The sequence below is a fragment of the Oncorhynchus keta genome, unplaced genomic scaffold (assembly GCF_023373465.1).
Source record: "Oncorhynchus keta strain PuntledgeMale-10-30-2019 unplaced genomic scaffold, Oket_V2 Un_contig_14416_pilon_pilon, whole genome shotgun sequence".
In the NCBI taxonomy this organism is placed as follows: Eukaryota; Metazoa; Chordata; class Actinopteri; order Salmoniformes; family Salmonidae; genus Oncorhynchus; species Oncorhynchus keta.
The window spans coordinates 1-70182 of NW_026278732.1; the positions used below are offsets into that span (position 1 = coordinate 1).

General features: G+C 51.3%; 1 protein-coding gene, 2 long non-coding RNA genes and 1 pseudogene across 4 annotated transcripts; 3 read left to right on the plus strand and 1 right to left on the minus strand.

Annotated features, from left to right (window-relative positions):
• The first annotated feature begins 10517 nt into the window (after window positions 1-10517).
• On the plus strand, window positions 10518-41197 carry LOC127918520 (uncharacterized protein KIAA0930 homolog). The gene is made up of 3 exons (XM_052501839.1): window positions 10518-11049; window positions 11166-11558; window positions 41027-41197. Exons 2-3 carry the CDS (start codon window positions 11414-11416, stop codon window positions 41188-41190), a joined length of 309 nt encoding a protein of 102 aa, XP_052357799.1. The 5' UTR covers window positions 10518-11049; window positions 11166-11413; the 3' UTR covers window positions 41191-41197.
• On the plus strand, window positions 34213-36808 carry LOC127918521 (uncharacterized). The gene is made up of 3 exons (XR_008100310.1): window positions 34213-34541; window positions 35746-35827; window positions 36401-36808. It is a non-coding gene; the product is annotated as an uncharacterized LOC127918521 (long non-coding RNA).
• Window positions 41198-41411: 214 nt separating the features above from the next.
• Window positions 41412-45665, plus strand: LOC127918523 (uncharacterized). Of its 2 annotated transcripts, none has more exons than XR_008100311.1 (3): window positions 41412-42022; window positions 43205-43251; window positions 45555-45665. It is a non-coding gene; the product is annotated as an uncharacterized LOC127918523 (long non-coding RNA). The 2 variants fall into 2 exon arrangements; XR_008100312.1 differs by lacking the exon at window positions 43205-43251 and adding an exon at window positions 43292-43338.
• A 2060-nt stretch (window positions 45666-47725) lies between these two features.
• LOC127918522 (microfibril-associated glycoprotein 4-like) lies at window positions 47726-58097 on the minus strand (annotated as a pseudogene).
• Between the last annotated feature and the right edge of the window lie 12085 nt (window positions 58098-70182).

The window sequence follows — 70182 nt, forward strand, 5'->3', positions numbered from 1 at the left end:
AGGACTCAGACACTGTCTAACTCTGGTATCATTTAGGACTCAGACACTGTCTAACTCTCTGGTATCGTTTTAATTTCAGCTCTACAAGAAGAAGTACACGTGGAGGAGAGAAGCAGCCAGTTACCGGCACCACATGCCCCGTTACCACCCTGTCCCCCCACCGCTCTACCCACTCCACCCCCTCCCCAACAACCCCTTCCCCTTCTACCCGCCTGGCATCATCGGTGGGGAGTACGACCAGAGACCTGGCATCCCCGGTGGTATCTCTGCCCCGCCCCGCTACGACCCTATTGGTCCGCTCCCAGGTCACGATCCCACGGCAGGAGGGCTGATTGGACGAAGGGGCTGAGACCTGCTGGGAACCGGCCGGCTGACATCAGAAGAGGTTTCATATGACCTCCTGACCAGTGACCTCTAGTGGTGGTGTAGGAGTATGACCACCACACAGAGAAGCTTAAATAAAACAGAGATGTTGAAGACTGACTGATTATTAGCCTACCTTAAATAAGCCACCCTGACTGCTATAGTCACAGATAAATGGCGTTGTTCGGTCTATAAACACTAACCCTCATCCAGCCTGCTTATTATCCCTAAACCTCATCCAGGTGTTTTATAACTCCCCTATCTTGACCCAGAATCAGATTTTAATAGCTCATGTTCTCCTGTGTGTGTTTATTAGTAAGTGATGAGGTCAGATCATGCCCGATCTGCTATCTTCATTTGATCTCTCTGTTGTTGCAGAGAATGTTTGCTACACAGCAGGAAATGTAAACTTATAAAAGTTTTCCGTGAGAAACCGGTCAAATTTAATATAGTAGATCTGTAAGGGTGCCTGGGGGTTGAGGTGGACGTTTCGATCTTCCACCATTCACTATGAAGACATTTTGTACTAGTTTCCCCGCAGACTAAAAGCTGTAAATAAAATGAGAAAAATGGCAATCGACTGGTTTTTAGCTGTGGTCATATTTGAGCCCTACGATTCGTCTCTGAAAACCAGACTGTTCAGGAACGATTCAATAGTCATGTACACTGAACTAAATATAAACACAACATGTAAAGTGTCTCTGTGTTTATGAGCTGAAATAAAAGATCCCAGAAATGTTTCGCACAAAAAAATGTATTTCTCAAAATGTTTGCACAACTTTGTTTACATCCCCTGTTAGTGAGCATTTCTCCTTTGCCAAGATAATTAATCCACCTAACAGTGTGGCATATCAAGAAGCTGATTAAACTAGTCATTACACAGGTGCACCTTGTGCTGTGGGCAATAAAGTCCGCTCTAAAATGTGCAGTTTTGTTGCACAATGCCATGACACAGATGTCTCAAGTTTGGCATGCTGACTGCAGGAATGTCCACCAGAGCTGTTGAATGTTAATTTCTCTACCATAAGCCGCCTCCAAAGTCGTTTTTGAGAATTTGAAAGTAAGTACAACCGGGCCTCACAACCGAAGACGGCGTGTTGATGAGCGGTTTTCTGATGTCAACGTTGTGAACAGAGTGCCTCATGGTGGCGGTGGGGTTATGGGTAGGCATAAGTTACGGACAATGAACACAATTGCATTTTATCGATGGCAATTTGAACTCCCAAAGATTCCATGATGAAATCCTGAGGCCCATTGTCGTGCCATTCATCCTCCATCACCTCATGTTTCAGCATGATAATGCACGGCCCCTGTACACAATTACTGGAAGCTGAAAATCTCCCAGTTCTTCCATGGCCTGCATACTCACCAGACATGTCACCCCATTGAGCATGTTTGGGATGCTCTGGATCAACGTGTGCGACAATGTGCTCAGTTCCTACCAATATCCAGCAACTACTGGCCCGTTGAAGAGGTAGGACAACATTCCAACAGGTCCCAATCAACAGCCTGATCAACTCTATGAGAAGGAGATGTGTCTCGCTGCACTAGTACTGAACTGGGCTCAACACAGGTCCCGATCAACAGCCTGATCAACTCTATGTGAAGGAGATGTGTCACGCTGCACTAGTACTGGGAAACTGGGCTCAACACAGGTCCCAATCAACAGCCTGATCAACTCTATGTGAAGGAGATGTGTCTCGCTGCCTAGTACTGGAAACTGGGCTCAACACAGGTCCCAATCAACTAGCCTGATCAACTCTATGTGAAGGAGATGTGTCTCGCTGCACTAGTACTGGGAAACTGGGCTCAGCACAGGGTCCCAATCAGCAACCTGATCAACTCTATGTGAAGGAGGCGTGTCACGCTGCACTAGTACTGGAAACTGGGCTCAACACAGGTCCCAATCAACAGCCTGATCAACTCTATGTGAGAAGGAGATGTGTTGCTGCACTAGTACTGGGGAAACTGGGCTCAACACAGGTCCCAATCAACAGCCTGATCAACTCTGTGAAGGAGATGTGTCTCGCTGCACTAGTACTGGGGAAACTGGGCTCAACACAGGTCCCAATCAACAGCCTGATCAACTCTATGTGAAGAGATGTGTCACGCTGCACTAGTACTGGGGAAACTGGGCTCAACACAGGTCCCAATCAGCAGCCTGATCAACTCTGTGAAGGAGATGTGTCCGCTGCACTAGTACTGGAAACTGGGCTCAACACAGGTCCCCGTCAACAGCCTGATCAACTCTGAGAAGGAGATGTGTCACGCTGCACTAGTACTGGGGAAACTGGGCTCAACACAGGTCCCAATCAACAGCCTGATCAACTCTATGTGAAGGAGATGTGTCTCGCTGCACTAGTACTGGGAAACTGGGCTCAACACAGGTCCCAATCAACAGCCTGATCAACTCTATGTGAAGGAGATGTGTCGGCGCTATGAGTCAGTGGTCACACCCAGTGGCGGCCTGTCATTCAGGGCAGGTGGGACAGAGACCCACATTTTTAGCAAAAATAAATTAAATACAATTGGGGGGCCTTACCTGTTATGCATGTTATTTTGGCATTGTCGTGTCACACATCAGTTTGCAAACAATGTAACCCTACCCCAATGGTGGAACAAACTCCCTCACGACGCCAGGACAGCGAGTCAATCACCCACCTTCGAGAACTCCTGAAACCCACCTCTTTAAGAATACCTAGGATAGGATAGTAATCCTTCTCACCCCCCCCTTTAAGATTTAGATGCACTATTGTAAAGTGGCTGTTCCACTGGATGTCATAAGGTGAATGCACCAATTTGTAAGTCGCTCTGGATAAGAGCGTCTGCTAAACCAACTTAAATGTAAATGTAAATGTAAATATATGATTGGGTTGATAAAGCCGCATACAAACACGGTCTCTCTTGGCAGCGACATAAATGCAGGTGTTTCATTTAACCAGGTATTTCTGTGGTATGGGGCTAAGGAAAATTTAACCAGGTATTTATATATATAACCGTTGCGCCTTTGTTAACCAGGTATTTATGTTCTGTCAATCACAGGGATTTTACGTCACTGCCAAGTATAAGGAGGAGACCTTGAAAATTCTAGCCCATCGGGTGTTACATTATAAACCCATTTAACGCTCCAAGGTATTTACAGATAAAATGCTTCAAATCAGGTATTTAAAATGTACAGTAGCTTTGATTGACTGTAAGAGCTGTCATTGTCTGTTTATATGACCCTTTATTTATCCTACTGTTATGACTTGGTGCACAGGGAGAACACTGTATAGAGCGGCCCATGTTCAGGTATTCCGTTGGTACTCTGCTGTTGGTACTCTGTTGGTACTCTGTTGGGACCTGCTGTTGGTACTCTGTTGGTACTCTGTTAACCAGGTACTCTGTTGGTACTCTGCTGTTGGTACTCTGTTAGATAACCCTTTGTTGGGACTCTGCTGTTGGTACTCTGTTAGATGGTACTCTGTTGGTACTCTGCTGTTGGTACAGATAACCCTTTATTTAACCCTAACAGTTTATAAGCACCCTTTTGTCACCGTCATAGTGCAAAGAATGTATTGTTTATTTAGTGTTGTGGCTTTGCTGGCATTTATCCCATTTTATATAGATTTTTTGTTAACCAGGTATTTATATAACCCTTTATTTAACCAGGTATTTATATATATAACCCTTTATATATAACCAGCTACTCCTACTGCTCTCTCTTCGTCCGCCAGGTATTTATATATATAACCCTTTAGCTTCTGGTCAGCGGGGTGGTGGCACGGGATCCCTCATTTCCCAGGTATTTCTCTCTTTCTCCCCCTTACCCATCTGTCTATCGCCTCCTTTGAATTCCATGCTGTCACAGTTACCAGCCCTTTATTTAACATCCTTATCATTATCGCCCTCCATTTCCCTCGGTAGTTCATCCCAATAAAGCTTGATGCCTTGATAAGCTCCTTTCCTGATACGGCTAACCCTTTATTTAACCAGTTCTATATATTTAACCTCCCCTTTATTTAACTCATTATCTTGCCTCCTTCTTTCCCCTCTCCTCTTTTGACCTCACCCTCTCACCTATCCCCCTACTCACAAGGCAGGCAATACGCTCGACCCTCATCTTTACTAGATGCTGTTCTTCCACTAACCTCATTGCAACTCCCCTCCAAGTCTCCGACCACTACCTTGTATCCTTTTCCCTCCGCTCTCATTTAACCAGGTATTTCCCACACTGCCCCTACTCGGATGGTATCGCGCCGTCCCAACCCTTTCGCTCTCTCCCCCAGGTATCTCTCCTCTTCCATCCTATCATCTCTTCCTATTTATCTCAAACCTTCTCCAACCTATCTCCTGATTATAACCCTCCTTTCAACCCTCCTCTCCTCCCTTTCTTCCTTTGACTCTCTATGATAACCCCTATCCTCCAGGCCGGCTCAGTCCTCCTCCAGGTCCGTGGCTATATAAACTCATTAACCAGCTCATTTATATATATAACCCTTCCGGGCAACCAGCGGAAAATGGATATATATAACCTAACCCTCCCTGCGGACCTGGCATCCTTTATATCCCTCCTCTCTACATTTTCCTCCTCTGTCTCTATTTGCTAAAGCCACTTTTTTACCACTCTAAATTCCAAGCATCTGCCTCTAACCCTAGGAAGCTCTTTGCCACCTTCTCCTCCCCCTTGAATCCTCCTCCCTTTTCCCCCTCCTCCCTTCAAACTGCAGATGATAAAACTGTACCATTTTGAAGAGATCAACGACATCCGACACTCGTTTGCTAAGTGGAACGGACACCGTTCTGCTCACACTGCCCTACCCTTCTGACCTCTTTCAAACTGCCCTACCAAATGCTCTGAAAAATCTCAGCCCCTCTTTCAGATGAAATCTCGCGTCTTGTGAGGATCTCTGAATGCCCAATGTTGACCTAAATGACTTGACCCTATCCCTCCTCTCTTCTCCAGACCATTTCCGGAGACCTTCTGTGATACCTCACCTCGCTCATCAACTCATCCCTGACCGCTGGCACGTCCCTTCCGTCTTCAAGAGTTTAAAGCGAGATTTGCACCCCTTCTGAAAAAACCTACACTCGATCCCTCCGATGTCAACAACATACAGCAAAGTATCCCTTCTTTCTTTTCTCTCCAAAACTCTTGAACGTACAGTCCTTGGCCAGCTCTCCCGCTATCTCTCTGCAGAATGACCTTCTTGATCCAAATCAGTCAGGTTTAGACTAGTCAAGACTGAAAATCATTAAAGCACTCTCTCTCCTCTGCTCTCATTTAGCAGATTAACACTATGATGGCTGCCTGCAGATGATGATGTGAACCCATCAGAACTCCTCTCCACCCTCTCAAGAGGGTAAGGCATCTATGGGGGATGGATTGCGTAGTTAGACAGGTGTGCTCCTACAGATGGGCTGTGAACCATCAGACCTCCTGTCCACCCTCTCACCAGCTGGGTCCCCGGCTCTGTTCTAGCTCTATCTACTTCATTATTTACTGACAGGAAAGTCACTTGGCTTGCCAGAATATGGTCTGTCCTATTATTGCTATGCAGGTGTCACACAATTAATCTGGTCTGTTTATGAAAGGTAAAGGCCACATCTCTGGTTCTCAGACATATGGTGTGTTTTATTGGGTCTGTCACAGCTGAACCTCGGCAATATGGTGCTCCTCTTTATCATTGGACTGCCCCGTTCCATGATCAGAATACGGTTGTTTTACTCCATTGTGGCCACCTCCCCAGTTGCTAAGACCATGGTGTGTCCTGGATTACACTCTGCATCGTTTCTCAGACTAATATCAGGTGTGTTTTATTAGGATCAGGCCTACAACAAGCTGAACCTCCTCACACAGGTAAAGGCCACATCTTCCTCCCAGGACTTGTCATCTGCCGTTTTATTACTGCACATCACGGTTGGCAACTATGCCTGTGTCCATTAAACCGCTACAACTCATGGCGTGGTTGTCAGCCCCTGGTGTTCAACCTTCAAGTTAACAGGTCACAGGTGGTCCTGCCAGTTCCTGTGTTTTATTAAAGGTAAAGGTCACATCGTGGTTACAGAATATGGTGTGTTTTATTAAAGGTAAAGGTCACATCGTGGTTGTCAGAATATGGTGGCCCTAAAACAAGGCACTTGTCATCCCCGTCTGTTTTATTAAATGCCTCCCTACCACTGTTGGAAGTCCCTGGTGTGCCATTAAGCCCACAACTGTTCGCAGAACTGGCCCCCAATTGCCCAAATGACAAACCACCTTCCTCTTGTTTCAGGTTGACTCATCTACTCTCCAGACTCTCCACCTCTTTAACTCAATATTTAGTATTGGAAGTAATCCTTCGTACCCCCCTTTTTAAGATTTAGATGCACATTTTGCTGTTCACTAGGACCTCAATGGGAATGCATAGATGCAGGCTCTGGATCAGGCCCCTACTACCCAATGACAAATGCTAAATTCAAAATGACACCAATTGCCTTTATAGTGCACTAGCTTTTACCTGAGTTCTGGTTGAAGTAGTGCCTAGCTCCCCAGAGTTCAAAAGTAGTGCACTGCTTTGGCCCCCAGAGTTCTGGTTGAAAGTACTCACTCAGCTTTTACCAGAGTTCTGGCGAAAGTAGTGCACAGCTTTTCACCAGAGTTCTGGTTGAAAGTAGTGCACTAGCTGAAACCCAGTTCTGGTTCAAAGGAATACACTAGGATAGGTTCTGGTTGAAAGTAGTGCACTGGCTTTTTCCCAGAGTTCTGGTTGAAAGTAGTGCTACTGTTCCACTAGATTTAAGGTGTATAATGCACTAGCTTTCTCCAGAGTTCTGGTGGAAAGTCTGTATCCTGCTATTGACCAAATGTATCTGGTTTAAAGTAGTGTACTAGCTTTTACCAGAGTTCTGGTTGAAAGTAGTCACTAGCTTTTTACCAGAGTTCTGGTTGAAAGTAGTGCATCCTAGTTTTTGAGCAGAGTTCTGGTTGAAAGCAGTGCACTAGCTTTTTCCCAGAGTTCTGGTTGAAAGTAGTGCACTGTTTATTGTGGGAGAGTTCTGGTTGAGCAGTAGTGCACTGCTTTTTGAGCAGAGTTCTGGTTTATTGAGCAGTCTGTATCCTGTTTTTCCCAGGGATTCTGGTTGAAAGTAGTGTACTAGCTTTACCAGAGTTCTGGTTGAAAGTAGTGCACTCTGTATCCTGGTTTGGTTGAGCAGTGTATCCTAGTTTATTCCAGTGTTCTCCTTGAAAGTAGTGCAGTCTGCTGTTTATTGAGCAGTCTGTATCCTGTTTATTAGGCAGTCTGTATCCTGGTTGAAAAGTAGTGCACTAGTCTTTTACCTGAGTTCTGGTTGAAAGTAGTATCCTAGTTTATTGAGAGTTCTGGTTGAAAGTAGTGCACAGCTTTTTCCAGGTTCTATTGCACTAGCTTTTCCCCAGAAGTTTTCCCCAGAGTTCTGTAGTGCACTGTTTATCTGCAGTCTGTTTACCAGAGTTCTGGTTGAGCTATAAAGGTCTGCCCATTTGGAAGGTGTATAAATAGGTCTGGGTTCTCCTTATTGAGCAGTCTGTATCCTGTTTATTGAGCAGTCTGTATCCTGTTTATTGTGAGCAGTCTGTATCCTGTTTATTGAGCAGTGTGTATCCTGTTTATTGAGCAGTCTGTGTTTATTGGCAGTCTGTATCCTGGTTTATTGAGCAGTCTGTATCCTGGTTTATTGAGCAGTCTGTATCCTGGTTTATTGAGCAGTCTGTATCCTGGTTTATTGAGCAGTCTGTAGTCTGGTTGAGCAGTCTGTATCCTGTTTATTGAGCAGTCTGTTTATTGAGCAGTCTGTATCCTGTTTATTGAGCAGTCTGTATCCTGGTTTATTGAGCAGTCTGTATCCTGTTTATTGAGCAGTCTGTATCCTGTTTATTGAGCAGTCTGTATCCTGGTTTATTGAGCAGTCTGTATCCTGTTTATTGAGCAGTCTGTATCCTGGTTTATTGAGCAGTCTGTATCCTGGTTTATTGAGCAGTCTGTATCCTGGTTTATTGAGCAGTCTGTATCCTGTTTATTGAGCAGTCTGTATCCTGTTTATTGTTTATTGAGCAGTCTGTATCCTGTTTATTGAGCAGTCTGTATCCTGTTTATTGAGCAGTCTGTATCCTGTTTATTGAGCAGTCTGTATCCTGTTTATTGAGCAGTCTGTATCCTGGTTTATTGAGCAGTCTGTATCCTGTTTATTGAGCAGTCTGTATCCTGTTTATTGAGCAGTCTGTATCCTGGTTTATTGAGCAGTCTGTATCCTGTTTATTGAGCAGTCTGTATCCTGTTTATTGAGCAGTCTGTATCCTGTTTATTGAGCAGTCTGTATCCTGGTTTATTGAGCAGTCTGTATCCTGGTTTATTGAGCAGTCTGTATCCTGGTTTATTGAGCAGTCTGTATCCTGTTTATTGAGCAGTCTGTATCCTGGTTTATTGAGCAGTCTGTATCCTGTTTATTGAGCAGTCTGTATCCTGGTTTATTGAGTAGTCTGTATCCTGTTTATTGAGCAGTCTGTAGTCTGGTTTATTGAGCAGTCTGTAGTCTGGTTTATTGAGCAGTCTGTATCCTGTTTATTGAGCAGTCTGTATCCTGGTTTATTGAGCAGTCTGTATCCTGGTTTATTGAGCAGTCTGTATCCTGGTTTATTGAGCAGTCTGTATCCTGTTTATTGTTTATTGAGCAGTCTGTATCCTGTTTATTGAGCAGTCTGTATCCTAGTTTTATTGAGCAGTTTATCCTGAGCAGTCTGTATCCTGTTTATTGAGCAGTCTGTATCCTGGTTTATTGAGCAGTCTGTATCCTGGTTTATTGAGCAGTCTGTATCCTGGTTTATTGAGCAGTCTGTATCCTGGTTTATTGAGCAGTCTGTATCCTGTTTATTGAGCAGTCTGTATCCTGGTTTATTGAGCAGTCTGTATCTGGTTTATTGAGCAGTCTGTTTATTGAGCAGTCTGTATCCTGGTTTATTGAGCAGTCTGTATCCTGTTTATTGAGCAGTCTGTATCCTGTTTATTGAGCAGTCTGTATCCTGGTTTATTGAGCAGTCTGTATCCTGGTTTATTGAGCAGTCTGTATCCTGTTTATTGAGCAGTCTGTATCCTGGTTTATTGAGCAGTCTGTATCCTGGTTTATTGAGCAGTCTGTATCCTGTTTATTGAGCAGTCTTATTGGTTTATTGAGCAGTCTGTATCCTGGTTTATTGAGCAGTCTGTATCCTGTATCCTGTTTATTGTGGCAGTCTGTATCCTGTTTATTGAGCAGTCTGTATCCTGGTTTATTGAGCAGTCTGTATCCTGTTTATTGAGCAGTCTGTATCCTGGTCTTATCCTGAGCAGTCTGTATCCTGGTTTATTGAGCAGTCTGTATCCTGGTTTATTGAGCAGTCTGTATCCTGGTTTATTGAGCAGTCTGTATCCTGAGCAGTTTATTGTGAGCAGTCTGTATCCTGGTTTATTGAGCAGTCTGTATCCTGGTTTATTGAGCAGTCTGTATCCTGTTTATTGAGCAGTCTGTATCCTGGTTTATTGAGCAGTCTGTATCCTGTTTATTGTCTGGTTTATTGAGCAGTCTGTATCCTGCAGTCTGTATCCTGGTTTATTGAGCAGTCTGTATCCTGTTTATTGAGCAGTCTGTATCCTGGTTTATTGAGCAGTCTGTATCCTGGTTTATTGAGCAGTCTGTATCCTGTTTATTGAGCAGTCTGTATCCCGGTTTATTGTGGCAGTCTGTATCCTGTTTATTGTGGCAGTCTGTAGTCTGGTTTATTGTGGCCTAGGATAGAAATGACATCTTTTTCCTTTGCAACAATGACATCAGAGGGGGCTCACATGATTGGCTGTTCGATGCCAGCGACTCGGAGACACTTTTACAGCCACTGCGAGCCATGGGCCAATGACAAGCTGGAAACGGCAGAGAGCCTACAGAACATGAGATGAGCTGGGAGCGATGGTCGCTCCGTCTCTCACATAGAGATAGATAGAGGACTCCTCTTTATACCGGTGTCATTATAGCGTCTGTGACAACATGGGAAACTCCATTGAGGCTACAACCAATAGGAATCCTCAACCAATCGACCACTTTCAACCGTCAGAAGCATGGTGAAAACCTTTAATGTCGCTGCCCATGCCAAAAATCGCCTTTTGGACACTACTAGAGGCCTCTAGCATTCTCTATGGTCTCATATTAATAATTGAGTCAATCTACAACATGATTTTAATCGGCCATTCTTCATCATATCGTGCGATAAACGCGGAACCAGGCTATTTATAGAAGATTGGCATGATTGACATGATTCGGTTGTGTGTGTGATGATGCCTTGGCGTGTGCAGTAGTAGGCCTAGATATAAATTATGACATTAGAAAACAGACAGATGGGTTTGTAGCCTACTGTACTGGCTGTGCTGCAATTGACAGTTGTTGATTGTCTGGAATTAATACAAATAAACACTCTTATAAATAAGTGCATCTAGAACTTGGAGGAATCCTGAAAACGGAGGGAAAAAAAACGTCTCGTACCAATTCCGTCATCTTCGGAGATCACCGGGAGCTCGCACCGAATATCCACTGCCCCGCCTCCCCTCTCCTCTCCCCGTCAGCTCGAGACCAACGGAAACATCATAGGCTTGTCCGGCTGATCCACACGCGAGAAACGGATCTCGGAGACATACATACATTTGATTTGTTACAACGTATCTGGTATTTGACTGTTTGCTAGAATGGAAATGTTCACCCAAAATATCAATTTATGAGAAATCGACGTAAAATGGTCACTTTTCCTTTAAATGTTCTCTGTTGTTCTGCATAATATCCAGGAAGTGTGAGAGCGTTCCTCCCCAGCTGATCCAGACGGAAGTCTCCTTCTCAGAGGCTTTAACACTCAGCGGTGACCAGACAAGGGGACCGACCGTGTTATTGGTAAATACCGTCTGGAATTAATCCCGTGGATTATCCGTGGGTGTCTTTAGTGGAGACACGGCCCGGTGTCCCCACCGCCTCTGTCTTTCTCCCGGTCGGTCGGGTGGATCTGCCGTGGAAGGACTGTCATGAGCCCGGGCTGGGAATGGCATCCTCTCCCAGTGTGTGTAAGAAGGTCGGACCGGTGGAGGAGGAGAACGGAGAACCGGATCATTCTCTACAAGAGATGTTGAAGGCGATAGCCGACGAACGGAACCGTCTTACTGTCAGACAAGAAACGAGTGGACTTGGTGAGTAGAGGTTTACAATGTGCACTGTTGAATTGATTAGATTGGTGGTTTATCGCGTCTTGCAATATCACCAACAAATAGCTTGTTTGGTTACACGCTTCATGCTCATCCGGTTATGTGACTTTGTGACTGTAATTTGTAAGGGACAAACTCTCAAACCCTTGTTATTATCTGTAGAGTTTAAAGCAGTCAAACCTATATTTCCCCGCGGTTGGTTGCTTGTGAACCAGCCTACAAATTCCGACTGTTTTAACGTTTTAGAAACGTCGATCATCGCTTGCGAAACGGTTGCTGGTATATCAGCGCGAGAGAATCTTTATATTATAAAGACACTTACTGGAGCAGTTTAGCACAGATCCGGTTGAGGAACTACACTTCTTCCCCGGTGATCCTTACCCACAGGTGTTTTGGGGATGCGACATGTAAAGTGTTGGTCCCTTGTTTTAATGAGCTGAAATAACAGATCCCAGAAATGTTCCAGACAGCACAAAACGTTTCTCACATGTTGTGCACAACTTTGTTTACATTCCTGTTAGTGAGCATTTCTCCTGTTACCAAGATATTCCATCCACCTGACTGGTGTGGCATATCAAGGAATGAATTAACAGCATGAACATTACGCAGGTGCACCTTGTGCTGGGGATAATAAAAGGCCACTCAAATGTGCAGTTTTGTCAAACAACACAATGCCACCGATATCTACATTTTTGAGGGAGCGTGCAATTGGCATGCTGACTGCAGGAATGTCCACCAGAGCTGTTGCCAAATAATTCAATGTTAATTTCTCTACCATAAGCCACCTCCAAAGTAATTTTAGAGAATTTGGCAGTGTGTCCAACCGGTCTCGCGACCGCAGACCACGTGTGACCACGCCAGCCCAGGACCTCCACATCCGGCTTCTTCACCTGCGGGATCGTCTAAGGTGTGGGGGGACTGATGGACTGATGAGGAATGAGGTGGCCTCAATGGTCCTACACAGTCGGCTATAGTGTTGTACAACTTGTGATATCCATGTGAATATTATTGGATCCCCAGGCCACCAGACTTGTCCCCAGCCAGGAGAAGGGGGGGATTCTATATTTTGATATATTATTGGATCCCCAGGCCACCAGACTTTTCCCCGGCCAGGAGAAGGGGGGGGGATTCTATATTTTGATATATTATTGGATCCCCAGGCCACCAGACTTTTCCCCAGCCAGGAGAAGGGGGGGGGATTCTATATTTTGATATATTATTGGATCCCCAGGCCACCAGACTTTTCCCCGGCCAGGAGAAGGGGGGGGGATTCTATATTTTGATATATTATTGGATCCCTAGGCCACCAGACTTGTTCCCAGCCAGGAGAAGGGGGGTGATTCTATATTTTGATATATTATTGGATCCCCAGGCCACCAGACTTGTTCCCAGCCAGGAGAAGGGGGGGGAATTCTCTATTTTGATATATTATTGCATCCCCAGGCCACCAGACTTGATATCTGGCTGTTCAACTTTGGCACCAGGAAGTTATTTTTGGACCTTTTTTGAAAACCACACGATAGAAACATTTTAAATATTGATGTTTCAGGCGATACCGTAGGGAACTTGGCTCATGGATAGAAACATTTTAAATATTGATGTTTCAGGCGATACCGTAGGGAACTTGGCTCATGGATAGAAACATTTTAAATATTGATGTTTCAGGCGATACCGTAGGGAACTTGGCTCATGGATAGAAACATTTTAAATATTGATGTTTCAGGCGATACCGTAGGGAACTTGGCTCATGGATAGAAACATTTTAAATATTGATGTTTCAGGCGATACCACAGCAACCGTAGGGAACTTGGCTCATGGATAGAAACATTTTAAATATTGATGTTTCAGGCGATACCACAGCAACCGTAGGGAACTTGGCTCATGGATAGAAACATTTTAAATATTGATGTTTCAGGCGATACCGTAGGGAACTTGGCTCATGGATAGAAACATTTTAAATATTGATGTTTCAGGCGATACCACAGCAACCGTAGGGAACTTGGCTCATGGATAGAAACATTTTAAATATTGATGTTTCAGGCGATACCACAGCAACCGTAGGGAACTTGGCTCATGGATAGAAACATTTTAAATATTGATGTTTCAGGCGATACCGTAGGGAACTTGGCTCATGGATAGAAACATTTTAAATATTGATGTTTCAGGCGATACCACAGCAACCGTAGGGAACTTGGCTCATGGATAGAAACATTTTAAATATTGATGTTTCAGGCGATACCACAGCAACCGTAGGGAACTTGGCTCATGGATAGAAACATTTTAAATATTGATGTTTCAGGCGATACCACAGCAACCGTAGGGAACTTGGCTCATGGATAGAAACATTTTAAATATTGATGTTTCAGGCGATACCGTAGGGAACTTGGCTCATGGATAGAAACATTTTAAATATTGATGTTTCAGGCGATACCACAGCAACCGTAGGGAACTTGGCTCATGGATAGAAACATTTTAAATATTGATGTTTCAGGCGATACCGTAGGGAACTTGGCTCATGGATAGAAACATTTTAAATATTGATGTTTCAGGCGATACCACAGCAACCGTAGGGAACTTGGCTCATGGATAGAAACATTTTAAATATTGATGTTTCAGGCGATACCACAGCAACCGTAGGGAACTTGGCTCATGGATAGAAACATTTTAAATATTGATGTTTCAGGCGATACCACAGCAACCGTAGGGAACTTGGCTCATGGATAGAAACATTTTAAATATTGATGTTTCAGGCGATACCACAGCAACCGTAGGGAACTTGGCTCATGGATAGAAACATTTTAAATATTGATGTTTCAGGCGATACCACAGCAACCGTAGGGAACTTGGCTCATGGATAGAAACATTTTAAATATTGATGTTTCAGGCGATACCACAGCAACCGTAGGGAACTTGGCTCATGGATAGAAACATTTTAAATATTGATGTTTCAGGCGATACCACAGCAACCGTAGGGAACTTGGCTCATGGATAGAAACATTTTAAATATTGATGTTTCAGGCGATACCGTAGGGAACTTGGCTCATGGATAGAAACATTTTAAATAGTGATGTTTCAGGCGATACCACAGCAACCGTAGGGAACTTGGCTCATGGATATAAACAACATCAGTAACTGTGTTTTTCTTTCTTCTCAATGTTTCTGTACCATCGCTGCCTCCTGAAAGAGTCTCATTGTAATGTCACCCACAGCTGCACACCTGCCTAAAGGCTCATTATCATATGAAAAACCCTTAGAGATGAGCTCTCGAGGTTATTCATGAATAAAAATGAACCCAAATCGTATTTTTTTAAAAAGCAACCAGACTGATGTTGAAACAAACGGGTGTGTTCATTAGTGCACACGCGGGGGGAAACGTTGCACAATTTCAGGTCGGTCCCTCGACGTTTCAGTACATTTTCCGTTTGCCTCCTAGTGGTTACACGCCACGCTCGTCAACGGGTCTTTAGTTGGCGATGAGGCACGAGGGGGTGTGGTATATGGCCGATATACCACGGCTACGGGCTGTTCTGAGGAACATCCATGTGGTGCTGTTCAAGATGACACATTCCTGTAAAAATGAGCAGCAGGTAATGAGCAGCAGGTAATGAGCAGCAGGTAATGAGCAGCAGGTAATGAGCAGCAGGTAATGAGCAGCAGGTGTGTTCTACCGTCAGTACTGTGAATACTGAGGGTACAGTATTTTTTTTATTTATTTAACATTTTATTTAACTAGGCAAGTCAGTTAAGAACAAATTCTAATTTACAATGACGGTCTAGGAACAGTGAGTTAACTGGTCTGGGAACAGTGGGTTAACTGGTCTGGGAACAGTGCGTTAACTGGTCTGGGAACAGTGGGTTAACTGGTCTGGGAACAGTGGGTTAACTGGTCTGGGAACAGTGGGTTAACTGGTCTGGGAACAGTGGGTTAACTGGTCTGGGAACAGTGGGTTAACTGGTCTAGGAACAGGGGTTAACTGGTCTGGGAACGGTGGGTTAACTGGTCTGGGAACGGTGGGTTAACTGGTCTGGGAACGGTGGGTTAACTGGTCTGGGAACAGTGGGTTAACTGGTCTAGGAACAGTGGGTTAACTCAGGGGCAGAACGACAGATTTTTTTCCATGTCAACTCGGGATTCGATCGATTCAGCAAACTTTCGGGTTACTGGCCCAACTCTCTAACCACTAGGTTACCTGCCCCCATGACCATCTAAATATAGTCTCTCTGGTAGCCCAATGTCTCTCTGGTAGCCCAATGTGGACTGAAGCCCGGATTATCTCTCTGAGTGTCAAGGTGAATGTGACTGCAACCTCTAGGCTCGTCTACAAAAGTCCTTTTGGTTCAACAGCGTAATCTGAGGGATAACCTCAGAACACTAATCTGCATTCGACACGAGAAACGTGGTGATTTGAAGCGTTTGTTTGTCTCTCAGTGGTGGTATTGTTCTGTCAGGGACGTTTCATCTGTATTCCGGTCTCGGTATGAGCGTCGCCGCAGACCGGGTCTCGTGTCAATATGATGTCACCGCAGAGTGCTGGGTCTCCTCGTGTCAATATGATGTCACCACAGAGCGCTGGGTCTCCTCGTGTCAATATGATGTCACCGCAGACCGCTGGGTCTCCTCGTGTCAATATGATGTCACCGCAGAGCGCTGGGTCTCCTCGTGTCAATATTTCACCGCAGAGCGCTGGGCCTCGTGTCAATATGATGTCACCGAAGAGCGCCGGGTCTCGTGTCAATATGATGTCACCGAAGAGCGCCGGGTCTCGTGTCAATATGATGTCACCGCAGAGCGCTGGGTCTCGTGTCAATATGATGTCACCACAGAGCGCTGGGTCTCCTCGTGTCAATGTCTTTCTCTCGATCTGTCTTTCTCTGAGGCATTTTACACATCTAATCAATAGCTCTGTTACTGTTATCACGGAAGGATTAGGATGGATGGACATTTTAAAAATATAATGACTAGTTGAACGGCAGTATGAATAGCCAGTGTCCGGGACAAGGTAGCACGTCTGGTGAACAGGTCAAGGCTCCGTAGCCGCAGGCAGAACAGCAGAGACTGGATCAGCAGCACGACCAGGTGGACTGGAGACTGGGGACCGCCAGGAGTCATCAGACCAGATAGTCATGAGGAGGGTCTTAGGGCTCAGGTCCTTCTGAAGGGGAGAGGGAGAGAGGTGGGAGAATTAGAGGGAGCATATCGAAGATCACACAGGACACCAGATAAGACTGACCCTCGCCCCCCAGCACATAGACTTTTGCAGCATATATACTGGAGACTGAGATGGGGGGTGGGGGGGGACACTGTGGCCCTGCCTGGTGATGGGCACTAGGAGTAGTGCAGAACAGATGGGGGGGGGGGGACACTGTGGCCCTGCCTGGTGATGGGCACTAGGAGTAGTGCAGAACAGATGGGGGGGTGGGGGACACTGTGGCCCTGCCTGGTGATGGGCACTAGGAGTAGTGCAGAACAGATGGGGGGGGGGGGACACTGTGGCCCTGCCTGGTGATGGGCACTAGGAGTAGTGCAGAACAGATGGGGGGTGGGGGGACACTGTGGCCCTGCCTGGTGATGGGCACTAGGAGTAGTGCAGAACAGATGGGGGGTGGGGGGGGACACTGTGGCCCTGCCTGGTGATGGGCACTAGGAGTAGTGCAGAACAGATGGGGGGTGGGGAGACACTGTGGCCCTGCCTGGTGATGGGCACTAGGAGTAGTGCAGAACAGATGGTGGGGTGGGGGAGACACTGTGGCCCTGCCTGGTGATGGGCACTAGGAGTAGTGCAGAACAGATGGGGGGGTGGGGAGACACTGTGGCCCTGCCTGGTGATGGGCACTAGGAGTAGTGCAGAACAGATGGGGGTGGGGGACACTGTGGCCCTGCCTGGTGATGGGCACTAGGAGTAGTGCAGAACAGATGGGGAGACACTGTGGCCCTGCCTCGTGATGGGCACTAGGAGTAGTGCAGAACAGATGGGGGTGGGGGAGACACTGTGGCCCTGCCTGGTGATGGGCACTAGGGTAGTGCAGAACAGATGGGGGTGGGGGAGACACTGTGGCCCTGCCTGGTGATGGGCACTAGGAGTAGTGCAGAACAGATGGGGGGTGGGGGACACTGTGGCCCTGCCTGGTGATGGGCACTAGGAGTAGTACAGATGGGGGAGACACTGTGGCCCTGCCTGGTGATGGGCACTAGGAGTAGTGCAGAACAGATGGTGGGGTGGGGGAGACACTGTGGCCCTGCCTGGTGATGGGCACTAGGAGTAGTGCAGAACAGATGGGGGTGGGGTGGGACACTGTGGCCCTGCCTGGTGATGGGCACTAGGAGTAGTGCAGAACAGATGGGGGTGGGGAGACACTGTGGCCCTGCCTGGTGATGGGCACTAGGAGTAGTGCAGAACAGATGGGGGGGTGGGGGAGACACTGTGGCCCTGCCTCGATGGGCACTAGGGTAGTGCAGAACAGATGGGGGTGGGGGAGACACTGTGGCCCTGCCTGATGGGCACTAGGAGTAGTGCAGAACAGATGGGGGGTGGGGGAGACACTGTGGCCCTGCCTGGTGATGGGCACTAGGAGTAGTGCAGAACAGATGGGGGTGGGGGAGACACTGTGGCCCTGCCTGGTGATGGGCACTAGGGTAGTGCAGAACAGATGGGGGTGGGGAGACACTGTGGCCCTGCCTGGTGATGGGCACTAGGAGTAGTGCAGAACAGATGGGGGGTGGGGAGACACTGTGGCCCTGCCTGGTGATGGGCACTAGGAGTAGTGCAGAACAGATGGGGGGGTGGGGAGACACTGTGGCCCTGCCTGGTGATGGGCACTAGGAGTAGTGCAGAACAGATGGGGGGGGGGAGACACTGTGGCCCTGCCTGGTGATGGGCACTAGGAGTAGTGCAGAACAGATGGGGGGGTGGGGGGGACACTGTGGCCCTGCCTGGTGATGGGCACTAGGAGTAGTGCAGAACAGATGGGGGGGTGGGGAGACACTGTGGCCCTGCCTGGTGATGGGCATTAGGAGTAGTGCAGAACAGATGGGGGGGGGGAGACACTGTGGCCCTGCCTGGTGATGGGCACTAGGAGTAGTGCAGAACAGATGGGGGGTGGGGGCACTGTGGCCCTGCCTGGTGATGGGCACTAGGAGTAGTGCAGAACAGATGGGGGGGTGGGGAGACACTGTGGCCCTGCCTGGTGATGGGCACTAGGAGTAGTGCAGAACAGATGGGGGACACTGTGGCCCTGCCTGGTGATGGGCACTAGGATGTGCAGAACAGATGGGGGGAGACACTGTGGCCCTGCCTGGTGATGGGCACTAGGAGTAGTGCAGAACAGATGGGGGTGGGGGGACACTGTGGCCCTGCTCTGGTGATGGGCACTAGGAGTAGTGCAGAACAGATGGGGGGTGGGGGACACTGTGGCCCTGCCTGGTGATGGGCACTAGGGTAGTGCAGAACAGATGGGGGGTGGGGACACTGTGGCCCTGCCTGGTGATGGGCACTAAAATAGTAGTGCAGAACAGATGGGGGTGGGGGGACACTGTGGCCCTGCCTGGTGATGGGCACTAGGAGTAGTGCAGAACAGATGGGGGGTGGGGAGACACTGTGGCCCTGCCTGGTGATGGGCACTAGGAGTAGTGCAGAACAGATGGGGGGTGGGGGAGACACTGTGGCCCTGCCTGGTGATGGGCACTAGGAGTAGTGCAGAACAGATGGGGGGTGGGGGGGACACTGTGGCCCTGCCTGGTGATGGGCACTAGGAGTAGTGCAGAACAGATGGGGGGGGGGGACACTGTGGCCCTGCCTGGTGATGGGCACTAGGAGTAGTGCAGAACAGATGGGGGTGGGGAGACACTGTGGCCCTGCCTGGTGATGGGCACTAGGAGTAGTGCAGAACAGGTGGGGGGTGGGGAGACACTGTGGCCCTGCCTGGTGATGGGCACTAGTGCAGAACAGATGGTGGGGTGGGGAGACACTGTGGCCCTGCCTGGTGATGGGCACTAGTGCAGAACAGATGGGGGTGGGGGAGACACTGTGGCCCTGCCTGGTGATGGGCACTAGGAGTAGTGCAGAACAGATGGGGGGGGGGGGGAGACACTGTGGCCCTGCCTGGTGATGGGCACTAGGGGTAGTGCAGAACAGATGGGGGTGGGGGAGACACTGTGGCCCTGCCTGGTGATGGGCACTAGGAGTAGTGCAGAACAGATGGGGGTGGGGGAGACACTGTGGCCCTGCCTGGTGATGGGCATTAGGAGTAGTGCAGAACAGATGGGGGTGGGGGGAGACACTGTGGCCCTGCCTGGTGATGGGCACTAGGAGTAGTGCAGAACAGATGGGGGGGGGTGGGGGAGACACTGTGGCCCTGCCTGGTGATGGGCACTAGGAGTAGTGCAGAACAGATGGGGGTGGGGGAGACACTGTGGCCCTGCCTGGTGATGGGCACTAGGAGTAGTGCAGAACAGATGGGGGGTGGGGAGACACTGTGGCCCTGCCTGGTGATGGGCACTAGGAGTAGTGCAGAACAGATGGGGGTGGGGGGGACACTGTGGCCCTGCCTGGTGATGGGCACTAGGAGTAGTGCAGAACAGATGGGGGGGTGGGGAGACACTGTGGCCCTGCCTGGTGATGGGCACTAGGAGTAGTGCAGAACAGATGGGGGGTGGGGAGACACTGTGGCCCTGCCTGGTGATGGGCACTAGGAGTAGTGCAGAACAGATGGGGGGTGGGGGAGACACTGTGGCCCTGCCTGGTGATGGGCACTAGGAGTAGTGCAGAACAGATGGGGGTGGGGGAGACACTGTGGCCCTGCCTGGTGATGGGCACTAGGAGTAGTGCAGAACAGATGGGGGTGGGGGAGACACTGTGGCCCTCCCTGGTGATGGGCACTAGGGTAGTGCAGAACAGATGGGGGTGGGGGAGACACTGTGGCCCTGCCTGGTGATGGGCACTAGGAGTAGTGCAGAACAGATGGGGGTGGGGTGGGACACTGTGGCCCTGCCTGGTGATGGGCACTAGGAGTAGTGCAGAACAGATGGGGGGTGGGGGAGACACTGTGGCCCTGCCTGGTGATGGGCACTAGGAGTAGTGCAGAACAGATGGGGGAGACACTGTGGCCCTGCCTGGTGATGGGCACTAGGAGTAGTACAGATGGGGGTGGGGGACACTGTGGCCCTGCCTGGTGATGGGCACTAGGAGTAGTGCAGAACAGATGGGGGGTGGGGGGGACACTGTGGCCCTGCCTGGTGATGGGCACTAGGAGTAGTGCAGAACAGATGGGGGGTGGGGGGACACTGTGGCCCTGCCTGGTGATGGGCACTAGGAGTAGTGCAGAACAGATGGGGGGGTGGGGGGGACACTGTGGCCCTGCCTGGTGATGGGCACTAGGAGTAGTGCAGAACAGATGGGGGTGGGGGAGACACTGTGGCCCTGCCTGGTGATGGGCACTAGGAGTAGTGCAGAACAGATGGGGGGTGGGGGACACTGTGGCCCTGCCTGGTGATGGGCACTAGGAGTAGTGCAGAACAGATGGGGGTGGGGGCACTGTGGCCCTCCCTGGTGATGGGCACTAGGAGAGTGCAGAACAGATGGTGGGGGAGACACTGTGGCCCTGCCTGGTGATGGGCACTAGGAGTAGTGCAGAACAGATGGGGGTGGGGGCACTGTGGCCCTACCTGGTGATGGGCACTAGGAGTAGTGCAGAACAGATGGGGGGGGGGGGGGGGGGGGAGACACTGTGGCCCTGCCTGGTGATGGGCACTAGGAGTAGTGCAGAACAGATGGGGGGTGGGGGAGACACTGTGGCCCTCCTGGTGATGGGCACTAGGAGTAGTGCAGAACAGATGGGGGGGGGGGACACTGTGGCCCTGCCTGGTGATGGGCACTAGGAGTAGTGCAGAACCCTAATAAGCGATGCTTATTAGTAACTGCGATGTGCAGCGTCTGGTTGTTCGTCATTAAACACCACAGACCAGGAAATATGATTGATTAAAGTCACCTTGTCCAAGAGATTTACACAGTTATCAAGATGTTTGTCTGTTTGTTGCCACATGGGTTCATGAGTCTCTACAGTCAGTCTGCATCAAGCAGACTGACTGATGATAAGTCGACACACAGCACCGAGACTCTCTCTCTCTCCTGACATCAACCATAAAATGTCATATTATATATATATATATATACACACACACAGTGTTGTGACGATGTGCAAATGGTTAAAGTACAAAAGGGAAAATAAATAAGCATATAAATATGTGTTATATTTACAATGGTGTTTGTTCTTCACTGGTTGCCCTTTTCTCATGGCAACAGGTCACAAATCTTGCTGCTGTGATGTCACACTGTGGTATTTCACCCAGTAGATATGGGAGTTTATCAAGATCGGTTTTGTTTTCTAATTCTTTGTGGATCTGTGTAATCTGAGGCAAATATGTGTCTCTATGGTCATACATTGGGCAGGAGGTTAGGAAGTGCAGCTCAGTTTCCACCTCATTTTGTGGGCAGTGAGCACATAGCCTGTCTTCTCTTGAGAGCCATGTCTGCCTACGGCGGCCTTTCTCAATAGCAAGGCTATGCTCACTGAGTCTGTACATAGTCAAAGCTTTCCTTCATTTTGGGTCAGTCACAGTGGTCAGGTTCTTCTCGCTGTAGGGGTTGGCTTTGTTAAGGAAGGTTTGGGAATCGCTTCCTTTTAGGTGGTTGTAGAATTAAACGTGTGTGTGGTGTGTGTGTTGAAGAGGGTGGGGGATTGCTGCGTCCGTCTCACCCCACGTTTTGATTTGTTTCTTTGACAAGAAGGGTGTGCAGGTGAATCTGTGGTCTGTCGTACTTTAATAAGGTGTCCACCAACTAGCCTCCCAGTAGCCACTCGCTCTACATCCACCAACTAGCCTCCCAGTAGCCACTCGCTCTACATCCACCAACCAGCCACTCGCTCTACATCCACCAACTAGCCTCCCAGTAGCCACTCGCTCTACATCCACCAACTAGCCTCCCGGTAGCCACTGGCTCTACATCCACCAACTAGCCTCCCTGTAGCCACTCCCCTCTACATCCACCAACTAGCCTCCCAGTAGCCACTCGCTCTACATCCACCAACTAGCCTCCCGGTAGCCACTGGCTCTACATCCACCAACTAGCCTCCCAGTAGCCACTCGCTCTACATCCACCAACTAGCCTCCCAGTAGCCACTGGCTCTACATCCACCAACTAGCCTCCCGGTAGCCACTGGCTCTACATCCACCAACTAGCCACTCGCTCTGCATCCACCAACTAGCCACTCGCTCTGCATCCACAAACTAGCCTCCCAGTAGCCACTCGCTCTACATCCACCAACTAGCCTCCCAGTAGCCACTCGCTCTACATCCACCAACTAGCCACTCGCTCTACATCCACCAACTAGCCACTCGCTCTACATCCACCAACTAGCCTCCCAGTAGCCACTCGCTCTACATCCACCAACTAGCCACTCGCTCTACATCCACCAACTAGCCACTCGCTCTACATCCACCAACTAGCCTCCCAGTAGCCACTCGCTCTACATCCACCAACTAGCCTCCCTGTAGCCACTCGCTCTACATCCACCAACTAGCCTCCCGGTAGCCACTGGCTCTACATCCACCAACTAGCCACTCGCTCTGCATCCACCAACTAGCCACTCGCTCTGCATCCACAAACTAGCCTCCCAGTAGCCACTCGCTCTACATCCACCAACTAGCCTCCCAGTAGCCACTCGCTCTACATCCACCAACTAGCCACTCGCTCTACATCCACCAACTAGCCACTCGCTCTACATCCACCAACTAGCCTCCCAGTAGCCACTCGCTCTACATCCACCAACTAGCCACTCGCTCTACATCCACCAACTAGCCACTCGCTCTACATCCACCAACTAGCCTCCCAGTAGCCACTCGCTCTACATCCACCAACTAGCCTCCCAGTAGCCACTGGCTCTACATCCACCAACTAGCCACTGGCTCTACATCCACCAACTAGCCACTCGCTCTGCATCCACCAACTCAGCCACTCGCTCTGCATCCACAAACTAGCCTCCCAGTAGCCACTCGCTCTACATCCACCAACTAGCCTCCCGGTAGCCACTCGCTCTACATCCACCAACTAGCCTCCCGGTAGCCACTCGCTCTACATCCACCAACTAGCCTCCCGGTAGCCACTCGCTCTGCATCCACCAACTAACCTTCCAGTAGCCACTCGCTCTGCATCCACCAATTAGCCTCCCAGTAGCCACTCCCTCTACATCCACCAACTAGCCACTCGCTCTACATCCACCAACTAGCCTCCCGGTAGCCACTCGCTCTACATCCACCAACTAGCCTCCCGGTAGCCACTCGCTCTACATCCACCAACTAGCCTCCCGGTAGCCACTGCTCTACATCCACCAACTAGCCTCCCGGTAGCCACTCGCTCTACATCCACCAACTAGCCTCCCGGTAGCCACTCGCTCTGCATCCACCAACTAGCCACTCTATTCATCCACCAACTAGCCTCCCGGTAGCCACTCGCTCTACATCCACCAACTAACCTTCCAGTAGCCACTCGCTCTACATCCACCAACTAGCCTCCCGGTAGCCACTCGCTCTACATCCACCAACTAGCCTCCCGGTAGCCACTCGCTCTACATCCACCAACTAGCCTCCCGGTAGCCACTCGCTCTACATCCACCAACTAGCCTCCCGGTAGCCACTCGCTCTACATCCACCAACTAGCCTCCCGGTAGCCACTCGCTCTGCATCCACCAACTAACCTTCCAGTAGCCACTCGCTCTACATCCACCAACTAGCCACTCGCTCTGCATCCACCAATTAGCCTCCCGGTAGCCACTCGCTCTACATCCACCAACTAGCCCCCAGTAGCCACTCGCTCTACATCCACCAACTAGCCTCCCGGTAGCCACTCGCTCTACATCCACCAACTAGCCTCCCGGTAGCCACTCGCTCTGCATCCACCAACTAGCCACTCTCTCTACATCTACCAACTAGCCTCCCGGTAGCCACTCGCTCTACATCCACCAACTAACCTTCCAGTAGCCACTCGCTCTACATCCACCAACTAGCCTCCCAGTAGCCACTCGCTCTACATCCACCAACTAGCCTCCCGGTAGCCACTCGCTCTACATCCACAAACTAGCCTCCCGGTAGCCACTCCCTCTTCATCCACCAACTAGCCACTCGCTCTACATCCACCAACTAGCCACTCGCTCTACATCCACCAACTAGCCTCCCAGTAGCCACTCGCTCTACATCCACCAACTAGCCACTCGCTCTACATCCACCAACTAGCCTCCCGGTAGCCACTCGCTCTACATCCACCAACTAGCCTCCCGGTAGCCACTCGCTCTACATCCACCAACTAGCCACTCGCTCTACATCCACCAACTAACCTTCCAGTAGCCACTCGCTCTACATCCACCAACTAGCCTCCCGGTAGCCACTCGCTCTACATCCACCAACTAGCCTCCCGGTAGCCACTCCTCTACATCCACCAACTAGCCTCCCGGTAGCCACTCCCTCTACATCCACCAACTAGCCTCCCGGTAGCCACTCCCTCTACATCCACCAACTAGCCTCCCGGTAGCCACTCGCTCTACATCCACCAACTAGCCTCCCGGTAGCCACTCCCTCTACATCCACCAACTAGCCTCCCGGTAGCCACTCCCTCTACATCCACCAACTAGCCTCCCGGTAGCCACTCCCTCTACATCCACCAACTAGCCACTCGCTCTGCATCCACCAACTAACCTTCCAGTAGCCACTCCCTCTACATCCACCAACTAGCCACTCGCTCTGCATCCACCAACTAACCTTCCAGTAGCCACTCCCTCTACATCCACCAACTAGCCTCCCAGTAGCCACTCGCTCTACATCCACCAACTAGCCACTCGCTCTGCATCCACCAATTAGCCTCCCAGTAGCCACTCCTCTACATCCACCAACTAGCCACTCGCTCTACATCCACCAACTAGCCTCCCGGTAGCCACTCGCTCTACATCTACCAACTAGCCCCCAGTAGCCACTCGCTCTACATCCACCAACTAGCCTCCCGGTAGCCACTCGCTCTACATCCACCAACTAGCCTCCCGGTAGCCACTCGCTCTGCATCCACCAACTAGCCACTCTCTCTACATCCACCAACTAGCCTCCCGGTAGCCACTCGCTCTACATCCACCAACTAGCCTCCTGGTAGCCACTCCCTCTTCATCCACCAACTAGCCACTCGCTCTACATCCACCAACTAGCCATTCGCTCTACATCCACCAACTAGCCTCCCAGTAGCCACTCGCTCTACATCCACCAACTAGCCACTCGCTCTACATCCACCAACTAACCTTCCAGTAGCCACTCGCTCTACATCCACCAACTATCCTCCCAGTAGCCACTCGCTCTACATCCACCAACTAGCCACTCGCTCTACATCCACCAACTAGCCTCCCAGTAGCCACTCGCTCTACATCCACCAACTAGCCTCCCGGTAGCCACTCGCTCTACATCCACCAACTAGCCTCCCGGTAGCCACTCGCTCTACATCCACCAACTAGCCACTCGCTCTACATCCACCAACTAGCCTCCCGGTAGCCACTCGCTCTACATCCACCAACTAGCCACTCGCTCTACATCCACCAACTAACCTCCCAGTAGCCACTCGCTCTACATCCACCAACTAGCCTCCCGGTAGCCACTCGCTCTACATCCACCAACTAGCCACTCGCTCTACATCCACCAACTAGCCTCCCAGTAGCCACTCGCTCTACATCCACCAACTAGCCACTCGCTCTACATCCACCAACTAGCCTCCCGGTAGCCACTCGCTCTACATCCACCAACTAGCCTCCCGGTAGCCACTCGCTCTACATCCACCAACTAGCCTCCCGGTAGCCACTCGCTCTGCATCCACCAACTAGCCACTCGCTCTACATCCACCAACTAGCCTCCCGGTAGCCACTCGCTCTACATCCACCAACTAGCCACTCGCTCTACATCCACCAACTAGCCTCCCGGTAGCCACTCGCTCTACATCCACCAACTAGCCACTCGCTCTACATCCACCAACTAGCCTCCCGGTAGCCACTCGCTCTACATCCACCAACTAGCCTCCCGGTAGCCACTGGCTCTACATCCACCAACTAGCCTCCCTGTAGCCACTCGCTCTACATCCACCAACTAGCCTCCCGGTAAACACTCGCTCTACATCCACCAACTAGCCTCCCGGTAAACACTCGCTCTACATCCACCAACTAGCCTCCCGGTAGCCACTCCTCTACATCCACCAACTAGCCTCCCTAGCCACTCATCTACATCCACCAACTAGCCTCCCGGTAGCCACTCGCTCTACATCCACCAACTAGCCTCCCAGTAGCCACAGGGCCCTATTCCCTATATAGTGGTACTACTCTAGACCAGGCTCCATAAGGCTACTGTTCTAGGTAAGAGGCTTCTTGTATCTGTGTCTGTGTTGCACCACGTTGTAGAAAACAGGCCCTGCTCCTTTCGCTTCTCTCTCTCTCCCCCTCTCCTCCCTTCTCACCTTCCCCCCTCTCTCCCCACTCCTCTCCCTCCCCCTCTCCTCACTCTCTCTCCCCCTTCTCTCTCCCTCCACCTCTCACCTTCTCCCTCTCTCTCCTCCCTCCCTCCCTCCCTCCTCCTCTCTCTCCCCCTCCCTACCTCTCACCTTCCCCCTCTCTCTCCTCCCTCCCTCCTCTACTCTCTCTCCCCTCCCTACCCCTCACCTTCCCTCTCTCTCTCCCTCTCCTCCCTTCCGACTCACCTCTCCCCTTCCCTGTGTAGTAAGGGGAGTGGAGAAGGCTGTGAAGGGGGAAACGGTGAGCTCATGGTTGAGTCCAGAGGACAAATCAGTGGTCAAATCCTGCTGCTGTCAGCATCCTGGATACCCCCTCTCTCTCTCTCCTCCCTCCCCCTCTCCTCCCTCCCTCCTCACTCTCTCCCTCTGCCTCTCCTCCCTTCCGACTCACCTCTCCTTCCCTGTGTAGTAAGGGGAGTGGAGAAGGCTGTGAAGGGAGCGGTGAGCTCATGGTTGAGTCCAGAGGACAAATCAGTGGTCAAATCCTGCTGCTGTCAGCATCCTGGACCCCCCTCTCTCTCTCCCACTCCTCACCCTCCCCCTCTCTCTCTCTCTCTCTCTCACTCCTCACCCTCCTCCCTCTCTCTCTCCTCCTCACCCTCCTCCTCTCTCTCCCACTCCTCTCCCTCCCCCTCTCTCTCCCACTCCTCTCCCTCCCCCTCTCTCCCCCTCCTCCCCCTCTCTCTCTCTCTCCCCTCCCTCACCCTCCCCCTCTCTCTCTCTCTCTCTCACTCCTCACCCTCCTCCCTCTCTCTCCCTCTCCTCACCCTCCCCCCTCTCTCTCTCTCTCTCTCCTCACCCCTCCTCCCTCTCTCTCACTCCTCACCCCCTCCCCCTCTCTCTCCCCTCCTCCCTCCCCCTCCTCTCTCTCTCTCCCACTCCTCTCCCCTCCCCCTCTCTCTCCCTCCCTCTCCCTCCCCCTCTCTCTACCACTCCCCCCCTCTCTCTCTCTCCCCTCCTCACCCTCCCCCCTCTCTCTCCCCTCCTCTCCCTCCCCCTCTCTCTCCCCTCCTCCCCCCTCTCTCTCTCTCTCCCTCCTCACCCTCCCCCTCTCTCTCTCCCTCCTCTCCCTCCCCCTCTCTCTCCCCTCCCTCCCTCCTCTCTCTCCCTCCTCTCCCTCCCCCTCTCTCTCCTCCTCCCCCTCTCTCTCTCTCTCCCTCCTCCACCCTCCCCCCTCTCTCTCTCCCACTCCTCTCCCTCCCCCTCTCTCTCCCCTCCTCCCCCCTCTCTCTCTCCCCTCCCTCACCCTCCCCCTCTCTCTCTCCCCTCCTCTCCCTCCCCCTCTCTCTCCCCTCCTCTAGAGGTCTCTCTCTGTGACTCCTCTCCCTCCCCCTCTCTCCCCTCCTCTCCCTCCCCCTCTCTCCCTCCCTCACCCCTCCCCCCTCTCTCTCCCCTCCTCTCCCTCCCCCTCTCTCCTCCTCTCCCTCCCCCTCTCTCTCCCTCCCCTCCCCCTCTCTCTCTCCCTCCCTCACCCTCCCCCTCTCTCTCTCCCCTCCTCTCCCTCCCCCCTCTCTCTACCCTCCTCTCCCCCAAGGGATCCCTCTCTCTACCACTCCTCTCCCTCCCCCTCTCTCCCTCCTTGTTTTCATGACGGGCCAGATATAGAGGGGAGAACAGAGGACAACACTGCAGGACAAGGACAAACTCATCAGTCGTCTCCAGGATTGTCTCACTATCTGCCAGACAGCAGTGTGTCTGTCACTTCCAGCCAGTCTTGTGTTCCTCTGGTGTGGAAGAGGTATTGATCTGGAATCAGAGTCCTCCTCTGTCCTCCTCCAGGCTCAGGATGAGACACGGGGCTGTGTCCCAACATGACATCCTATTCTCTCCTACCTCGTCTCACTTCCTCTCCTTGCTCTAGATAAGAACAGGGTGCCATTTGGCACGGAGCCTGAGCCACACAGTGATGAACAACCTCTGTGGTGATTCTCTCCTCCAATCAGCATCAGGGGAAAGAGTTGTAGAGGTTCTGTTGTGACAACGAGGGATGGCAGGGTAGAGGTTCTGTTGTGACAACGAGGGATGGCAGGGTAGAGGTTCTGTTGTGACAACGAGGGATGGCAGGGTAGAGGTTCTGTTGTGACAACGGGGGATGGCAGGGTAGAGGTTCTGTTGTGACAACGAGGGATGGCAGGGTAGAGGTTCTGTTGTGACAACGAGGGATGGCAGGGTAGAGGTTCTGTTGTGACATGAAGGGATGGCAGGGTAGTTGTTCTGTTGTGACACAACGAGGATGGCAGGGTAGAGGTTCTGTTGTGACAACGAGGGATGGCAGGGTAGAGATTCTGTTGTGACAACGAGGGATGGCAGGGTAGAGGTTCTGTTGTGACAACGAGGGATGGCAGGGTAGAGGTTCTGTTGTGACAACGAGGGATGGCAGGGTAGAGGTTCTGTTGTGACAACGAGGGATGGCAGGGTAGAGGTTCTGTTGTGACAACGAGGGATGGCAGGGTAGAGGTTCTGTTGTGACAACGAGGGATGGCAGGGTAGAGATTCTGTTGTGACAACGAGGTGTGACTATCCTGATGACTAGCCTGTGTACTGGTGTGTGTGTGTGACTATCCTCAGTAGCCTGAGTCTCTGTCAGGGGAGAAGTTGTTGATGAGGATATTTCCTGGAAGCAGTGTCCGCTTGGCAGGAGGTTTCATATAACTGCTGAAGTGTCTGTTTGCTCAGCCTCCCAGGTAGATGTGATATGCTGGCTGCATTCTGTACTCTGGTGGGGAATGTTCAGCAGCGCTGTCAGATTGTGTGTGTTGGGGCTCCCGGGTGGCGCAGCGGTCTAAGGCACTGCATCTCAGTGCGAGAGGCGTCACTACAGACCCTGGTTCAGCGGTCTAAGGCACTGCATCTCAGTACTAGAGGCGTCACTACAGACCCTGGTTCAGCGGTCTAAGGCACTGCATCTCAGTACTAGAGGCGTCACTACAGACCCTGGTTCAGCGGTCTAAGGCACTGCATCTCAGTACTAGAGGCGTCACTACAGACCCTGGTTCAGCGGTCTAAGGCACTGCATCTCAGTACTAGAGGCGTCACTACAGACCCTGGTTCAGCGGTCTAAGGCACTGCATCTCAGTACTAGAGGCGTCACTACAGATGCCCTGGTTCCAATCCAGGCTGAATCGCAAGCGACCGTGATTGGGAGTCCCATAGGGCGGCGCACCATTGGCTCAGTGTCGTCCGGGGAGGCCCACCATTGGCTCAGTGTTTTTATTTATTTTATTTTTTACCTTTATTTAACCAGGTAGGCCAGTTGAGAACACCTTTATTTAACCAGGTAGGCCAGTTGAGAACACCTTTATTTAACCAGGTAGGCCAGTTGAGAACACCTTTATTTAACCAGGTAGGCCAGTTGAGAACACCTTTATTTAACCAGGTAGGCCAGTTGAGAACACCTTTATTTAACCAGGTAGGCCAGTTGAGAACACCTTTATTTAACCAGGTAGGCTAGTTGAGAACACCTTTATTTAACCAGGTAGGCCAGTTGAGAACACCTTTATTTAACCAGGTAGGCCAGTTGAGAACACCTTTATTTAACCAGGTAGGCCAGTTGAGAACACCTTTATTTAACCAGGTAGGCCAGTTGAGAACACCTTTATTTAACCAGGTAGGCAAGTTGAGAACACCTTTATTTAACCAGGTAGGCCAGTTGAGAACACCTTTATTTAACCAGGTAGGCCAGTTGAGAACAAGTTCTCATTTACAATTGCGACCTGGCCAAGATAAAGCAAAGCAGTTCGACAGATACAACTACACATGGAGTAAAACAAACATACAGTCAATAACACAGTACAAACAAGTCTATATATAATGTGAGCAAATTAGGTGAGAAGGGAGGTAAAGGCAAAAAAGGCCATGGTGGCAAAGTAAATACAATATAGCAAGTAAAACACTGGAATGGTAGTTTTGCAATGGAAGAATTGGCCGGGGAGGCCCACCATTGGCTCAGTGTTGGCCGGGGGAGGCCGTCCATTGGCTCAGTATCGTCCGGGGTTGGCCGGGGAGGCCGTCCATTGGCTCAGTATCGTCCGGGGTTGGCGGGGAGGCCGTCCATTGGCTCAGTATCGTCCGGGGTTGGCCGGGGAGGCCGTCCATTGGCTCAGTATCGGCCGGGGAGGCCGTCCATTGGCTCAGTGTTGTCCGGGTTTGGCCGGGGGAGGCCCACCATTGGCTCAGTGTCGTCCGGGGTTGGCCGGGGAGGCCGTCCATTGGCTCAGTGTCGTCCGGGGTTGGCCGGGGAGGCCGTCCATTGGCTCAATGTCGTCCGGGGTTGGCCGGGGAGGCCGTCCATTGGCTCAGTGTCGTCCGGGGTTGGCCGTCCATTGGCTCAGTGTCGTCCTGGTTTGGCCGGGGGAGGCCCACCATTGGCTCAGTGTTGGCCGGGGAGGCCCACCATTGGCTCAGTGTCGGCCGGGGGAGGCCCACCATTGGCTCAGTGTCGGCCGGGGGAGGCCCACCATTGGCTCAGTGTCGGCCGGGGAGGCCCACCATTGGCTCAGTGTCGGCCGGGGAGGCCCACCATTGGCCCTGTGTTGGCCGGGAGGCCCACCATTGGCCCTGTGTTGGCCGGGGGAGGCCCACCATTGGCCCTGTGTTGGCCGGGGGAGGCCCACCATTGGCCCTGTGTTGGCCGGGGGAGGCCCGCCATTGGCTCAGTGTTGGCCGGGGGAGGCTCGCCATTGGCTCTGTGTTGGCCGGGGAGGCTCACCATTGGCTCAGTGTTGGCCGGGGGAGGCTCACCATTGGCTCAGTGTTGGCCGGGGGAGGCCCACCATTGGCTCTGTGTTGGCCGGGGGAGGCTCACCATTGGCTCTGTGTTGGCCGGGGGAGGCTCACCATTGGCTCTGTGTTGGCCGGGAGGCTCACCATTGGCTCTGTGTTGGCCGGGGGAGGCCCACCATTGGCCCTGTGTTGGCCGGGGGAGGCTCACCATTGGCTCTGTGTTGGCCGGGGGAGGCCCACCATTGGCTCTGTGTTTGCCGGGGGAGGCCCACGATTGGCTCAGTGTTGGCCGGGGAGGCCCACCATTGGCTCAGTGTCGTCCGGGTTTGGCCGGGGAGGCCCACCATTGGCCCTGTGTTGGCCGGGAGGCTCACCATTGGCTCTGTGTTGGCCGGGAGGCTCACCATTGGCTCTGTGTTTGCCGGGGAGGCCCACGATTGGCTCAGTGTTGGCCGGGGAGGCCCACGATTGGCTCAGTGTTGGCCGGGGAGGCCCACCATTGGCTCAGTGTCGTCCGGGTTTGGCCGGGGAGGCCCACCATTGGCTCAGTGTTGTCATTGGTTGGCCGGGGGAGACCCACCATTGGCTCAGTGTTGTCCGGGGAGGCCCACCATTGGCTCTGTGTTGGCCGGGGAGGCTCACCATTGGCTCTGTGTTGGCCGGGGGAGGCTCACCATTGGCTCTGTGTTGGCCGGGGAGGCTCACCATTGGCTCTGTGTTGGCCGGGGGAGGCTCACCATTGGCTCTGTGTTGGCCGGGGGAGGCCCACCATTGGCTCTGTGTTTGCCGGGGAGGCCCACCATTGGCTCTGTGTTGGCCGGGAGGCCCACCATTGGCTCTGTGTTGGCCGGGGAGGCCCACCATTGGCTCTGTGTTGGCCGGGGGAGGCCCACCATTGGCTCAGTGTCGTCCGGGTTTGGCCGGGGAGGCCCACCATTGGCTCAGTGTCGTCCGGGTTTGGCGGGAGGCCCACCATTGTAAATGTAATCGTTTGTTCTTAACTGACTTGCCTCGTTAAATAAAGGTAGAATTTAAAAAATTAAAAATCAGGATCAGGAAATGTATTTCAGTTCCCTTTCGTTCTGTCTGTAGAAACTAGACTCGTCTGAGAGGAACAAAGGCTTCAGTTTCAGCATTTATGGTGTCAGCATTAAGAGTTCAGGAGATTTTCTTTGAATAATGTACACACATAAATACAAGTTATTTAAACCAAATGCAATCTTTTTGACACCATGTTATTTGTCAATAATAATGAATTTCCTAAATTGAAGCAATCAAAGCCAGACAGCGCTTCAGTAGATTGAGTTACACTGAATTGAATCTCACTGTAATGAAATGGCATGGAGGAATGTGTTTCTCTGAATGAGCAGTTTAAACTGAATGGCCATTTTGTGTCAGAAGCTGCTTCCTTCCATTAGAGAAGAACCCTGTCTGTCTCCGAAATGGTAGCCCTATTGCCTATATAGTGCACCAGTGAAACTACATGGAATGGAAACTACTGAGTCTATGGGCTCTGGTCAAAAGTAGTGCACAATATACAGAGCCTTCAGGAAGTATTCACACTCCTGGACTTTTTCCACATTTTGTTGTGGAAGTGGGATTAAAATGGATTCTGTTGTCATTTTGTCGTGGAAGTGGGATTAAAATGGATTCTGTTGTCATTTTGTTGTCAACGATCTACACAAATTGCGCTGTCAAAGTGCTTAACAAATTCTAACATATTTGTAAAGCACTTGTATATCTTGATTAGATAATTATTCATCCCCCTGAGTCGATACGTTAGAATCACCTTTAGCAGTGATTGCAGCTGTGAGTCTTTCTGGGTAAGTCTCTAAGAGTGATTACAGCTGTGAGTCTTTCTGGGTAAGTCTCTAATAGTGATTACAGCTGTGAGTCTTTCTGGGTAAGTCTCTAATAGTGATTACAGCTGTGAGTCTTTCTGGGTAAGTCTAATAGTGATTACAGCTGTGAGTCTTTCTGGGTAAGTCTCTAATAGTGATTACAGCTGTGAGTCTTTCTGGGTAAGTCTCTAATAGTGATTACAGCTGTGAGTCTTTCTGGGTAAGTCTCTAAGAGCTGCGAGTCTTTCTGGGTAAGTCTCTAAGAGCTGTGAGTCTTTCTGGGTAAGTCTCTAAGAGCTGTGAGTCTTTCTGGGTACGTCTCTAAGAGCTGTGAGTCTTTCTGGGTAAGTCTCTAAGAGCTGTGAGTCTTTTGGGTACGTCTCTAAGAGCTTTGCAAACCTGGATTGTACAATATTTGCAATTATTTTTTTAATTCTTCAAGCTCTGTCAAGATGGTTGTTGATCATTGCTGGACAGACATGTTCAGATCTTGCCGTAGAGGTTTTAGGTTATTGTCCTGCTGAAAGGTGAATTCATCTCCCAGTGTCTGGTGGGAAGCAGACTGAACCAGGTTATTGTCCTGCTGAAAGGTGAATTCATCTCCCAGTGTCTGGTGGAAAGCAGACTGAACCAGGTTATTGTCCTGCTGAAAGGTGAATTCATCTCCCAGTGTCTGGTGGAAAGCAGACTGAACCAGGTTATTGTCCTGCTGAAAAGGGGAATTCATCTCCCAGTGTCTGGTGGAAAGCAGACTGAACCAGGTTATTGTCCTGCTGAAAGGTGAATTCATCTCCCAGTGTCTGGTGGAAAGCAGACTGAACCAGGTTATTGTCCTGCTGAAAGGTGAATTCATCTCCCAGTCTCTGGTGGAAAGCAGACTGAACCAGGTTATTGTCCTGCTGAAAAGGGGAATTCATCTCCCAGTGTCTGGTGGAAAGCAGACTGAACCAGGTTATTGTCCTGCTGAAAAGGGGAATTCATCTCCCAGTGTCTGGTGGAAAGCAGACTGAACCAGGTTATCGTCCTGCTGAAAGGTGAATTCATCTCCCAGTGTCTGGTGGAAAGCAGACTGAACCAGGTTATTGATTGTCCTGCTGAAAGGTGAATTCATCTCCCAGTGTCTGGTGGGAAGCAGACTGAACCAGGTTATTGTCCTGCTGAAAGGTGAATTCATCTCCCAGTGTCTGGTGGAAAGCAGACTGAACCAGGTTATTGTCCTGCTGAAAAGTTGAATTCATCTCCCAGTGTCTGGTGGAAAGCAGACTGAACCAGGTTATTGTCCTGCTGAAAAGGGGAATTAATCTCCCAGTGTCTGGTGGAAAGCAGACTGAACCAGGTTATTGTCCTGCTGAAAGGTGAATTCATCTCCCAGTGTCTGGTGGAAAGCAGACTGAACCAGGTTATTGTCCTGCTGAAAGGGAATTCATCTCCCAGTGTCTGGTGGAAAGCAGACTGAACCAGGTTATTGTCCTGCTGAAATGGGAATTCATCTCCCAGTGTCTGGTGGAAAACAGACTGAACCAGGTTATTGTCCTGCTGAAAGGTGAATTCATCTCCCAGTGTCTGGTGGAACGCAGACTGAACCAGGTTATTGTCCTGTTGAAAGGTGAATTCATCTCCCAGTGTCTGGTGGAAAGCAGACTGAACCAGGTTATTGTCCTGCTGAAAGGTGAATTCATCTCCCAGTGTCTGGTGGAAAGCAGACTGAACCAGGTTATTGTCCTGCTGAAAGGTGACTTCATCTCCCAGTGTCTGGTGGAACGCAGACTGAACCAGGTTATTGTCCTGTTGAAAGGTGAATTCATCTCCCAGTGTCTGGTGGAAAGCAGACTGAACCAGGTTATTGTCCTGCTGAAAGGTGAATTCATCTCCCAGTGTCTGGTGGAAAGCAGACTGAACCAGGTTATTGCCCTGCTGAAAGGTGAATTCATCTCCCAGTGTCAGGTGGAAAGCAGACTGAACCAGGTTATTGTCCTGCTGAAAGGTGAATTCATCTCCCAGTCTCTGGTGGAAAGCAGACTGAACCAGGTTATTGTCCTGCTGAAAGGTGAATTCATCTCCCAGTGTCTGGTGGAAAGCAGACTGAACCAGGTTATTGTCCTGCTGAAAGGTGAATTCATCTCCCAGTCTCTGGTGGAAAGCAGACTGAACCAGGTTATTGTCCTGCTGAAAGGTGAATTCATCTCCCAGTGTCTGATGGAAAGCAGACTGAACCAGGTTATTGTCCTGTTGAAAGGTGAATTCATCTCCCAGTCTCTGGTGGAAAGCAGACTGAACCAGGTTATTGTCCTGCTGAAAGGTGAATTCATCTCCCAGTGTCTGGTGGAAAGCAGACTGAACCAGGTTATTGTCCTGCTGAAAAGGTGAATTCATCTCCCAGTGTCTGGTGGAAAGCAGACTGAACCAGGTTATTGTCCTGCTGAAAAGGGGAATTAATCTCCCAGTGTCTGGTGGAAAGCAGACTGAACCAGGTTATTGTCCTGCTGAAAAGGGAATTCATCTCCCAGTGTCTGGTGGAAAGCAGACTGAACCAGGTTATTGTCCTGCTGAAAAGGGAATTCATCTCCCAGTGTCTGGTGGAAAGCAGACTGAACCAGGTTATCGTCCTGCTGAAAGGTGAATTCATCTCCCAGTGTCTGGTGGAAAGCAGACTGAACCAGGTTATTGATTGTCCTGCTGAAAGGTGAATTCATCTCCCAGTGTCTGGTGGGAAGCAGACTGAACCAGGTTATTGTCCTGCTGAAAGGTGAATTCATCTCCCAGTGTCTGGTGGAAAGCAGACTGAACCAGGTTATTGTCCTGCTGAAAGGTGAATTCATCTCCCAGTGTCTGGTGGAAAGCAGACTGAACCAGGTTATTGTCCTGCTGAAAAGGGGAATTAATCTCCCAGTGTCTGGTGGAAAGCAGACTGAACCAGGTTATTGTCCTGCTGAAAGGTGAATTCATCTCCCAGTGTCTGGTGGAAAGCAGACTGAACCAGGTTATTGTCCTGCTGAAAAGGGGAATTCATCTCCCAGTGTCTGGTGGAACGCAGACTGAACCAGGTTATTGTCCTGCTGAAAGGTGAATTCATCTCCCAGTGTCTGGTGGAAAGCAGACTGAACCAGGTTATTGTCCTGCTGAAATGGGAATTCATCTCCCAGTGTCTGGTGGAAAACAGACTGAACCAGGTTATTGTCCTGCTGAAAGGTGAATTCATCTCCCAGTGTCTGGTGGAAAGCAGACTGAACCAGGTTATTGTCCTGTTGAAAGGTGAATTCATCTCCCAGTCTCTGGTGGAAAGCAGACTGAACCAGGTTATTGTCCTGCTGAAAGGTGACTTCATCTCCCAGTGTCTGGTGGAAAGCAGACTGAACCAGGTTATTGTCCTGTTGAAAGGTGAATTCATCTCCCAGTCTCTGGTGGAAAGCAGACTGAACCAGGTTATTGTCCTGCTGAAAGGTGAATTCATCTCCCAGTGTCTGGTGGAAAGCAGACTGAACCAGGTTATTGTCCTGCTGAAAAGGGGAATTCATCTCCCAGTGTCTGGTGGAAAGCAGACTGAACCAGGTTATTGTCCTGCTGAAAAGGGGAATTAATCTCCCAGTGTCTGGTGGAAAGCAGACTGAACCAGGTTATTGTCCTGCTGAAAAGGTGAATTCATCTCCCAGTGTCTGGTGGAAAGCAGACTGAACCAGGGTTTCTCTAGGATTTTGCCTGTGTTCAGCCATAACATGATCCAGCCACCACTAAACTAGACAATATGGAGAGTAGTGCTCAGTGTTGTATTGGATTTGCCCCAAACATAACACGTTGTATTCAGGACAGAAAGTTAATTGCTTTGCCAATTTCTTTTGCAGTTTTACTTTAGTGTCTTGTTGTAAACAGGAAGCATGTTTTGGAATATTTGTTATTCTGTGCAGGCATCTTTCTTTCCATTCTGTTTTATAGATTACTATTGTGGAGTAACTACAATGTTAATCCATCCTCAGTTTACTATCACAGACATTACACTCTGTAACTGTTTTAAAGTCACCATTGGCCTCATGGTGAAATCCCTGAGCGGTTTCTTTCCTCTCCGGCAACTGAGTTAAGGATGCCTGTATCGTTGTAGTGACTGGGTGTATTGATACACCATCCATAGTGTAGTAACTACACCATGCTCTAACAGATATTCAATATCTGCTTTTTATTTGATTTTTTACCCATCTACCAATAGGTGCCCTTCTTTGCAACATAAAACCTCCCTGGTCTTTGTGGTTGAATCTGTGTTTTGAAATTCTCTCCTCGACCGAGGGACCTCACAGATAATTGTATGTGTGGGGGTACAGAGATGAGGGACCTCACAGATAATTGTATGTGTGGGGGTACAGAGACGAGGGACCTCACAGATAATTGTATGTGTGGGGGTACAGAGATGAGGGACCTTACAGATAATTGTATGTGTGGGGGTACAGAGATGAGGGACCTCACAGATAATTGTATGTGTGGGGGTACAGAGATGAGGGACCTCACAGATAATTGTATGTGTGGGGGTACAGAGACGAGGACCTCACAGATAATTGTATGTGTGGGGGTACAGAGACGAGGACCTCACAGATAATTGTATGTGTGGGGGTACAGAGATGAGGGACCTCACAGATAATTGTATGTGTGGGGGTACAGAGATGAGGGACCTTACAGATAATTGTATGTGTGGGGGTACAGAGATGAGGGACCTCACAGATAATTGTATGTGTGGGGGTACAGAGACGAGGTCGTCATTTAAACATCATGTTAAACATTATTATTGCACACAGAGTGAATCCATGCAACTTATTATGTGACTTGTTAAGCAACATTTTGACTCCTGAACTGATTTAGGCTCCTTACCATAACAAATGGGGTTGAATACTTATTGACTGAAGATATTTCAGCCTTTTCATTATGAATTCATTTGTATTAAAAAAAAAATAATCTAAAAACTAAATTCCACTTTGGCGTCGTGGAGTATGAAGATCAGTGACCGAATAAAAATGTCAATGTGATCCATTTAAAATGTCTGTAACACGACGACATGTGGAATAAGTCGAGGGGTGTGAGTACTTCCTGAAGGGTGTGAGCACTTCCTGAAGGGTGTGAGCACTTCCTGAAGGGTGTGAGCACTTCCTGAAGGGTGTGAGTACTTCCTGAAGGGTGTGAGTACTTCCTGAAGGGTGTGAGTACTTCCTGAAGGGTGTGAGTACTTCCTGAAGGGTGTGAGTACTTCCTGAAGGGTGTGAGTACTTCCTGAAGGGTGTGAGCACTTCCTGAAGGGTGTGAGTACTTCCTGAAGGTGTGAGTACTTCCTGAAGGGTGTGAGTACTTCCTGAAGGTGTGAGTACTTCCTGAAGGGTGTGAGTACTTCCTGAAGGGTGTGAGTACTTCCTGAAGGGTGTGAGCACTTCCTGAAGGGTGTGAGTACTTCCTGAAGGGTGTGAGTACTTCCTGAAGGGTGTGAGTACTTCCTGAAGGGTGTGAGTACTTCCTGAAGGGTGTGAGTACTTCCTGAAGGGTGTGAGTACTTCCTGAAGGGTGTGAGTACTTCCTGAAGGGTGTGAGTACTTCCTGAAGGTTGTGAGTACTTCCTGAAGGGTGTGAGTACTTCCTGAAGGGTGTGAGTACTTCCTGAAGGGTGTGAGTACTTCCTGAAGGGTGTGAGCACTTCCTGAAGGGTGTGAGTACTTCCTGAAGGGTGTGAGTACTTCCTGAAGGGTGTGAGTACTTCCTGAAGGGTGTGAGCACTTCCTGAAGGGTGTGAGTACTTCCTGAAGGGTGTGAGTACTTCCTGAAGGGTGTGAGTACTTCCTGAAGGGTGTGAGTACTTCCTGAAGGGTGTGAGTACTTCCTGAAGGGTGTGAGCACTTCCTGAAGGGTGTGAGCACTTCCTGAAGGGTGTGAGCACTTCCTGAAGGGTGTGAGTACTTCCTGAAGGGTGTGAGTACTTCCTGAAGGGTGTGAGTACTTCCTGTATGGATGCCGTTTAGGATGGAAAGTAGAGGTCTCAAAATCCTAATCGGTCGACCTCTACTGGAAAGCCTGAGATTAAACCTCTCCTCCAATCCATCTCCCTGAGGACCAAAGCCAATAGTCACCTAGACTTATTACAGTAGAGCGTTTCTCTTTGAGTTTACTGTAAACCAGGTGTGGCCCGGGTCCCGTCCTCCTCCATTCCATCTCCCTGAGGACCAAAGCCAATAGCCACCTAGACTTATTACAGTAGAGCGTTTCTCTTTGAGTTTACTGTAAACCAGGTGTGGCCCGGGTCCCGTCCTCCTCCATTCCATCTCCCTGAGGACCAAAGCCAATAGCCACCTAGACTTATTACAGTAGAGCGTTTCTCTTTGAGTTTACTGTAAACCAGGAGTGACCTGGGTCCCGCCCTCTCCTGGTCTGATAACGGTGAGGACCAAAGCCAATAGTCACCTAGACTTATTACAGTAGAGCGTTTCTCTCTGAGTTTACTGTAAACCAGGAGTGGCCCGGGTCCCGTCCTCCTCTTGCTCTGATAACTGTGGTAGGACCGTTCCAGGGGTTTTACAGTCTGACCTCTGACCTCTCTCTGTGTTTTTTGATCCTCACAATGTTTCACACGTAATGTATAATATGTAGCCTGCGGCAGGTGATCCAATGTCTCGTTATTTTTTATTTACGCTCATCTGTTACTGTCACTTTGTGATCCAGGGTGTTTTAAGGCCTGACCTCTGACCTCTCTCCGTGTTTTTTGATCCAGGGTGTATTAAGGCCTGACCTCTGACCTCTCTCCGTGTTTTTGATCCAGGGTGTATTAAGGCCTGACCTCTGACCTCTCTCCGTGTTTTTGATCCAGGGGTATTAAGGCCTGACCTCTGACCTCTCTCTGTGTTTTTTGATCCAGGGTGTTTTAAGGTCTGACCTCTGACCTCTGTGTTTTTTGATCCAAGGTGTTTTAAGGTCTGACCTCTGACCTCTCTCCGTGTTTTTTGATCCAGGGTGTATTAAGGCCTGACCTCTGACCTCTCTCCGTGTTTTTTGATCCAGGGTGTTTTAAGGCCTGACCTCTGACCTCTCTCTGTGTTTTTTGATCCAAGGTGTTTTAAGGTCTGACCTCTGACCTCTCTCTGTGTTTTTTGATCCAGGGTGTATTAAGGCCTGACCTCTGACCTCTCTCTGTTTTTTGATCCAGGGTGTTTTAAGGTCTGACCTCTGACCTCTCTCTGTGTTTTTTGATCCAAGGTGTTTTAAGGTCTGACCTCTGACCTCTCTCTGTGTTTTTTGATCCAAGGTGTTTTAAGGTCTGACCTCTGACCTCTCTCCGTGTTTTTTGATCCAGGGTGTTTTAAGGACGACCGCATCGTGTTCTGGACATGGATGTTCTCCACGTACTTCATGGAGAAGCTGTCGCCGCGGGAACAGGACGACATGTTGTTTTACGTCCGCAGGAAGCTGTCATACGTCAGCCCCGACCAATCAGAGGGCAAGAAGGTGAGTGAGTGAAAGAGAGTGAAACGGTGTGTGTGTGTGTGTGGTGTTACTGTTGCTCTGGGACACAGTATAGTACAGTGTGTGTGTGGTGTGTTACTGTTGCTCTGGGACACAGTATAGTACAGTGTGTGTGTGGTGTGTTACTGTTGCTCTGGGACACAGTATAGTACAGTGTGTTACTGTTGCTCTGGGACACAGTATACTACAGTGTGTGTTACTGTTGCTCTGGGACACAGTATAGTACAGTGTGTGTTACTGTTGCTCTGGGACACAGTATAGTACAGTGTGTGTTACTGTTGCTCTGGGACACAGTATAGTACAGTGTGTGTTACTGTTGCTCTGGGACACAGTATAGTACAGTGTGTGTTACTGTTGCTCTGGGACACAGTATAGTACAGTGTGTTACTGTTGCTCTGGGACACAGTATAGTACAGTGTGTGTTACTGTTGCTCTGGGACACAGTATAGTACAGTGTGTGTTACTGTTGCTCTGGGACACAGTATAGTACAGTGTGTGTTACTGTTGCTCTGGGACACAGTATAGTACTGTGTGTTACTGTTGCTCTGGGACACAGTATAGTACAGTGTGTGTTACTGTTGCTCTGGGACACAGTATAGTACAGTGTGTTACTGTTGCTCTGGGACACAGTATAGTACAGTGTGTTACTGTTGCTCTGGGACACAGTATAGTACAGTGTGTGTGTGGTGTGTTACTGTTGCTCTGGGACACAGTATAGTACAGTGTGTGTGTGGTGTGTTACTGTTGCTCTGGGACACAGTATAGTACAGTGTGTGTGTGGTGTGTTACTGTTGCTCTGGGACACAGTATAGTACAGTGTGTGTGTGTGGTGTTACTGTTGCTCTGGGACACAGTATAGTACAGTGTGTGTGTGGTGTGTTACTGTTGCTCTGGGACACAGTATAGTACAGTGTGTGTGGTGTGTTACTGTTGCTCTGGGACACAGTATAGTACAGTGTGGTTTGTTACTGTTGCTCTGGGACACTGTATAGTACAGTGTGTGTGGTGTGTTACTGTTGCTCTGGGACACAGTATAGTACAGTGTGTGTGTGTGTGGTGTTACTGTTGCTCTGGGACACAGTATAGTACAGTGTGTGTGTGGTGTTACTGTTGCTCTGGGACACAGTATAGTACAGTGTGTGTTACTGTTGCTCTGGGACACAGTATAGTACTGTGTGTGTGTGGTGTTACTGTTGCTCTGGGACACAGTATAGTACAGTGTGTGTTACTGTTGCTCTGGGACACAGTATAGTACTGTGTGTTACTGTTGCTCTGGGACACAGTATAGTACAGTGTGTGTTACTGTTGCTCTGGGACACAGTATAGTACAGTGTGTTACTGTTGCTCTGGGACACAGTATAGTACAGTGTGTGTTACTGTTGCTCTGGGACACAGTATAGTACAGTGTGTGTGTGGTGTTAATGTTGCTCTGGGACACAGTATAGTACAGTGTGTGTGTGGTGTTACTGTTGCTCTGGGACACAGTATAGTACAGTGTGTGTTACTGTTGCTCTGGGACACAGTATAGTACAGTGTGTGTGTGGTGTTACTGTTGCTCTGGGACACAGTATAGTACAGTGTGTGTTACTGTTGCTCTGGGACACAGTATAGTACAGTGTGTGTTACTGTTGCTCGCAGGACACAGTATAGTACAGTGTGTGTTACTGTTGCTCTGGGACACAGTATAGTACAGTGTGTGTGTTACTGTTGCTCTGTGACACAGTATAGTACAGTGTGTTACTGTTGCTCTGGGACACAGTATAGTACAGTGTGTGTTACTGTTGCTCTGGGACACAGTATAGTACAGTGTGTGTTACTGTTGCTCTGGGACACAGTATAGTACAGTGTGTGTTACTGTTGCTCTGGGACACAATATAGTACAGTGTGTGTTACTGTTGCTCTGGGACACAGTATAGTACAGTGTGTGTGTGTGGTGTTACTGTTGCTCTGGGACACAGTATAGTATAGTGTGTGTGTTACTGTTGCTCTGGGACACAGTATAGTACAGTGTGTGTTACTGTTGCTCTGGGACACAGTATAGTACAGTGTGTGTGTGTGTGGTGTTACTGTTGCTCTGGGACACAGTATAGTACAGTGTGTGTTACTGTTGCTCTGGGACACAGTATAGTACAGTGTGTGTGTGTGTGGTGTTACTGTTGCTCTGGGACACAGTATAGTACAGTGTGTGTTACTGTTGCTCTGGGACACAGTATAGTACAGTGTGTGTTACTGTTGCTCTGGGACACAGTATAGTACATTGTGTGTTACTGTTGCTCTGGGACACAGTATAGTACAGTGTGTTACTGTTGCTCTGGGACACAGTATAGTACAGTGTGTTACTGTTGCTCTGGGACACAGTATAGTACAGTGTGTTACTGTTGCTCTGGGACACAGTATAGTACAGTGTGTGTGGTGTGTTACTGTTGCTCTGGGACACAGTATAGTACAGTGTGTGTGGTGTGTTACTGTTGCTCTGGGACACAGTATAGTACAGTGTGTGTGTGTGGTGTTACTGTTGCTCTGGGACACAGTATAGTACAGTGTGTGTTACTGTTGCTCTGGGACACAGTATAGTACAGTGTGTGTTACTGTTGCTCTGGGACACAGTATAGTACAGTGTGTGTTACTGTTGCTCTGGGACACAGTATAGTACAGTGTGTGTGTGGTGTTACTGTTGCTCTGGGACACAGTATAGTACAGTGTGTGTGTGGTGTTACTGTTGCTCTGGGACACAGTATAGTACAGTGTGTGTGTGGTGTGTTACTGTTGCTCTGGGACACAGTATAGTACAGTGTGTGTTACTGTTGCTCTGGGACACAGTATAGTACAGTGTGGTTTGTTACTGTTGCTCTGGGACACAGTATAGTACAGTGTGTGTGTGGTGTTACTGTTGCTCTGGGACACAGTATAGTACAGTGTGTGTGTGTGTGTGGTGTTACTGTTGCTCTGGGACACAGTATAGTACAGTGTGGTTTGTTACTGTTGCTCTGGGACACAGTATAGTACAGTGTGTGTGTGGTGTTACTGTTGCTCTGGGACACAGTATAGTACAGTGTGTTACTGTTGCTCTGGGACACAGTATAGTACAGTGTGTTACTGTTGCTCTGGGACACAGTATAGTACAGTGTGTGTTACTGTTGCTCTGGGACACAGTATAGTACAGTGTGTGTTACTGTTGCTCTGGGACACAGTATAGTACAGAGTGTGTGTGTGGTGTTACTGTTGCTCTGGGACACAGTATAGTACTGTGTGTGTGTGGTGTGTTACTGTTGCTCTGGGACACAGTATAGTACAGTGTGTTACTGTTGCTCTGGGACACAGTATAGTACAGTGTGTGTTACTGTTGCTCTGGGACACAGTATAGTACAGTGTGTTACTGTTGCTCTGGGACACAGTATAGTACAGTGTGTGTTACTGTTGCTCTGGGACACAGTATAGTACAGTGTGTGTGTTACTGTTGCTCTGGGACACAGTATAGTACTGTGTGTGTGTGGTGTGTTACTGTTGCTCTGGGACACAGTATAGTACAGTGTGTGTTACTGTTGCTCTGGGACACAGTATAGTACTGTGTGTTACTGTTGCTCTGGGACACAGTATAGTACAGTGTGTGTTACTGTTGCTCTGGGACACAGTATAGTACAGTGTGTGTTACTGTTGCTCTGGGACACAGTATAGTACAGTGTGTGTGTGGTGTTACTGTTGCTCTGGGACACAGTATAGTACAGTGTGTGTTACTGTTGCTCTGGGACACAGTATAGTACAGTGTGTGTTACTGTTGCTCTGTGACACAGTATAGTACAGTGTGTTACTGTTGCTCTGGGACACAGTATAGTATAGTGTGTTACTGTTGCTCTGGGACACAGTATAGTACAGTGTGTGTTACTGTTGCTCTGGGACACAGTATAGTATAGTGTGTGTTACTGTTGCTCTGGGACACAGTATAGTACAGTGTGTTACTGTTGCTCTGGGACACAGTATAGTACAGTGTGTTACTGTTGCTCTGGGACACAGTATAGTATAGTGTGTGTTACTGTTGCTCTGGGACACAGTATAGTACAGTGTGTTACTGCTGCTCTGGGACACAGTATAGTACAGTGTGTGTTACTGTTGCTCTGGGACACAGTATAGTACAGTGTGTGTTACTGTTGCTCTGGGACACAGTATAGTACAGTGTGTGTTACTGTTGCTCTGAGACAACGGAATAGTACAGTGTGTGTTACTGTTGCTCTGGGACACAGTATAGTACAGTGTGTTACTGTTGCTCTGGGACACAGTATAGTACAGTGTGTTACTGTTGCTCTGGGACACAGTATAGTACAGTGTGTGTTACTGTTGCTCTGGGACACAGTATAGTACAGTGTGTGTTACTGTTGCTCTGGGACACAGTATAGTACAGTGTGTTACTGTTGCTCTGGGACACAGTATAGTACTGTGTGTGTTACTGTTGCTCTGGGACACAGTATAGTACAGTGTGTGTTACTGTTGCTCTGGGACACAGTATAGTACAGTGTGTGTTACTGTTGCTCTGGGACACAGTATAGTACAGTGTGTTACTGTTGCTCTGGGACACAGTATAGTACAGTGTGTGTGGTGTGTTACTGTTGCTCTGGGACACAGTATAGTACAGTGTGTGTGTGGTGTGTTACTGTTGCTCTGGGACACAGTATAGTACAGTGTGTGTTACTGTTGCTCTGTGACACAGTATAGTACAGTGTGTTACTGTTGCTCTGGGACACAGTATAGTACAGTGTGTGTTACTGTTGCTCTGGGACACAGTATAGTACAGTGTGTGTGGTGTGTTACTGTTGCTCTGGGACACAGTATAGTACAGTGTGTTACTGTTGCTCTGGGACACAGTATAGTACAGTGGGTTTTGTTACTGTTGCTCTGGGACACAGTATAGTACAGTGTGTGTGGTGTGTTACTGTTGCTCTGGGACACAGTATAGTACTGTGTGTGTGTGGTGTGTTACTGTTGCTCTGGGACACAGTATAGTACAGTGTGTGTTACTGTTGCTCTGGGACACAGTATAGTACAGTGTGTGTTACTGTTGCTCTGGGACACAGTATAGTACAGTGTGTGTGTGTGGTGTTACTGTTGCTCTGGGACACAGTATAGTACAGTGTGTGTGTGGTGTTACTGTTGCTCTGGGACACAGTATATTACAGTGTGTGTGTGGTGTGTTACTGTTGCTCTGGGACACAGTATAGTACAGTGTGTGTGTGGTGTTACTGTTGCTCTGGGACACAGTATAGTACAGTGTGTTACTGTTGCTCTGGGACACAGTATAGTACAGTGTGTGTGTGGTGTGTTACTGTTGCTCTGGGACACAGTATAGTACAGTGTGTGTGGTGTGTTACTGTTGCTCTGGGACACAGTATAGTACAGTGTGGTTTGTTACTGTTTCTCTGGGATACAGTATAGTACAGTGTGTGTGTGGTGTTACTGTTGCTCTGGGATACAGTATAGTACAGTGTGTGTTACTGTTGCTCTGGGACACAGTATAGTACAGTGTGTGTGTGTGTGTGTTACTGTTTCTCTGGGATACAGTATAGTACAGTGTGTGTTACTGTTGCTCTGGGACACAGTATAGTACAGTGTGTGTGTGGTGTGTTACTGTTGCTCTGGGACACAGTATAGTACAGTGTGTTACTGTTGCTCTGGGGACACAGTATAGTACAGTGTGTGTTACTGTTGCTCAGGACACAGTATAGTACAGTGTGTGTTACTGTTGCTCTGGGACACAGTATAGTACTGTGTGTGTGTGGTGTGTTACTGTTGCTCTGGGACACAGTATAGTACAGTGTGTGTTACTGTTGCTCTGGGACACAGTATAGTACAGTGTGTGTGTGGTGTGTTACTGTTGCTCTGGGACACAGTATAGTACTGTGTGTGTGTGGTGTGTTACTGTTGCTCTGGGACACAGTATAGTACAGTGTGTGTGTGGTGTGTTACTGTTGCTCTGGGACACAGTATAGTACAGTGTGTGTGTTACTGTTGCTCTGGGACACAGTATAGTACAGTGTGTGTTACTGTTGCTCTGGGACACAGTATAGTACAGTGTGTGTGTGGTGTGTTACTGTTGCTCTGGGACACAGTAGTACAGTGTGTGTTACTGTTGCTCTGGGACACAGTATAGTACAGTGGGGTTTGTTACTGTTGCTCTGGGACACAGTATAGTACAGTGTGTGTTACTGTTGCTCTGGGACACAGTATAGTAGAGTGTGTTACTGTTGCTCTGGGACACAGTATAGTCAGTTAGTCAGTTGGGTTCTACCAAGGACCAGACCATTAGGACCTGATTGGTGTGTAGTCAGTTGGGTTCTACCAAGGACCAGGCCGTTAGGACCTGATTGGTGCGTAGTCAGTTGGGTGTAACAGCCATGTCCAGAGTTAATTAAAGGAGATGGAAGTTGACTCAGCAGAATGTGACTGTGGTCTTGACTCATGACTGCCGCTGTGGCGGTAATATGGGCACCACAACCGCCCCAGACACAAATACCAGTATAGGAACGAGTCAACAACACGATTTGGGTTTAACAGAATATGAGCTATATGAAAAGGACCGTTTTTCACGCGACAGTTTTCTAGGACAACTGACTGAGATCAATGTGTTACACTGTGCATAGAATGAAAACACCACATCTTCCAATCGAGCATTTTTGAAGGGACAATATACAGTTCATATAACCAATGTTTTAACTCAAGGACTTTGTGAAGGACCTTCACAGGTTCACAGGCCTAATCTTGAAGGATATGGCTTTCACAGAGTAGAAGGTCTTCCATCCCCTCCAGTTGACTCCAATCTGTGAGTTCAATCCCCACGTATAAAGACCGTTTGGGTTTGAGAAGTAGCACGCGTCGTACCAATAACCTCCGACCGCGCTGACCGCACACTTGGTGCCCTGGTCTCGGTCGAAGGTGGAGAACTTCATACCGCTGTGGTAGGTGAGGGAGTCCCCTTGGTTCAAGCAGGAAACACAGGTCAGATGTTATGGAACCTATCAGAGCCCTGGTCAAAATCAGTCTACTATGTCACAGTGTGATCTAGGACCAGCCCCCTCCGTCATTTCTATGTAATACTATACACTATGATCTCTAATAAACTGATCCCAGATCAGCTCTAAGATGGTGTATCTGTACGGTCCCCCCCTGTCCTTTCTATGTAATACTATTCATTATGATCTCTAATAAACTGATCCCAGATCAGCTCTAAGATGGTGTATCTGTACGGTCCCCCCCTGTCCTTTCTATGTAATACTATTCATTATGATCTCTAATAAACTGATCCCAGATCAGCTCTAAGATGGTGTATCTGTACGGTCCCCCCCTGTCCTTTCTATGTAATACTATTCATTAGGATCTCTAATAAACTGATCCCAGATCAGCTCTAAGATGGTGTATCTGTACGGGTATTCACTCGGAATCAAACAGAACCGAATGAGGGAACTTAGCTGAACTAATGAATACAGCCCAGATGTTTCTCTAAGGAAGTTTAAACTGTTCTCATCTGAACTCTGAACTAATGAATACAGCCCAGATGTTTCTCTAAGGAAGTTTAAACTGTTCTCATCTGAACTCTGGACTAATGAATACAGCCCAGATGTTTCTCTAAGGAAGTTTAAACTGTTCTCACCTGCTCCTCCATCTTTAAAGCCAGTAACCTGGAGTTTGTAGCCATCCAGTTCAGGATCTGTGACTTTGGGAGAGATGGCGAAGGAGGAGTAGAAAGCGTAGGCTTTCTGTCCGTCAAAGTCCTCCATGTCCACCCTCAACTCGTAATTCTTTTTCAGGGTCAGGAGGTAGATGGTGTCCAGACCTGCATCGAACAGACGGAGGGGAACCTTTTTATTTAGAACAGAGATATTCAACTCTTACCCTTACCAGGTTCACAGGCTGCTGGTTTTCTCTTCTACCTGGTAATTAATATCACCCACCTGGTGTCCCAGGTCTAAACCAGTCCCTGATGAAGAGGAACAATGTGAAAAAATGTAGTGGGCGCTGGCGTCGAGGTCAAGAGTTGAGTTTTTAAAAGGATCTCCATTTCTATCATGCAGATGTCTTTGGTCAGCACAGGAGAGTCATGTCTTTGGTCAGCACAGAGAGTCATGTCTTTGGTCAGCACAGAGAGTCATGTCTTTGGTCAGCACAGGAGAGTCATGTCTTTGGTCAGCACAGGAGAGTCATGTCTTTGGTCAGCACAGGAGAGTCATGTCTTTGGTCAGCACAGGAGAGTCATGTCTTTGGTCAGCACAGGAGAGTCATGTCTTTGGTCAGCACAGGAGAGTCATGTCTTTGGTCAGCACAGAGAGTCATGTCTTTGGTCAGCACAGGAGAGTCATGTCTTTGGTCAGCACAGGAGAGTCATGTCTTTGGTCAGCACAGGAGAGTCATGTCTTTGGTCAGCACAGGAGAGTCATGTCTTTGGTCAGCACAGGAGAGTCATGTCTTTGGTCAGCACAGGAGAGTCATGTCTTTGGTCAGCACAGGAGAGCCATGTCTTTGGTCAGCACAGGAGAGTCATGTCTTTGGTCAGCACAGGAGAGTCATGTCTTTGGTCAGCACAGGAGAGTCATGTCTTTGGTCAGCACAGGAGAGTCATGTCTTTGGTCAGCACAGGAGAGTCATGTCTTTGGTCAGCACAGGAGAGTCATGTCTTTGGTCAGCACAGGAGAGTCATGTCTTTGGTCAGCACAGGAGAGTCATGTCTTTGGTCAGCACAGGAGAGTCATGTCTTTGGTCAGCACAGGAGAGTCATGTCTTTGGTCAGCACAGGAGAGTCATGTCTTTGGTCAGCACAGGAGAGTCATGTCTTTGGTCAGCACAGGAGAGTCATGTCTTTGGTCAGCACAGGAGAGTCATGTCTTTGGTCAGCACAGGAGAGTCATGTCTTTGGTCAGCACAGGAGAGTCATGTCTTTGGTCAGCACAGGAGAGTCATGTCTTTGGTCAGCACAGGAGAGTCATGTCTTTGGTCAGCACAGGAGAGTCATGTCTTTGGTCAGCACAGGAGAGTCATGTCTTTGGTCAGCACAGGAGAGTCATGTCTTTGGTCAGCACAGGAGAGTCATGTCTTTGGTCAGCACAGGAGAGTCATGTCTTTGGTCAGCACAGGAGAGTCATGTCTTTGGTCAGCACAGGAGAGTCATGTCTTTGGTCAGCACAGGAGAGTCATGTCTTTGGTCAGCACAGGAGAGTCATGTCTTTGGTCAGCACAGGAGAGTCATGTCTTTGGTCAGCACAGGAGAGTCATGTCTTTGGTCAGCACAGGAGAGTCATGTCTTTGGTCAGCACAGGAGAGTCATGTCTTTGGTCAGCACAGGAGAGTCATGTCTTTGGTCAGCACAGGAGAGTCATGTCTTTGGTCAGCACAGGAGAGTCATGTCTTTGGTCAGCACAGGAGAGTCATGTCTTTGGTCAGCTGGGAGTCATGTCTTTGGTCAGCACAGGAGAGTCATGTCTTTGGTCAGCACAGGAGAGTCATGTCTTTGGTCAGCACAGGAGAGTCATGTCTTTGGTCAGCACAGGAGAGTCATGTCTTTGGTCAGCACAGGAGAGTCATGTCTTTGGTCAGCACAGGAGAGTCATGTCTTTGGTCAGCACAGGAGAGTCATGTCTTTGGTCAGCACAGGAGAGTCATGTCTTTGGTCAGCACAGGAGAGTCATGTCTTCAGCACAGGAGAGTCATGTCTTTGGTCAGCACAGGAGAGTCATGTCTTTGGTCACACAGGAGAGTCATGTCTTTGGTCAGCACAGGAGAGTCATGTCTTTGGTCAGCACAGGAGAGTCATGTCTTTGGTCAGCACAGGAGAGTCATGTCTTTGGTCAGCACAGGAGAGCCATGTCTTTGGTCAGCACAGGAGAGCCATGTCTTTGGTCAGCACAGGAGAGTCATGTCTTTGGTCAGCACAGGAGAGTCATGTCTTTGGTCAGCACAGGAGAGTCATGTCTTTGGTCAGCACGGGAGAGTCATGTCTTTGGTCAGCACAGGAGAGTCATGTCTTTGGTCAGCACAGGAGAGTCATGTCTTTGGTCAGCACAGAGAGTCATGTCTTTGGTCAGCACAGAGAGTCATGTCTTTGGTCAGCACAGGAGAGTCATGTCTTTGGTCAGCACAGGAGAGTCATGTCTTTGGTCAGCACAGGAGAGTCATGTCTTTGGTCAGCACAGGAGAGTCATGTCTTTGGTCAGCACAGGAGAGTCATGTCTTTGGTCAGCACAGGAGAGTCATGTCTTTGGTCAGCACAGGAGAGTCATGTCTTTGGTCAGCACAGGAGAGTCATGTCTTTGGTCAGCACAGGAGAGTCATGTCTTTGGTCAGCACAGGAGAGTCATGTCTTTGGTCAGCACAGGAGAGTCATGTCTTTGGTCAGCACAGGAGAGTCATGTCTTTGGTCAGCACAGGAGAGTCATGTCTTTGGTCAGCACAGGAGAGTCATGTCTTTGGTCAGCACAGGAGAGTCATGTCTTTGGTCAGCACAGGAGAGTCATGTCTTTGGTCAGCACAGGAGAGTCATGTCTTTGGTCAGCACAGGAGAGTCATGTCTTTGGTCAGCACAGGAGAGTCATGTCTTTGGTCAGCACAGGAGAGTCATGTCTTTGGTCAGCACAGGAGAGTCATGTCTTTGGTCAGCACAGGAGAGTCATGTCTTTGGTCAGCACAGGAGAGTCATGTCTTTGGTCAGCACAGGAGAGTCATGTCTTTGGTCAGCACAGGAGAGTCATGTCTTTGGTCAGCACAGGAGAGTCATGTCTTTGGTCAGCACAGGAGAGTCATGTCTTTGGTCAGCACAGGAGAGTCATGTCTTTGGTCAGCACAGGAGAGTCATGTCTTTGGTCAGCACAGGAGAGTCATGTCTTTGGTCAGCACAGGAGAGTCATGTCTTTGGTCAGCACAGGAGAGTCATGTCTTTGGTCAGCACAGGAGAGTCATGTCTTTGGTCAGCACAAGGAGAGTCATGTCTTTGGTCAGCACAGGAGAGTCATGTCTTTGGTCAGCACAGGAGAGTCATGTCTTTGGTCAGCACAGGAGAGTCATGTCTTTGGTCAGCACAGGAGAGTCATGTCTTTGGTCAGCACAGGAGAGTCATGTCTTTGGTCAGCACAGGAGAGTCATGTCTTTGGTCAGCACAGGAGAGTCATGTCTTTGGTCAGCACAGGAGAGTCATGTCTTTGGTCAGCACAGGAGAGTCATGTCTTTGGTCAGCACAGGAGAGTCATGTCTTTGGTCAGCACAGGAGAGTCATGTCTTTGGTCAGCACAGGAGAGTCATGTCTTTGGTCAGCACAGGAGAGTCATGTCTTTGGTCAGCACAGGAGAGTCATGTCTTTGGTCAGCACAGGAGAGTCATGTCTTTGGTCAGCACAGGAGAGTCATGTCTTTGGTCAGCACAGGAGAGTCATGTCTTTGGTCAGCACAGGAGAGTCATGTCTTTGGTCAGCACAGGAGAGTCATGTCTTTGGTCAGCACAGGAGAGTCATGTCTTTGGTCAGCACAGGAGAGTCATGTCTTTGGTCAGCACAGGAGAGTCATGTCTTTGGTCAGCACAGGAGAGTCATGTCTTTGGTCAGCACAGGAGAGTCATGTCTTTGGTCAGCACAGGAGAGTCATGTCTTTGGTCAGCACAGGAGAGTCATGTCTTTGGTCAGCACAGGAGAGTCATGTCTTTGGTCAGCACAGGAGAGTCATGTCTTTGGTCAGCACAGGAGAGTCATGTCTTTGGTCAGCACAGGAGAGTCATGTCTTTGGTCAGCACAGGAGAGTCATGTCTTTGGTCAGCACAGGAGAGTCATGTCTTTGGTCAGCACAGGAGAGTCATGTCTTTGGTCAGCACAGGAGAGTCATGTCTTTGGTCAGCACAGGAGAGTCATGTCTTTGGTCAGCACAGGAGAGTCATGTCTTTGGTCAGCACAGGAGAGTCATGTCTTTGGTCAGCACAGGAGAGTCATGTCTTTGGTCAGCACAGGAGAGTCATGTCTTTGGTCAGCACAGGAGAGTCATGTCTTTGGTCAGCACAGGGAGAGTCATGTCTTTGGTCAGCACAGGAGAGTCATGTCTTTGGTCAGCACAGGAGAGTCATGTCTTTGGTCAGCACAGGAGAGTCATGTCTTTGGTCAGCACAGGAGAGTCATGTCTTTGGTCAGCACAGGAGAGTCATGTCTTTGGTCAGCACAGGAGAGTCATGTCTTTGGTCAGCACAGGAGAGTCATGTCTTTGGTCAGCACAGGAGAGTCATGTCTTTGGTCAGCACAGGAGAGTCATGTCTTTGGTCAGCACAGGAGAGTCATGTCTTTGGTCAGCACAGGAGAGTCATGTCTTTGGTCAGCACAGGAGAGTCATGTCTTTGGTCAGCACAGGAGAGTCATGTCTTTGGTCAGCACAGGAGAGTCATGTCTTTGGTCAGCACAGGAGAGTCATGTCTTTGGTCAGCACAGGAGAGTCATGTCTTTGGTCAGCACAGGAGAGTCATGTCTTTGGTCAGCACAGGAGAGTCATGTCTTTGGTCAGCACAGGAGAGTCATGTCTTTGGTCAGCACAGGAGAGTCATGTCTTTGGTCAGCACAGGAGAGTCATGTCTTTGGTCAGCACAGGAGAGTCATGTCTTTGGTCAGCACAGGAGAGTCATGTCTTTGGTCAGCACAGGAGAGTCATGTCTTTGGTCAGCACAGGAGAGTCATGTCTTTGGTCACACAGGAGAGTCATGTCTTTGGTCAGCACAGGAGAGTCATGTCTTTGGTCAGCACAGGAGAGTCATGTCTTTGGTCAGCACAGGAGAGTCATGTCTTTGGTCAGCACAGGAGAGTCATGTCTTTGGTCAGCACAGGAGAGTCATGTCTTTGGTCAGCACAGGAGAGTCATGTCTTTGGTCAGCACAGGAGAGTCATGTCTTTGGTCAGCACAGGAGAGTCATGTCTTTGGTCAGCACAGGAGAGTCATGTCTTTGGTCAGCACAGGAGAGTCATGTCTTTGGTCAGCACAGGAGAGTCATGTCTTTGGTCAGCACAGGAGAGTCATGTCTTTGGTCAGCACAGGAGAGTCATGTCTTTGGTCAGCACAGGAGAGTCATGTCTTTGGTCAGCACAGGAGAGTCATGTCTTTGGTCAGCACAGGAGAGTCATGTCTTTGGTCAGCACAGGGAGAGTCATGTCTTTGGTCAGCACAGGAGAGTCATGTCTTTGGTCAGCACAGGAGAGTCATGTCTTTGGTCAGCACAGGAGAGTCATGTCTTTGGTCAGCACAGGAGAGTCATGTCTTTGGTCAGCACAGGAGAGTCATGTCTTTGGTCAGCACAGGAGAGTCATGTCTTTGGTCAGCACAGGAGAGTCATGTCTTTGGTCAGCACAGGAGAGTCATGTCTTTGGTCAGCACAGGAGAGTCATGTCTTTGGTCAGCACAGGAGAGTCATGTCTTTGGTCAGCACAGGAGAGTCATGTCTTTGGTCAGCACAGGAGAGTCATGTCTTTGGTCAGCACAGGAGAGTCATGTCTTTGGTCAGCACAGGAGAGTCATGTCTTTGGTCAGCACAGGAGAGTCATGTCTTTGGTCAGCACAGGAGAGTCATGTCTTCGGTCAGCACAGGAGAGTCATGTCTTGGTCAGCACAGGAGAGTCATGTCTTCGGTCAGCACAGGAGAGTCATGTCTTCGGTCAGCACAGGAGAGTCATGTCTTCGGTCAGCACAGGAGAGTCATGTCTTCGGTCAGCACAGGAGAGTCATGTCTGGTCGGTCAGCACAGGAGAGTCATGTCTTCGGTCAGCACAGGAGAGTCATGTCTTCGGTCAGCACAGGAGAGTCATGTCTTCGGTCAGCACAGGAGAGTCATGTCTTTGGTCAGCACAGGAGAGTCATGTCTTTGGTCAGCACAGAGAGTCATGTCTTTGGTCAGCACAGGAGAGTCATGTCTTTGGTCAGCACAGGAGAGTCATGTCTTTGGTCAGCACGAAGAGTCATGTCTTTGGTCAGCACAGGAGAGTCATGTCTTTGGTCAGCACAGAGAGTCATGTCTTTGGTCAGCACAGAGAGCTTACTTCATTTGTTTTTGTATATACTGTACCAGTCAAAAGTTTGGTGCTGTTGGAAAATAAATTCCAGTTGAAGCTGGTTGAGAGAATGCAGAGAGTGAACAAAGCTGTCATCAAGGCAAAAGGATGGCTACTTTTTAAACTTTTTTTTTTGGTTACTACATGATTCCATCTGTGTTATTTCATAGTTTTGATGTCTTCACTATTATTCTACAGTGTAGAAAATAGTCTAAATAAAGATAAACCCTTGAATGAGTAGGTGTGTCCAGACTTATGACTGGAAGTGAATATATTATTATATATATTAGTGAATATATTATTATATATATTTTTGTACATGTCATTTTTGAACTGCTTTGGAGTAGTGTGGGAGGTTGCTTTTCTAGACGCACTGGTTTTACACACCGACTAAAGGGATTGGTCCTGTTGGGATTTGGCCCTGTTGTGATTTGGCCCTGTTGTGATTTGGTCCTGTTGTGATTTGGCCCTATATTAATTGATTTGGCCCTGTTGGGATTTGGCCCTGTTGTGATTTGGCCCTGTTGTGATTTGGCCCTGTTGTGATTTGGCCCTGTTGTGATTTGACCCTGTTGTGATTTGACCCTGTTGGATTGGCCCTGTTGGGATTTGGCCCTGTTGGGATTTGGCCCTGTTGGGATTTGGCCCTGTTGTGATTTGGCCCTGTTGGGATTTGCTAACTACTGACCGTCACAACAACCTCACTAACAGAGAAGTCAATTTAACAAACCACTGATTAATTTATATTATCCAGGGTTTTTCCATGGATGATCTGTCCTTGATGAGGCTTTTTGAAAGAAGTCCTTTACCCAGCCAGTACTCTCCTGCTGCGTGTCCAAAGCCGTTCTTGTACTGGTCCCATCCTCTGTAGAAGTTCACTGTTCCATCCATCCTCCTCTGAAACACCTGGAAGGAGGGGAAGAGGAGAAATTGTAAGCATCTAGGCCATGTCGTCAAGTACTGACTCAGGAGAATTCAGTATCAACGGTTGATCAGACCTCTAATCTGGCAGAAAACAGTTGTCTTAAAATACTTGAACAAGATCAGTCTGTCGATGTAGCATGTTTTTGTTGATGCTGACTAGTATGGTCTGGAGGGGCTGAGGCCGACTCTAGTATGGTCTGGAGGGGCTGAGGCCGACTCTAGTATGGTCTGGAGGGGCTGAGGCCGACTCTAGTCTGGTCTGGAGGGGTAGAGGCCGACTCTAGTATGGTCTGGAGGGGCTGAGGCCGACTCTTGTCTGGTCTGGAGGGGTTGAGGCTGACTAGTCTGGTCTGGAGGGGTTGAGGCTGACTCTAGTATGGTCTGGAGGGGTTGAGGCTGACTAGTCTGGTCTGGAGGGGTAGAGGCCGACTCTAGTCTGGTCTGGAGGGGTAGAGGCCGACTCTAGTCTGGTCTGGAGGGGTTGAGGCTGACTAGTCTGGTCTGGAGGGGTAGAGGCCGACTCTAGTCTGGTCTGGAGGGGCTGAGGCCGACTCTTGTCTGGAGGGGCTGAGGCCGACTCTTGTCTGGTCTGGAGGGGCTGAGGCCGACTCTAGTCTGGTCTGGAGGGGTTGAGGCTGACTAGTCTGGTCTGGAGGGGTGAGGCTGACTCTAGTCTGGTCTGGAGGGGCTGAGGCCGACTCTTGTCTGGTCTGGAGGGGTTGAGGCTGACTAGTCTGGTCTGGAGGGGTTGAGGCTGACTAGTCTGGTCTGGGGGGTTGAGGCTGACTAGTCTGGTCTGGAGGGCTGAGGCCGACTCTAGTCTGGTCTGGAGGGGTTGAGGCTGACTCTAGTCTGGTCTGGAGGGGTTGAGGCCGACTAGTCTGGTCTGGAGGGGCTGAGGCCGACTCTAGTATGGTCTGGAGGGGCTGAGGCCGACTCTGTCTGGAGGGGCTGAGGCCGACTCTTGTCTGGTCTGGAGGGGCTGAGGCCGACTCTTGTCTGGTCTGGAGGGGCTGAGGCCGACTCTAGTCTGGTCTGGAGGGGCTGAGGCCGACTCTAGTCTGGTCTGGAGGGGCTGAGGCCGACTCTTGTCTGGTCTGGAGGGGCTGAGGCCGACTCTAGTCTGGTCTGGAGGGGTTGAGGCCGACTCTTGTCTGGTCTGGAGGGGTTGAGGCCGACTCTTGTCTGGTCTGGAGGGGCTGAGGCCGACTCTTGTCTGGTCTGGAGGGGTTGAGGCCGACTCTTGTCTGGTCTGGAGGGGTTGAGGCCGACTCTTGTCTGGTCTGGAGGGGTTGAGGCCGACTAGTCTGGTCTGGAGGGGTTGAGGCCGACTAGTATGGTCTGGAGGGGTTGAGGCCGACTCTTGTCTGGTCTGGAGGGGCTGAGGCCGACTCTAGTCTGGTCTGGAGGGGCTGAGGCCGACTCTAGTCTGGTCTGGAGGGGCTGAGGCCGACTCTTGTCTGGTCTGGAGGGGCTGAGGCCAACTCTAGTATGGTCTGGAGGGGTTGAGGCCGACTAGTATGGTCTGGAGGGGTTGAGGCCGACTAGTATGGTCTGGAGGGGCTGAGGCCGACTCTAGTCTGGTTTGGAGTGGCTGAGGCCGACTCTAGTCTGGTTTGGAGGGGCTGAGGCCGACTCTAGACACCATGGTCTGGAGGGGCTGAGGCCGACTCTAGTATGGTCTGGAGGGGTTGAGGCCGACTCTTGTCTGGTCTGAACACTGGTTATGTACTCCGTTTAAATAGTTTCCTACTAGGGGTGACCTACTCACAGTCCATTTCCCCTCCGTCTGTCCATATCACAGAAGACGAAAAATAATGGTCTGGAGGAGAGCTGAGGTCCAGCAGGGTACATCCTGTAGACACCACTGGTCTTAGAGCCGTCGTTGTAGATATCAGCACAGTCCAGAGGCTGGAACATCAGCCCTTTAGAATGAACGGTTTCTCCTACTGACAGCAGCAACACATGGAGATTGTTGAATGTTGTTTCAGGGCCTGGAACACAGAGAGCCTATTAAATGTGGATTTATTTTATGTAAGTTTAGAATGAACTGCTACTGACAGCAGCAACACATGGAGAATCCTCAGGGCCTGGAACACAGAGAGCCTATTAAATGTGGATTTATTTTATGTAAGTCTGTGTGTGAAACATAATAATCTTCTGTTCAATATATGGAAATGTGTGTCTGTTTACATATAAACAGTCTGTAGTGGTAAAATGTTTCAGTTGTAAAATGAAGCCTTCAACTTACATGCATATTGTCGGGACGGTGAGCTGTCTTTCTCTCTTTCTCTCTTTCTCCAGTTGGTTTTCAAGCCCGACAAGAAAAATAATGTGATTGTGGCTCTTATCCATCCGTTTTGTGTACTTTTTAGAAGGGGTGGGTTGATCATGATTGGCTGATTTTATTATCAGGGAAGCAAACACGATTTCACAATATGGACATTTCCACTTCTGTAGTTTCCTGGACTCTGTCTTTTTAAACACAGGCTATATGGATAGAAGATAAACTAAGTTTTCTCCATGTTTCACCATAACATGCGTGTACTCTACCTTTCTGCTCATATTTTGTTAGTCAATTGTTGAATGTTGTTTACACAGTCCGTTTCCCTCCGTCAGGTTCCCTATCGCGGTCCGTTTCCCTCCCTCCCGTCTGGTTCCCTATCGCGGTCCGTTTCCCTCGCGTCTGGTTCCCTATCGCGGTCCGTTTCCCTCCCGTCAGGTTCCCTATCGCGGTCCGTTCCCCTCCCGTCAGGTTCCCTATCGTGGTCCGTTTCCCTCCCGTCAGGTTCCCTATCGCGTCCGTTTCCCTCCCTCCCGTCTGGTTCCCTATCGCGTCCGTTTCCCTCCCTCCCGTCAGGTTCCCTATCGGGTCCGTTTCCCTCCCTCCCGTCAGGTTCCCTATCGCGTCCGTTTCCCTCCCGTCAGGTTCCCTATCGTGGTCCGTTTCCCTCCCTCCCGTCAGGTTCCCTATCGTGGTCCGTTTCCCTCCCCTCCCGTCAGGTTCCCTATCGTGGTCCGTTTCTCCCTCCCGTCAGGTTCCCTATCGCGGTCCGTTTCCCTCCCTCCCGTCAGGTTCCCTATCGTGGTCCGTTTCCTCCCTCCCGTCAGGTTCCCTATCGTGGTCCGTTTCCCTCCCTCCCGTCAGGTTCCTATCGCGGTCCGTTTCCCTCCCTCCCGTCTGGTTCCCTATCGCGGTCCGTTTCCCTCCCTCCCGTCAGGTTCCCTATCGTGGTCCGTTTCCCTCCCTCCCGTCAGGTTCCCTATCGCGTCCGTTTCCCTCCCTCCCGTCAGGTTCCTATCGCGGTCCGTTTCCCTCCTCCCGTCTGGTTCCCTATCGCGGTCCGTTTCCCTCCCTCCCGTCTGGTTCCCTATCGCGGTCCGTTTCCCTCCCTCCCGTCTGGTTCCCTATCGCGGTCCGTTTCCCTCCCGTCTGGTTCCCTATCGTGGTCCGTTTCCCTCCCTCCCGTCTGGTTCCCTATCGCGGTCCGTTTCCCTCCCTCCCGTCTGGTTCCCTATCGCGGTCCGTTTCCCTCCCTCCCGTCTGGTTCCCTATCGCGGTCCGTTTCCCTCCCGTCTGGTTCCCTATCGCGGTCCGTTCCCTCCCTCCCGTCTGGTTCCCTATCGCGGTCCGTTTCCCTCCCTCCCGTCTGGTTCCCTATCGCGGTCCGTTTCCCTCCCTCCCGTCAGGTTCCCTATCGCGGTCCGTTTCCCTCCCGTCTGGTTCCCTATCGCGGTCCGTTTCCCTCCTGTCAGGTTCCCTATCGTGGTCCGTTTCCCTCCCTCCCCCGTCTGGTTCCCTATCGCGGTCCGTTTCCCTCCCTCCCGTCAGGTTCCCTATCGCGTCCGTTTCCCTCCCTCCCGTCAGGTTCCCTATCGCGGTCCGTTTCCCTCCCTCCCGTCAGGTTCCCTATCGCGGTCCGTTTCCCTCCCTCCCGGTTCCCTATCGCGGTCCGTTTCCCTCCCGTCTGGTTCCCTATCGCGGTCCGTTTCCCTCCCGTCAGGTTCCCTATCGTGGTCCGTTTCCCTCCCTCCGTTTCCCATCCGTCAGGTTCCCTATCGCTGTCCGGTCCGTTTCCCTCCCTCCCGTCTGGTTCCCTATCGCGGTCCGTTTCCCTCCCGTTTGGTTCCCTATCGTGGTCCGTTTCCCTCCCTCCCGTCAGGTTCCCTATCGTGGTCCGTTTCCCTCCCTCCCGTCAGGTTCCCTATCGCAGTCCGTTTCCCTCCCGTCTGGTTCCCTATCGCGGTCCGTTTCCCTCCCGTCAGGTTCCCTATCGTGGTCCGTTTCCCTCCCTCCCGTCAGGTTCCCTATCGCGGTCCGTTTCCCTCCCTCCCGTCAGGTTCCCTATCGTGGTCCGTTTCCTCCCGTCAGGTTCCCTATCGTAGTCCGTTTCCCTCCCGTCAGGTTCCCTATCGCAGTCCGTTTCCCTCCCTCCCGTCAGGTTCCCTATCGCGGTCCGTTTCCCTCCCTCCCGTCAGGTTCCCTATCGCGTCCGTTTCCCTCCCTCCCGTCTGGTTCCCTATCGTGGTCTGGTTCCCTCTCGCCGTCCGTTTCCCTCCCTCCCGTCTGGTTCCCTATCGCGGTCCGTTTCCCTCCCGTCTGGTTCCCTATCGCGGTCCGTTTCCCTCCCTCCCGTCAGGTTCCCTATCGCGGTCCGTTTCCCTCCCGTCTGGTTCCCTATCGCGGTCCGTTCCCTCCCTCCCGTCAGGTTCCTATCGTGGTCCGTTTCCCTCCCTCCCGTCTGGTTCCCTATCGCGGTCCGTTTCCCTCCCGTCTGGTTCCCTATCGCGGTCCGTTTCCCTCCCGTCAGGTTCCCTATCGTGGTCCGTTTCCCTCCCTCCCGTCTGGTTCCCTATCGCGGTCCGTTTCCCTCCCTCCCGTCTGGTTCCCTATCGCAGTCCGTTTCCCTCCCTCCCGTCTGGTTCCCTATCGCAGTCTGTTTCCCCGTCAGGTTCCCTATCGCGGTCTGTTTCCCCCCGTCAGGTTCCCTATCGCTGGTCAGGTTCCTCCCGTCAGGTTCCCTATCGCGTCCGTTCCCTCCCTCCCGTCCGGTTCCCTATCGGCGGTCCGTTTCCCTCCCGTCTGGTTCCCTATCGTCCGGTCCGTTTCCCTCCCGTCCGGTTCCCTATCGCGTCCGTTTCCCTCCCGTCCGGTTCCTATCGCGGTCCGTTCCCTCCCTCCCGTCAGGTTCCCTATCGCGGTCCGTTTCCCTCCCTCCCGTCCAGGTTTTCCCTATCGCGTCCGTTCCCTCCCTCCCATCCGGTTCCCTATCGCGGTCCGTTTCCCTCCCGTCCGGTTCCCTATCGCGGTCCGTTTTCCCTCCCTCCCGTCAGGTTCCCTCGCGGTCCGTTTCCCTCCTCCCTCCTGGTTCCCTATCGCGTCCGTTTCCCTCCCTCCCGTCAGGTTCCCTATCAGCGGTCCGTTTCCCTCCCTCCTGGTTCCCTATCGCAGTCCGTTTCCCTCCCGTCAGGTTCCCTATCACGGTCCGTTTCCCTCCCGTCGGTTCCCTCCCTCCTGGTTTCCCTATCGTCGGTCCCTCCTTCCCTCCCGTCAGGTTCCCTATCATGGCGGTCCGTTTCCCTCCCTCCCGTCAGGTTCCCTATCGTGGTCCGTTTCCTCCCGCCAGGTTCCCTATCAGGGTCCGTTTCCCTTCCGTCAGGTTCCCTATCGCAGTCCGTTTCCCTTCCGTCAGGTTCCCTATCGCGGTCCGTTTCCCTCCCGTCAGGTTCCCTATCGGTCCGTTTCCCTCCCTCCCGTCAGGTTCCCCATCGCGGTCCGTTTCCCTCCCGTCTGGTTCCCCATCGCGGTCCGTTTCCCTCCCGTCTGGTTCCCCATCGCGGTCCGTTTCCCTCCCGTCAGGTTCCCTATCGCGTCCGTTTCCCTCCGTCAGGTTCCCTATCGCGGTCCGTTTCCCTCCCGTCAGGTTCCCTATCGCAGTCCGTTTCCCTCCCGTCAGGTTCCCTATCGCGTGGTCCGTTTCCCCTCCCGTCAGGTTCCCTATCGCGGTCCGTTTCCCTCCCGTCAGGTTCCCTATCGCGGTCCGTTTCCCTCCCTCCCGTCAGGTTCCCTATCGCTTGGTCCGTTTCCCTCCCTCCCGTCAGGTTCCCTATCGCTGTCCGTTTCCCTCCCTCCCGTCAGGTTTCCCTACTCGCGGTCCGTTTCCCTCCCGTCAGGTTCCCTATCGCGGTCCGTTTCCCTCCCGTCAGGTTCCCTATCGCAGTCCGTTTCCCTCCCGTCAGGTTCCCTATCGCAGTCCGTTTCCCTCCCTCCCGTCAGGTTCCCTATCGCGGTCCGTTCCCTCCCTCCCGTCAGGTTCCCTATCGCTGTCCGTTTCCCTCCCCTCCCGTCAGGTTCCTATCGCGGTCCGTTTCCCTCCCGTCTGGTTCCCTATCGTGGTCCGTTTCCCTCCCGTCAGGTTCCCTATCGCGTCCGTTTCCCTCCCTCCCGTCAGGTTCCCTATCGCGGTCCGTTTCCCTCCCTCCCGTCAGGTTCCCTATCGCGGTCCGTTTTCCCTCCCGTCTGGTTCCCTATCGTGGTCCGTTTCCCTCCCGTCTGGTTCCCTATCGCGGTCCGTTTCCCTCCCTCCCGTCAGGTTCCCTATCATGGTCCGTTTCCCTCCCTCCTGGTTCCCTATCGTGGTCCGTTTTCCCCCGTCAGGTTCCCTATCGCAGTCCGTTTCCCTCCCGTCAGGTTCCCTATAGTCCGTTTCCCTCCCCGTCAGGTTCCCTATCGCGGTCCGTTTCCCTCCGTCAGGTTCCCTATCGTGGTCCGTTTCCCTCCCGTCAGGTTCCCTATCGCAGTCCGTTTCCCTCCCGTCAGGTTCCCTATCGCGGTCCGTTTCCCTCCCGTCAGGTTCCCTATCGCAGTCCGTTTCCCTCCCGTCAGGTTCCTATCGCGGTCCGTTTCCCTCCCGTCAGGTTCCCTATCGCAGTCCGTTTCCCTCCGTCAGGTTCCCTATCAGCGGTCCGTTTCCCTCCCGTCAGGTTCCCTATCGCAGTCCGTTTCCCTCCCTCCCGTCAGGTTCCCTATCGTGGTCCGTTTCCCTCCCTCCCGTCAGGTTCCCTATCGTGGTCCGTTTCCCTCCCTCCCGTCAGGTTCCTATCGCCCAGTCCGTTTCCCTCCCTCCCGTCAGGTTCCCTATCGCGGTCCGTTTTCCCTCCCGTCTGGTTCCCTATCGCGGTCCGTTTCCCTCCCGTCTGGTTCCCTATCGCGGTCCGTTTCCCTCCCTCCCGTCAGGTTCCTATCGCGGTCCGTTTCCCTCCCTCCCGTCAGGTTCCCTATCCCGGTGTCCGTTTCCCTCCCTCCCGTCTGGTTCCCTATCGCGGTCCGTTTCCCTCCCGTCAGGTTCCCTATCGCGGTCCGTTTCCCTCCCTCCGTCAGGTTCCCTATCGCGGTCCGTTTCCCTCCCTCCCGTCAGGTTCCCTATCCAGTCCGTTTCCCTCCCTCCCGTCAGGTTCCCTATCGCGGTCCGTTTCCCTCCCGTCTGGTTCCCTATCGCAGTCCGTTTCCCCCCGTCAGGTTCCCTATCGCGGTCCATTTCCCCCCACGTTAGGTTCCCTCCCGTCTGGTTCCCTCTCGCGGTCAGGTTCCCTCTCGCGGTCAGGTTCCCTCTTGCGGTCAGGTTCCCTCCGTCAGGTTCCCTATCGCGGTCAGGTTCCCTATCGCGGTCAGTTTCCCTCCCGTCAGGTTCCTATCGCGGTCAGGTTCCCCCGTCAGGTTCCCCCCATCGCGGTCCGTTTCCCTCCCGTCTGGTTCCCCATCGCGGTCCTTTTCCCTCCGTCTGGTTCCCCATCGCGGTCCTTTTCCCTCCCGTCTGGTTCCCCCATCGCGGTCCGTTTCCCTCCCGTCTGGTTCCCCATCGCGGTCCGTTTCCCTCCGTCTGGTTCCCCATCGCGGTCCGTTTCCCTCCCGTCTGGTTCCCTATGTTGGTCCGTTTCCCTCCCGTCTGGTTCCCTATCGCAGTCCGTTTCCCTCCCGTCTGGTTCCCTATCGCGGTCAGGTTCCCTCCGTCAGGTTCCCTATCGTGGTCAGGTTCCCTCCCGTCAGGTTCCCTATCGTGGTCAGGTTCCCTCCCGTCAGGTTCCTATCGCGGTCAGGTTCCCTATCGCGGTCAGGTTTCCCTCCCGTCAGGTTCCCTATCGCGGTCAGGTTTCCCTCCCGTCAGGTTCCTATCGCGGTCAGTTTCCCTCCCGTCAGGTTCCTATCGCGGTCAGTTTCCCTCCCGTCAGGTTACCTATCGCGGTCAGGTTCCTCTCGCGGTCAGGTTCCCTCCGTCAGGTTCCTATCGCGGTCAGGTTCCCTCCCGTCAGGTTCCCTATCGCGGTCAGGTTCCCTCCCGTCAGGTTCCTATCGCGGTCAGGTTCCCTCCCGTCAGGTTCCTATCGCGGTCAGTTTCCCTCCCGTCAGTTTCCCTATCGCGGTCAGGTTCCCTATCGCGGTCAGGTTCCCTCCGTCAGGTTCCTATCGCTGTCAGTTTCCCTCCCGTCAGGTTCCCTATCGCGGTCAGGTTCCCTATCGCTGTCAGTTTCCCTCCCGTCAGGTTCCCTATCGCGGTCAGGTTCCCTATCGCGGTCAGTTTCCCTCCCGTCAGGTTCCCTATCGCTGTCAGTTTCCTCCCGTCAGGTTCCTATCGCGGTCAGGTTCCCTATCGCGGTCAGTTTCCCTCCGTCAGTTTCCCTATCGCGGTCAGTTTCCCTCCCGTCAGGTTTCCTATCGCGGTCAGTTTCCCTCCGTCAGGTTCCTATCGTGGTCAGGTTCCCTCCCGTCAGGTTCCCTATCGTGGTCAGGTTCCCTCCCGTCAGGTTCCCTATCGCGGTCAGTTTCCTCCCGTCAGGTTCCTATCGCGGTCAGTTTCCCTCCCGTCAGGTTCCTATCGCGGTCAGTTTCCCTCCCGTCAGGTTCCCTATCGCGGTCAGTTTCCCTCCCGTCAGGTTACCTATCACGGTCAGTTTCCCTCCCGTCAGGTTACCTATCGCGGTCAGGTTCACTCCCGTAATGTTCCCTATCGCGGTCAGGTTCCCTATCGCGGTCAGGTTCCCTCCGTCAGGTTCCCTATCGCGGTCAGTTTCCCTCCGTCAGGTTCCTATCGCGGTCAGGTTCCCTATCGCGGTCAGGTTCCCTCCAGTCAGGTTCCCTATCGCGGTCAGGTTCCCTCCAGTCAGGTTCCCTATCGCGGTCAGGTTCCCTCCCGTCAGGTTCCCTATCGCGGTCAGTTTCCCTCCCGTCAGGTTCCTATCGCAGTCAGTTTTCCCTCCGTCAGGTTCCTATCGCGGTCAGGTTCCCTATCGCGGTCAGGTTCCCTCTCGCGGTCAGAGTTCCCTCTCGCGGTCAGGTTCCCTCTCGAGGTCAGGTTCCCTCTCGCGGTCAGGTTCCCTCTCGCGGTCAGGTTCCCTCCCGTCATGTTCCCTATCGCGGTCAGTTTCCCTCCGTCAGGTTCCCTATCGCGATCAGTTTCCCTCCCGTCAGGTTCCTATCGCGGTCAGGTTCCCTATCGCGGTCAGTTTCCCTCCCGTCAGGTTCCCTATCGCGGTCAGTTTCCCTCCGTCAGGTTCCCTATCGCGGTCAGTTTCCCTATCGCGGTCCGTTTCCCTCCCGTCAAGTTCCCTATCGCGGTCAGGTTCCCTATCGCGGTCAGGTTCCTCTCGCGGTCAGGTTCCCTCTCGCGGTCAGGTTCCCTCCGTCAGTTTCCCTATCGCAGTCAGGTTCCCTATCGCTGTCAGTTTCCCTCCCGTCAGGTTCCTATCGCGGTCAGGTTCCCTATCGCTGTCAGTTTCCCTCCGTCAGGTTACCTATCGCGGTCAGTTTCCCTCCCGTCAGGTTACCTATCGCGGTCAGTTTCCCTCCCGTCAGGTTACCTATCGCGGTCAGTTTCCCTCCCGTCAGGTTCCTATCGCGGTCAGTTTCCCTCCCGTCAGGTTACCTATCGCGGTCAGGTTCCCTATCGTGGTCAGGTTCCCTCCCGTCAGGTTCCCTATCGTGGTCAGGTTCCCTATCGCGGTCAGGTTCCCTATCGCGGTCAGTTTCCCCTCCCGTCAGGTTCCCTATCGCGGTCAGTTTCCCTCCGTCAGGTTCCTATCGCGGTCAGTTTCCCTCCCGTCAGGTTCCTATCGTGGTCAGGTTCCCTCCCGTCAGGTTCCCTATCGCGGTCCAGGTTCCCTATCCCGGTCAGTTTCCTCCCGTCAGGTTCCTATCGCGGTCAGTTTCCCTCCCGTCAGGTTCCCTATCCCAGGTCAGGTTCCTATCGCGGTCAGTTTCCCTCCCGTCAGGTTACCTATCGCGGTCAGGTTCCCTATCGCGGTCAGGTTCCCCTATCGTGGTCAGGTTCCCTCCCGTCAGGTTCCCTATCGTGGTCAGGTTCCCTATCGCGGTCAGGTTTCCCTGGTTCCAGCGGTCAGTTTCCCTCCCGTCAGGTTCCCTATCGTGGTCAGGTTCCCTCCCGTCAGGTTCCCTATCGTGGTCAGGTTCCCTATCGTGGTCAGGTTCCCTATCGCGGTCAGGTTCCCTATCGCGGTCAGTTTCCTCCCGTCAGGTTCCCTATCGCGGTCAGTTTCCCTCCCGTCAGGTTCCTATCGCGGTCAGTTTCCCTCCCGTCAGGTTCCTATCGCGGTCAGTTTCCCTCCCGTCAGGTTACCTATCGCGGTCAGGTTCCCTATCGCGGTCAGTTTCCCTCCCGTCAGGTTCCTATCGCGGTCAGTTTCCCTCCGTCAGGTTCCTATCGCGGTCAGTTTCCTCCCGTCAGGTTCCCTATCGCGGTCAGTTTCCCTCCCGTCAGGTTCCTATCGCGGTCAGTTTCCCTCCCATCAGGTTACCTATCGCGGTCAGGTTCCCTATCGCGGTCAGTTTCCCTCCCGTCAGGTTACCTATCGCGGTCAGGTTCCCTATCGCGGTCAGTTTCCCTCCCGTCAGGTTCCCTATCGCGGTCAGTTTCCCTCCCGTCAGGTTACCTATCGCGGTCAGGTTCCCTATCGCGGTCAGTTTCCCCCTCCGTCAGGTTCCCTATCGCGGTCAGTTTCCCTCCCGTCAGGTTACCTATCGCGGTCCAGGTTCCCTATCGCGGTCAGTTTCCTCCCGTCAGGTTACCTATCCCGGTCAGGTTCCCTATCGCGGTCAGTTTCCCTCCCGTCAGGTTCCCTATCGCGGTCAGTTTCCCTCCCGTCAGGTTACCTATCGCGGTCAGGTTCCCTATCGCGGTCAGGTTCCCTATCGCGGTCAGTTTCCCTCCCGTGGTCAGGTTCCCTTCCGTCAGGTTCCCTATCGCGGTCAGGTTCCCTATCGCGGTCAGGTTCCCTATCGCGGTCAGTTTCCCTCCTGTCAGGTTCCCTATCGCGGTCAGTTTCCCTCCCGTCAGGTTCCTATCGCGGTCAGTTTCCTCCCGTCAGGTTCCTATCGCGGTCAGTTTCCCTCCGTCAGGTTCCTATCCGGTCCAGTTTCCCTCCCGTCAGGTTCCCTATCGCCGGTCAGTTTCCCCCCGTCAGGTTCCCTATCGCGGTCAGGTTCCCTATCGCGGTCAGGTTCCCTATCGTGGTCAGGTTCCCTCCCGTCAGGTTCCCTATCGCGGTCAGGTTCCCTATCGCGGTCAGGTTTTCAGGTTATCGCGGTCAGGTTTCCCTATCGTCAGGTTCCCAGGTTTCCCCTATCGCGGTCAGGTTCCCTATCGCGGTCAGGTTCCCTATCGCGGTCAGGTTCCCTATCGCGGTCAGTTTCCCTCCCGTCAGGTTCCCTATCGCGGCCAGGTTCCCTATCGCGGCCAGGTTCCCTTCCGTCAGGTTCCCTATCCGGTCAGGTTCCCTATCGCGGTCAGGTTCCCTATCGCGGTCAGGTTCCCTATCGCGGTCAGTTTCCCTTCCGTCAGGTTCCTATCGCGGTCAGGTTCCCTATCGCGGTCAGTTTCCCTATCGCGGTCAGTTTCCCTATCGCGGTCAGGTTCCCGATCGCGGTCAGTTTCCCTTCCGTCAGGTTCCCGATCGCAGTCAGTTCCCTTCCGTCAGGTTCCCGATCGCGGTCAGGTTCCCTATCGCAGTCAGGTTCCCTATCGCGGTCAGTTTCCCTTCCGTCAGGTTCCCTATCGCGGTCAGGTTCCCTATCGCGGTCAGGTTCCCTATCGCGGTCAGTTTCCCTATCGCGGTCAGGTTCCCCTATCGCGGTCAGGTTCCCTATCGCGGTCAGGTTCCCTATCGCGGTCAGGTTCCCTATCGCGGTCAGGTTTCCTATCGCGGTCAGGTTCCCTCCCGTCAGGTTCCTATCGCGGTCAGGTTCCCTCCCGCCAGGTTCCCTATCACGGTCAGGTTCCCTCCCCCGTCCCAGGTTCCTATCGCGGTCAGGTTCCCTATCGCGGTCAGGTTCCCTCCCGTCAGGTTCCCTATCGCGGTCAGGTTCCTTCCGTCAGGTTCCCTATCGCGGTCAGTTTCCCCTCCCGTCAGGTTCCTATCGCGGTCATGTTCCCCTCCCGTCAGGTTCCCTATCGCGGTCAGGTTCCCTCCGTCAGGTTCCCCTATCGCGGTCAGGTTCCCTCCGTCAGGTTCCCTCCACGTCAGGTTCCCTATCCCTCCGGTCAGGTTCCCTATCGCGGTCCGTTTCCCTCCCTCCCGTCAGGTTCCCTATCGCGGTCCGTTTCCCTCCCGTCTGGTTCCCTATCGCGTCCGTTTCCCTCCCTGTCAGGTTCCCTATCGCAGTCCGTTTCCTCTCCCTCCCGTCAGGTTCCTATCGCAGGTCCGTTTCCCTCCCTCCCGTCTGGTTCCCTATCGCAGTCCGTTTCCCTCCCGTCAGGTTCCCTATCGCAGTCCGTTTCCTCCCGTCTGGTTCCCTATCGCGGTCCGTTTCCCTCCCGTCTGGTTCCCTATCGCGGTCCGTTTCCCTCCTGTCAGGTTCCCTATCGCGTCCGTTTCCCTCCCTCCCGTCTGGTTCCCTATCGCGTCCGTTTCCCTCCCGTCTGGTTCCCTATCGCAGTCCGTTTCCCTCCCTCCCGTCTGGTTCCCTATCGCGTCCGGTTCCCTATCGCGGTCAGGTTCCCTCCGTCAGGTTCCTATCGCGGTCAGGTTCCCTCCGTCAGGTTCCCTATCGCGTCCGTTTCCCTCCGTCTGGTTCCCCTATCTGGCGGTCCGTTTCCTCCTGTCTGGTTCCCTATCGCTGTCAGGTTCCCTATCGCGCCCTGTCAGGTTACTAGTCCCAACACTCTAACCACTAGGCTACCTGCTGGTTCCAAGTCAACGCTCTAACCACTAGGCTACCTGCTGGTTCCAAGTCCAACGCTCTAACCACTAGGCTACCTTCTGGTTACTAGTCCAACACTCTAACCACTAGGCTATCTGCTGGTTACTAGTCCAACGCTCTAACCACTAGGCTACCTGCTGGTTACTAGTCCAACGCTCTAACCACTAGGCTACCTGCTGGTTACTAGTCCAACGCTCTAACCACAAGGCTACCTGCTGGTTACTGGTCCAACGCTCTAACCACTGGGCTACCTGCTGGTTACTAGTTCAACGCTCTAACCACAAGGCTACCTGCTAGTTTGCTGGTCAACGCTCTAACCACAAGGCTACCTGCTGGTTACTGGCCCAATGCTCTAACCACTAGGCTACCTGCTGGTTACTAGTCAACAATCTAACCACTAGGCTACCTGCTGGTTACTAGTCCAACGCTCTAACCACTAGGCTACCTGCTGGTTCCAAGTCCAACGCTCTAACCACTAGGCTACCTGCTGGTTCCAAGTCCAACGCTCTAACCACAAGGCTACCTGCTGGTTACTAGTCCAACGTTCTAACCACTAGGCTACGCTGCCGCCCCTTTCTGTTCTTGACTCGTTAGATAGCTGGCTAGACTAACTTACCCCAAACAAATTGCAGATGACATGGCTAATTGAGTGACTCTCAGTTATAATAATAGAATATTAAATATTTATGGGGCACCACTTGCCAGTTTTTAGTCAGGTAGGCCTCACACACCATAGAGCATGATAGAGGCACTCATAGAGAATGAGTGGCCAGAAGGTGGTATTAAGACCTTATACACACCATAGAGCATGATG

Bases quoted from the DNA above. Each gene is read 5' to 3' on its own strand.
- LOC127918520 (XM_052501839.1), top strand. From the start codon at position 11,414: ATGGCATCCTCTCCCAGTGTGTGTAAGAAGGTCGGACCGGTGGAGGAG. The intron at 11,559-41,026 runs GTGAGTAGAGGT...TTTTTGATCCAG, and splicing joins ACAAGAAACGAGTGGACTTG to GGTGTTTTAAGGACGACCGC.